At 34.1% G+C, this 60948-nt stretch overlaps 1 protein-coding gene across 3 annotated transcripts; it reads right to left on the bottom strand.

Annotated features, from left to right (window-relative positions):
• Positions 1 to 34484: 34484 nt before the first annotated feature.
• LOC140867016 (uncharacterized) lies at positions 34485 to 36715 on the bottom strand. Of its 3 annotated transcripts, none has more exons than XM_073272081.1 (3): positions 36459 to 36715; positions 36004 to 36244; positions 34485 to 34506 (listed from the first exon to the last, which is right to left on the bottom strand). In XM_073272081.1, the coding sequence occupies exons 1-2, from the start codon at positions 36700 to 36702 to the stop codon at positions 36015 to 36017; spliced, it is 474 nt and encodes a 157-aa protein (XP_073128182.1). In that variant the 5' UTR covers positions 36703 to 36715; the 3' UTR covers positions 34485 to 34506; positions 36004 to 36014. The 3 variants fall into 3 exon arrangements, with proteins under 3 accessions (XP_073128182.1, XP_073128181.1, XP_073128180.1); XM_073272080.1 differs by lacking the exon at positions 34485 to 34506 and adding an exon at positions 35148 to 35893; XM_073272079.1 differs by lacking the exon at positions 34485 to 34506 and having other exon boundaries at positions 35912 to 36244.
• Between the last annotated feature and the right edge of the window lie 24233 nt (positions 36716 to 60948).

Genomic DNA, 60948 nt, shown 5'->3' on the forward strand with positions numbered 1-60948 from the left:
TAGGAATGTGTTTTTAATAATTTTTATCTTTGAAGGCACGTTTTTTGGTTGGTTGGGTTCGTCATCATTCAAATTTCATCATACCCGACTCTGATGTGTTGAGAGAATGTACGCGTCATCAAGATGAATCACTTGATTGTGGTGTTTATACATGCATGTGGGTAGAGTGTCTAGCCCATGACTCTGATGAAATGTGAACATATCAAAATACAGTGAAGATGGACACCTACCATGCTCGCTGGCTGCAAATATTTTATCTAACGAAAGGGGAATGCTCAAAAACAATTTTGATTAACATGTATAATCTTTGTATGCTTTTGTGGTTGATGAAAATACAATAGTACGTAAATATGTTTAAATTATTTTGTAAAATTCTATTTGGGATGAAACAAGTTCGATTAACCTTATATTTTATACAATTCAATTTAGGAAGAAATTATCGCAGATTTAGAATAATCTCTTTATTCATTGGAATAATCTCTTGTTTTGTTTAAAAATGATATTTAGAGATCGCAGTTGAACATGTGAAGATAAATTAAGAAAGAATGGTAAATAACTCAGAATAATTTCTTCATCAATTTGTAAGACGAAACATGCATTTGAACTCCACTAATCCTATAGAATGTGAATCTGATATCCGGCACGACAAGAGCGCAGTGATAGAATAAATTAAACTTAATCGAGCATAATTTGTTCCAATTTTCAGGACTATCATTTGGGCTATCAAGATCACTCTTTCCTAGTGGTAGTTATTTCGGCTCAAAATGCCACATATGTGGAATAATATCAGAATTATTCGTAATAATCTGTTTGATTTGCGGCACAAGATGACTTGTCATTGTGAACTGGAAATTCATCGTTTGGATATGCACCAAGATGCGAGGATTTTTCAATACCTCAAGATTGGTAGAACAATTACCCAAGAGTTTTCATGTAATGTATTGTGCACTACTTTCTCTGAAGTATTGGAAAGATACATTGATCATTACTCAATGAGATCACATTTGTTGACATCAATTATCACCCAATGTCTACAATTAGGTAATAATTCTATCTTTCGAACGCATAAGATGTTGAATATGAGTTTTATCATATATTACATCAATTTGTAATATGAAGTATGTATTGGAACTCCACTGATCCTATAGAATATGTGACTCTGAGATCCGGCACAACATGTACGCAGTGGTAGAATAAATTATACTTAATTGAGCATAATTTGTTCCAATTTTCAGGACTATCATTTGGGCCATCAAGATCACTTTTTCCTAACGGTAGTGATTTTGGCTCGAAATGCCACATATGTAGAACAATATCAGAATTATTCGAAATAATCTGTTTCATTTGCGGCATAAGATGACTTGTCATTGTGACCTGGAGATTCATCGTTTGGACATGTACCAAGATGCTACAATATGTTTGCATAACATGCACCCATGAAGAGGAGTTTTCAATACCTCAAAATTGGTTGAACAATTACCCAAGGGTTTGTCATGTAATATATTGTCACTACTTTGTCTATGGTATTGGAGGAATACAATTACCATTATTCAATGAGATCACATTTGTTGACATCAATTGTCACTCAATGTCTACAATTGGATAATAATTCTACCTTTCGAATGCATAAGATGTTGAATATGAGTTTTATCATATATTACATCAATTTGTAAGATGACACATGTATTGAAACTTTACTAATCCTATAGAATATGTGACTGTGAGATCCGGTACAACACGTACGCAGTGGTAGAATAAATTAGACTTAATTGAGCATAATTTGATCCAATTTTCAGGACTATCATTTTGTAATGCTTAAAATCCAATCTACTAAATCGCATGCTTATAAATTAAATAAATATTATGATTAATATTTTTAAGTTTAGTTGATTTAACTCCTTTATTTTATTATGAGTTAATAAAATGTTAATTATTTATTTAAATGATTTTATTGTACATACTATTTAATTAATACTTTTAATTGCTTAAGTTTATTTATTTAAATGATTTTGATTGTCCAATTTGTTCTAAAGATTTTTTTTTTAATTTTGCTTGTGTATCTATTTAAATGATTTTTAAATATTTTGATATTTTATTTGAATTATTTTTATAGCTCATTTTATTATTTAAATTTTTTATTTATCTTTGTTGCATCAAAACGTTTAATTATTGATTAAATAGAATTCTTGAGTTCAGTGGTTCCGGTTCTGGCATGAGGAGACGGTAGATTTTTGGCGGTATCTTTTATTTCGCGGATTTGAGATTTTTGAAAAAACTGAGTAAAATAGATAATGTTTTGTTTTAAGACTTTTCGGGTGGCCATAATTATTTTTATGAAATTGTGGATTTTATTTTATTATCTTTTCAAATTTAGCATTTTAAAACCCGGGAAAATGATATTTAAATCCCTTCAATTAGTAACTTTTCGAAGATAAGGGGATTTAAGTGATTTTGTGTGAGTAGTGTAAAAGTTGTAATATACCTAGTAGCAATTATTTAAGTTATTAAAGTAGTACTTTTAAAATTTTACACACACACAAATACATATCCTCACTCAAACTCTAAACCCTAGCACAACAACAACAAAAATATATAGAAACCCTCTCCCTTCCCCCTTCCCCCTTTCCCCTTCCCTTGTAGCCGCCTCCCCCTCCCCTATTCTTCCTCCCCTCACCGCCCCTCCCTCCACCGCCGCGAGCAATCGCCACCGACCCTCCCTTGCACCGCCGGAGTCTGCCTACAATCCAAAGACGAGCTTCTTGTCCTCCCCTCCCCTTCCATTCGTGTTCTTGGGTAAATTTTTGAGTGTTGAGGCAAGTAAAACCCTCCTCTTGTTGTGTCATATAAGCCTACTATGTGTGCTTGTGTTGTTATAGCTATAGGTTGAATTTTTTCTAACATTTGGGTTAATGTTCGAAATTCCAGCAAGTTCTTGGCTGTGTTTTTGTGCTATTTCGAGGTTTATATGTTGTAATGTTTTGGTATTGAGTTATATCTTGAGCCAAGTATTGATTTACCATTGTGGAACTGAATTTTGAAAGTTGAGGCCATTTTGTGGCATGTTACGTTTCTTGCAAATTTAAAAAATGTAGTGGTGATGGCTAGGGGTTGCTCTAGCTATGATGTAGCGTATAAAATTCAATCTAATAAATCGCATGTATTAAATTAAATAAATATTATGAGTATTATTTTTATGTTTAATTGATTTAAATTCTTTATTTGAATGATGTGTTAATAAAATGTTAATTGTTTATTTAAATGATTTTATTATACTAACTATTTAATTAATGTTTTTAATAATTTAAGTTTACTTATTTAAATTATTTTATTATACAAATTATTTGTTTTAATGATTTTAAAGGTTTAAGTTTGTTTATTCAAATGATTTTAATTGTCCAACTTATTTATTTAAAATGACTTGAAGTTTTTCAGTTAGTTATATAAATGATTTTAAATGTCTAGCTTATTTATTTAAATGCTTTTAATTGTCCAATTGCTTTTAAATGTTTTTAATCCGATTGTGTATTTATTTAAATGACTTTTAAACATTCATCTAGTTTATTTAAATTATTTTAATCGCTCCGTTTATTATTCAAATATTTTATTTATCACTGTGAAATCAAAACGTTTAATTATTGATTTAAATAAAATTCTTGAGTTCAGTGATTCCGGGTTCGGCATGAGGAAATAGTGGATTTTTGCGGTAATTCCTAATTTCGCAAGATTTGAGATTTATGAGAAACTGAGAAAATAGATAAAATTTTGATTGTTGGATTTTTCGGGTGACCAAAATCGCTTTTATGACCTTTTTTAGTTTATTTTAGAACTTTCCAAAATTTTGCATTTTAGAACCCGGGCAAGTGAGATTTAATTATTTCCTTCAATTCTTGACTTTTCAAACATAGGGATTTTAAGAAACTAGGGGTGGTGTACTGGTGTATTTGTTGCAGAGATTTACTGACTTTTTTTAAATGACATACTTTTCTGGAGTTGATGGATTTCTACAGACTTTTATAGAATCTCACATACTTTTAAAGATTTTAACATAATCTTGCAGATTTGTTTTTCAGGTCTTTTATTGGAATTTGTAAACTTTTTCTAGAACCCTGTGAATTTTGTAATTCATGATTTTGATTTTTATTTATTTCTTTGAATTATTAATCGAGTGTCAATAACTTCTATTTATATTTTTTTAAAATAATTTTATTTCTTTCAAATATTTTTATCTATGAATCATGTAAATAATTTTTACTTATCAATTTAGTTTATAAAAATCGATAAGTAGTATTAAATTTATTGTAATTAAGAAATTAATATAACTCTATAAAATTTGAATATATTTAATTTTATATAGTATCCTTATTTATATAATATTTTATATATATATATATATACACACACATTCGTGTTAATAAATATTTAAAACTACGTCAATATATCAAGTCAATATATTTAAAGTAGCACTTTTATAAGGCATTTAAAGTAGCACTTTTAAATCTGTTGTACACACACTCAAATTAAATCCTCATTTTTATTTTCAAACCCCAAAATTTACAATCAAAACTTGAAACCCTAGCCCCCAAACCCCTCAACCCGCCGCCTCTCTCCTCTCCAAAATCCCAAACCCGTCGACAACCTCCACCCCCTCCATTCTAACCGCCGTCGCCGTATCACCACCTCACCGGCTTGAGCTCGAGTCTAGGAGGAAAGGGAAGGCTACTCTTCACGTTTTCATCCCGTTTTCATCTTCCTTTCCTTGTTTATTTTGGATTTAAGGCAAGTATAACATGTTCTTTGGCCACCAAGTAGAGATATTATATGTATGCTTTGATTTCCTTCATGCATTTTGAGTTTTTGTGATTATTGGCCATGGATTTCGAAATTTTCAGAAATTTTCTGTAGCGTTCATGCCTATGTTTCGAATTCACATGTGTACTTGATGTTAAAATGAGTTATGTGTTGAGTTTGAGTTGAGACTTGGATGGGCTATGCATTATATTTCGAAAATATGAATTTTTATGCAATGGTGATGCATTTTTCTTTCAAAATCAGTACGATCATGCTATAAGTTCAAAAATAATGTGTGATCATGGTGTTGAAATGAGCTTTGATATGTGTGTGGAATGATTCTTGAAAAGGGCTTGTGCATTCAAAAATTTCAGCATGTTCCTTGGAGTTGTTTTTTGCTCATTTCTGAATTTTGGTAGAATGATGCTTAAGGAGATGTCTAGGCTAGTTGATTTCATTTTTAAATGGTGTGTTGGATGAAGTTTTAGAAGGCTATAATGGCTGGAGTTGAGTGTTTAATGGTGCGATATAGTGGCGTGTAGAATGGGGCTCTCGTTTGGGCAAATCAGTTAAGAATTGGATCTAGCTTTGGGTGTGAGGGCTTGGCTAGAGGGTTCAATGTGATCTATGTGGTGTTAATAGAGTGGTGTGTAGGCTGGAATTTGGGAAATTGTTCGGTGAAGTGTTTGGAAGTGGCTAAGTTGGTGTTGAGCTTGTGCAGATTTTTAGTTCGTATTAAGGGCTATTGGGAAAGTGATGTTTAATTTAGGCTTAGACATAAGATTTAACTAAGGGGTTGATTCTGGAAGTATCCAAGGATGTGGGGAATATGTCGGTTTGAATGGAAGTCAATTTGTTTGTGATTTAGTCAGGTTTTAGATTAATGAATAAAAGCAGCGTATCTTTCGGTTCGACGGACGCCGCTGCCGGAAATATACTCAAGCAGGAACTTTGGCCATGCTTGAGAGGCAGGGGACTTGATTTTTGGTTATTTAGGAAGGGTATAGGATGTCGGTTCAAGCGGAAGTCAATTCGGATAAGAAAAGGTCGAGTGATGGGTTTTTCGGCTCGAACGCTCGTGGCGAGTATTGGTTGAGGGAAAAGGAGAATTGTAGTCGATTAACTAAGCCAAGGGACAGCCACTTAATCATTATTTTTAATCAATTTAAAGCATGATTTCATCCTCTAAAGTTGTGTATTCGAGTGTGTTGCTTCAATCATTCGAGTTGAGTTAAGTTTTAAGCAAGTCGAGTACAAGACCTTTGCATTTTCATGTCAAGTGAAATTTTGTGTTAATGTTGAGTAAAGTAAAGGTTTGATGTTGATATAAAGTAAAAATTTTGAATGAGAAGAGTTGATTGTGACAATAGACGTGCAATGTTGGTCAGGGGATGCTTCGGCTCACTTGCTAAATCGGACGTGTAGTGTGGGGTCGGGAGACATCTCGGCTCCCCTAAAAAAACAGACGCGTAGTGTGGGATCGGGAGACATTTCGGCTCCCCTACCAAACCACACGTGTAGTGTGGGGCCGAGAGGCATCTCGGTTCCCCTACCAAATTAGAGGGGCAATGTGGATCCAGGAAAAACTCGGTTTCCTTGCCGGTATAGTACTGTAGCCATTGATCGATCAAAATAAAAAAAAAGATAATAATCGAGGATATAAATTCACAGAGGAAAGTTTAAAGTTAAAGTTTATGAAAGTTTATGTTTAAAGGCATGATTAAATTTAAAGTTTCAAGCATGAGTTTAAGTTAAATTTAAAGTTGCGTGAGTTAATTGTATGCGATTTCTTTAAAGTTCCAAGTCTTATCTCCATTTAACTTCAAGCATTTTCCGAGAAAAGTTTCAAAATATTTTGAGTACAAATATTTTAAAATGTTGTGCATGTATTATGTATCCTTCGTTACTTAATGCTTTATATTTGTTGAGTCTTTAGACTCACTACTTTGCTTGGTGCAGGTTAGACTTTTGATGAGATCGAGGGGCATGACTCTTGAGTGGAATGCGATGTGGGCTTCGTACATCCCTCCGACCTATGCTAGCATTCCGCACAATGTTATTTTCTATGTAAATTGGATGTCATGAGTATATTTAGAAAATTATAGAAATTGTTTAGTTTGTTGTTTAATATTTTTTTATGTTATGATTAAATTTGTAAGTTTTAAATTTGAAGATGTTTATTCTTTATTTTCATTTGTTGGCATGATAAGTGTTTGACTGTTAAACTTTTGGATTCGTAAACTTTGAACTACTTTCATTTCGTTCCTTGATCATTCATCATTTTCATTGTTGTCTCGTTAGGTTAAATCTTTTGTGTGTTGTTTGGACGGGTGGTTCGTAAATGTTTTAAATAGGTCATGCCAATTTTTTTTTAAAATTCCGTATTATTTTAATATCTATTAAATATTAGAGGTTAGAGGGTCTTTCAGTTGGTATCAGAGCATGGTCTTGGTTTGGGTTTGTGCCTACTGCCGGTTGCAAGAAGCTCGAAGTCTCGTCTCAAAGTCTGTAAGTTTTAATGAATTTTATATGCGAGTCGTATTTGAATTACTACCTTAAATGTTTTGATGTCATCCTTTTAAAAATATTTTTAAAGTTAGATGTTTAAATTATTTAAATGTGTAATTCAACGTTTGTTCTTGTTTAAACATTTTTAAGTAGTTTATAGTGTACCCTTTTAATGTCTTTAAAAAGCATGTTGATATCAAGTTAAGTTGAGTTGGTGTACCAATATTCCTTCCAGTCTTAGACAAGGCATAGAAACTATTGTGGACGCTATGTGGCGTTAGTAATCGTAATGAGGAAGTAGAAGTTTGTCGAAGAATATTAACTTGGGAAATATGATATATTAATTATGGCGTCATTGTTGTAATTTTTTTTCTTATAATAAATGTTAGTCGAATTCAAATAAGTGAATAGTTTGTTTAGATATTGATAGACATAAGTTTTGTCAGTTAAATTAATGAATCAAAAATCGTGCGAGGACTTAGGATAGACTTAAAGTATCATTGCATTTTTGTGTGACCATAAAATTGGGGATGTTGCGCGCTAGAATTAATGTGAAAGGTTTAAAATTTATTTAATTGATAGTTTCAAACCTATTTAAAACTGCGTGTTTCTAACTTTTTGTACTGCATCTGGAGGTCGTAGCTTTGGTATTGATGATTTGCATGTATGGAAAAATCAAGTTTTAAATACTGTTTAAACATTTCCTTAATATTTTTGGTATCTGTTTTCTTTAAACTGTCTGTCGCCAATGGATTTTGGTTTTGCTACTTGATCTTGTTTCGATTGTTGTTGCTGTTGTGTTGGGAGTATTGTAAGTTATGTTTTGGACTATTGTGAGTGAGTTCTTTTGTCTAGGAGTTGAGTCAATGGAGGATTTGGGTTGGTTGGCTGTAACTTGTGACTGTGTTCTTGCATTGTTAGGGACTGGTGATCTAGTTGTGAGCAGAAAATAATTAAGTGTGGTGAATTGGGAAATAAACTAGAATGTTAGAGAAGCATTGGGTTAAGGAGATAAGAGGTTAGAGGCCGAGTTGAACAAATGGCTAGATTAAGAAAGCTTTAGTAACATTTTTGGAATCTTGCAACTGCTATTATGTTGCTTTTGGATTGGGTTCTGTTTTGAGTCGGTAGTGTAGCAAGGACTTGACTTTAGTGTTTAAGATGCATGCTATTGTGACAGGTAAGACTTGAGAAGTGGGTTCTTGTTATGGACAGTATACGAAATTGTCAATGGGTTCTGCTAGGCCGCTATCACTAAGAAGTTATTGTTGTACAATCCTTGGATTGTCGTGGCTTTTCTAGTGGCTGCCAAACATTTATGTTTTTGTTTCTTTAAGTTGTTGCTACATGGTTAATGGGTGCATTTAGTCTAGTGGCAGTAAATTTTCGTAAGTTGAGGTATCAGTTGTTTAAGTTGCTGACTTTGTCGAGTTTAAGGTCCGAAATTTGATTCTTGGGATTTGGATGATGGTTTACAATTCAGGTTGCGATCATGTTTCTTTGTTGTTGCTTGAGGATATTTGCTGTCAAATAAATTGGGAAGTTGTCGTATTTGTGATGTATTGGTTATGGTAATTTGTTACTTAGTGTAGTGGCTGCTGTAATTAGTTGTTGTATTACTACTAAGGTTGCTGTGAAAACGTGGGATTTCTGTCAGATTCTCCTTGTTTTCTGTCCTGAGTATCATATGGCTGGTTGGGTAGGAATTGGACTGGAGGATTGACGGTTTTTCTTGTCTTTGTTGGAGCTGCTAGTATGGTATTTGGGAGTTAGGTGCATGGTTTCTGTTGTATATAGGGGGCTCTTGTTATCAAGAAGTGAGGATTTTGTTGCCACAAATATTTTTTTTCGGTTGTTGTCTAAATGTTCATTTAAGTTGCTGACAAAATTTATTTGTCTAAAGGCTTTGATTGGTTGAGGAGTTGTAAAGCGATATTTAGTGCTGTCAGAGGAGGAGTTTGCCGTCAAGAAGGGAATTAAATCTGTTGAATGAGCTTCTTGGTTGTCAAACGATTTGGGTTGTACAATAAATTTGATCAAGACCCTTTAATTTTAGCTTGAGATTTTAAGCTCCTGCCAAGGCATTTCCTTGCTGTAAATTTCGTGTTCCTTCTTCTGCTCTGCATTCTGGAGGGCTTGTTGGTGGAATTCCAGATAGGTTTTAGGGTTGATTTTGGAGATAGACTTCTATAGTGAGTAGTGGGAAGAATGTTTGGGGCTAGAGCGAGTTCCTTTGGTAGAGATTTGAGTCTAATATTTAATTTTGGGCGACAATTTCTTATGAAAATTTATTAAAATTTCGATTAATGCTTGAAATAATTTATTATTGTGCAAAAATATTTATAAGACACGGGTTGCCTTGTGAAATACTTCTTTTTTTTATAAAATTTTTTGACAATAAAAATTTTATTTTCAAAAGTATGAATTTTATGGCTTGCGTGCATAGATTATTTATTTAAAACTTTTAAACACCTTTCAATGATTTGTGACGGAGTTTGACTACGACTAATGATGTAGAAAATTTTTGAAATGCATTTCATGAAAAATTTTGAGAAAACTCTTTTATTGAAGCTATCTTATTTAGGAAAGTTGAGTGTTTGATTTCTAAGTATTTTGGAAACTTGTAGACTTTTCAAGAGCTCGAGTTCTATATTATATGTGTTGAGCTCAATCGGTAGGTAGATATTAAGAATAGTCTCGTTGTGAGAAGACTTTTAATTTATAGGTGATTTTGACATAAATTATTTATTGGTTTTATGGACCTTTATTACTTGAAGTTATGACCTAGGATTTAAAGCCATCGAACTAAGGAAAGTATCAGATATTTTAGGACATTACGTGACTAAAACTCTTAAAGTCACATTGGAACAATGATTTGAAATTTCTCTTAGGATACAATCACTTGGGAACAAATAAGAATTGTGAATTTATATTGCAGTAGAAGTTAGTCAGAATATCCTTGATGATATAGATATCAATAGGTATCGGAGTGCGCAGCGAAAGCTGATTTGAGTCAACCCATGTAGGTGCAAGGATTGAAAATTTTAGTGTTGATCAGGTCTAGTGTATCGAGACCTAGTTAATAAGACTTAAATTTCGAGGACGAAATTTCATTTAAGGAGGGAAGCAATTGTAGCGCATAAAATCCAATCTACTAAATCGCATGCATTAAATTAAATAAATATTATGATTATAATTTTTAAGTTTAATTTATTTAAATTATTTATTTTAATTATGTGTTAATAAAATGCTAATTATTTATTTAAATTATTTTATTGTACTAACTATTTAATTAATGATTTTAATCGTTTAAGTTTGCATATTTAAATTATTTTATTATACAACTTATTTGTTTTAATGATTTTAAAGGTTTAAGTTTGCTTATTCAAATGATTTTAATTGTCCAGATTATTTATTTAAAATGCTTTGAAGTTTTTCAGTTAGTTATATAAATGATTTTAAATTTATAGCTTATTTATTTAAATGATTTTAATTGTCCAATTGGTTTTAAATATTTTTAATCCGATTGTGTATTTATTTAAATGACTTTTAAACGTTCATCTAGTTTATTTAAATTATTTTAATCGCTCCGTTTATTATTTAAATATTTTATTTATAACTGTGACATCAAAACGTTTAATTATTGATTTAAATAGAATTATTGAGTTCTTGAGTTCAATGATTCCGGGTTCGGCATGAGGAGACGGTGGATTTTGGCGGTAATTCCTGATTTCGCAAGATTTGAGATTTATGAAAAACTGAGCAAATAGATAAAATTTTGATTGTAGGATTTTCCGGGTGACCAAAATCTCTTTTGTGGCATTTTTTAGTTTATTTTAGAACTTTCCAAAATTTAGCATTTTAGAACCCCGACAAGTGAGATTTAATTATTTCCTTCAATTCTTGACTTTTCAAAAATATGGATTTTAAGAGACTAGGTATGAGTAGTGCAAAAGTATTAAAACAACTAGTAACACTTTTATAAGGCATTTAAAGTAGCACTTTTAAGTCTTTTGCACACACTCAAATAAAATCCTCATTTTTATTTTCAAAAACAAAATTTACAATCAAGACTTGAAACCCTAACCCCCAAACCCCTCAACCCGCCGCCTCTCTCCTCTCCAAAATCCCAAACCCGTCGGCCACCTCCATCCCCTCCATTCTAACCGCCGTCGTCGCTGCTGCCATATCACCACCTCACCAGCCGGAGCTCGAGTCTAGGAGGAAAGGGAAGGCTGCTCTTCACGTTTCCAGCCCATTTTCAGCTTCCTTTCCTTGTTTATTTTTTATTTAAGGCAAGTATATCATGTTCTTTGGCCACCAAGCAGAGATATTATGTGTATGTTTTGATTTCCTTCATGCATTTTGAGTTTTTGTGATTATTGGCCATGACTTTCGAAGTTTTCAGAAAGTTTCTGTAGTGTTCATGCTTATGTTTCGAATTCACATGTGTCCTTGATGTTAAAATGACTTATGTGTTGAGTTTGAGTTGAAACTTGGATTGGCTATGCATTATATTTTGAAAATATGGATTTTTATGCAATGGTGATGCATTTTTCTTTCAAAATCAGTACGGTCATGCTATAAGTTCAAAAATAATATGTGATCATGGTGTTTAAATGATCTTTGATATGTGCGTGGAATGATTCTTGAAAAGGGTTTGTGCATTCGAAAATTTCAGCTTGTTCCTTGGAGTTGTTTTTGCTCATTTATGAATTTTGGTGGAATGATACTTTATGGTTTGTCTAGGCTAGTTTATTTCATGTTTAAATGGTGTGTTGGATGAAGTTTTAGAAGGCTAGAAGGGCTGAAGGTGATTGTTTAATGGTGCGAGATAGTGGCATGAAGAATGGGGCTCCGATTTTGGGCAAATCGGTTAAGAATTGGACTTTGAGCTAGCTTCGGATGTGAGAGCTTGGCTCGGGGGTTCAATGTGATCTATGTGGTGTTAATAGAGTGGTGTGTAGGCTGGAATTTGAGAAATTCGTTCGGTGAAATGTTTAGAAGTTGCTAAGTTGGTGTTGAGCTTGTGCAGATTTTTAGTTCGTGTTAGAGGCTGTTGGGAAAGTGATGTTTAATTTAGGCTTTAGACATACGATTTGACTAAGGGGTTGATCTTAGAAGTAGCCAAGGATGTGGGGAATAGGTCGATTTGAATGGAAGTCAATTTGTTTGTGATTTAGTCGGGTTTTAAATTAATGAACGAAAGCGGTGCAGATTTCAGTTTGGCGGAAGCCGCAGCCGGAAATCTGCTCGGGCAGGAACTTTTGTCATGTTTGAGAGTAGGGGACTTGATTTTTGGTTAGTTTAGGAAGGGTAGAGGATGTCGATTAAAGCGGAAATCAATTTGAATAAGAAAAGGTCGAGTGATGGGTTTTTCGGCTTGAACGCTCGTGGCGAGTATTGGTTAAGGGAAAAGGAGAATTGTACTCGATTAACTTAGCCATGAGGCAGCCATTTAATCATTAATTTTCCTCGATTTAAAGCATGATTTTATCCTCTAAAGTTGTATATTCGAGTGTGTTGCTTCAATCATTTGAGTTGAGTTAAGTTTTAAGAAAGTCGAGTACAAGACCTTTACATTTTCTAGTCAAGTGAAACTTTGTGTTGATGTTGAGTAAAGTAAAGGTTTGATGTTGATATAAAGTAAAAGTTTTGAATAAGGAGAGTTGATTGTGACAATAGACGTGCAATGTTGGTTGGAGGATGCCTCGGCTCACTTGCCAAATCGGACGTGTAGTGTGGGGTCGGGAGACATCTCGGCTCTCCTACCAAACCAGACGTGCAGTGTGGGGCCGAGAGACATCTCGGTTCCCATACCAAATTATAGGGTCAATGTGGAGCCGATAAAAACTTGTTTTCCTTGCCGGCATAATACTGTAGTCATTGATCGATCAAAACAAAAGAGAGTCACAATCAAGGATCTAAATTCACAGAGGAAAGTTTAAAGTTAAATTTTGTGAAAGTTTATATTTAAAGGCATGAGTAAAGTTAAAATTTCAAGCGTGAGTTTAAGTTAAAGTTGCATGAGTTCATTGTATGTGATTTCTTTAAAGTTCCAAGTCTTATCTCCATTTAACTTCAATCATTTTCCGAGAAAAGTTTCAAAGTATTTTGATTACAAATATTTTAAAGTGTTGTGCATGTATTATGTATCCTTCGTTACTTCATGATTTATAATTATTGAGTCTTTAGAATCACTATTTTTTTTGGTGTAGGTTAGACTTTCGATGAGATCAAGGGGCATGACTCATGAGTGGAATGCGATGCGAGCTTGGCACATCCCTTCGATCTATGCTAGCTTTCCGCACAATGTTATTTTTACGTAAATTGGATGTCATGAGTATATTTAGAAAATTATAGAAATTGTTTAGTTTTTTGTTTAATATTTTTTTATGTTATGATTAAATTTGTAAGTTTTAAATTTGAAGATGTTTATTTTTTATTTCCATTTGTTGGCATGATAAGTGTTTGACAATTAAACTTTTGGATTCGCAAACTTTGAACTACTTTAATTTCATTCCTTGATCGTTCATCATTTGCATTGTTGTATCGTTAGGTTAAATCTTTGTGTGCTGTTTGGACAGGTGGTTCATAAATGCTTTAAATAGGTCATAATAAATTTTTTTTTTTTAAATTCCATATTATTTTAATATTTATTAAATATTAGAGGTTAGAGTGTCGTTTCATATGAGTTGGATCTTGTTTTTGGTGGATTTTAATGGTTTATTGATGGTGGATATGGTGGCTTTGAGCAAGGGCGGAACCAAGCCCGGGTGGCCCAAAAAAATTGTAAAATTATATATATATATTAATTTTGGATTAATTTGATAGTAGTTTGGGTGGTTCGATTCAAAATACTAAAAAATTCTAGAGGCTAAGATTTTAGTCCGGGAAATTTAAAAATCCTGGTTCTGCCATTGGCTTTGAGGGCTGCTTGCAAAGATGAAATGCGTGTAGGGTCTTGGACTTGAATTGGTTGCATGTTGGTTTGAGTTAGGATGGAGAGGGAAGCCATTGGCCTAGGCTGGTTCGAGGGCTGGATATGAGTTAAGTGATGTCACATTGTGTCGTGTTGGGTGGGTCATAGGCTAGTGGTGAACGAAAAGTTCGTTAGGAGTGGTTGATGATAAGTTGAAGTCGTGCAAATTTTTGGAGGGATGTGTTAGAGCTGTTGGTGTTTTAGATCAGCTGGACGGTTCAGGAAACTAGGCTAGGTATGGTCTGGTCCTAGGTCGATTATAGGATGTGAGGGTTGTGTCGGTTCAAGTTGGAGTCGTTTCGGATAGGGGATTGTCAAGTTAAATGCAAATTAGTGTTGAGTGGTCGGCGCAAAACTTTTACGGGTTTTAATTAAGGGGCTGTACTAGTGCTGGGTATTATGGGCTGGCCTAGTGAACTTTTGGGGTTAAGGGTTGGTCATTGTGTTAGTACAGGGAGTGTAGGAGATGTGGTTCAATCCAAAGTCAATTCGGTTAAGGATTTGTTAGTTTAAGGGTCGTACGGTCCGATCGCCCGTAACGAGTCTAAAACGGAAAAAGTTAAGAGTCAAGGGTCAACTTCATATGCTTAGGTGCAGCCATTCCCATCACTCTTCTTTCCCACTGAAATTGTGTAATTGGGCTTAAATTAAGGGCAGCAGCTCGAACTAGCCAGTGGCAAGTAAAATAGTCCATAAATATATATTTAATAGATGTATATTTATATTTTGATATAAATATGATTTTTTATGTAAAATGAATTAAATATATATTTACGGGTAGAATTTTAAGAAAAATGATATTTTTAAGTTCATGATTTATGCATGTATTTTATGATAAGATTATGGGCATGTAAAGAAAAATATTTTTGGAAAATTGATGTGATTTGTGGCAAACACGGGACTGAAGGTCGGGATACTGGGCCCGATTACCTTTCCACTTATGTTTATGGGCTTATGTATCCTCAAAGGCTGGGTGAAGTGGCCTAAGAGGCGTAGGGAAGCCACAAAGGTTAGGTGGACCTTGCCGCCACGTACATTGATTTTTAGATTGATGAATCTCTTATGGTCATACTTCACTGATATGACCCACAAGAAAATGATTTTATGATTATGACATGTCATAATTATGTTACGTATTATGATTAAGATTATGTTTAAGATTATGATGATTCTTCTGTTTACGATTCAGCATTATGCAAATGTTTTCACGATAATGCTTTCATAAGATACCTCGGGATATTTTTCTTTATGATACGTGCATGCATGCGATCTCTTTAAAAGTTTCAATTCTTATTTTAATTTAATTCAAAGCATTTTTGGGAAAAAAAGTTTCAAAGTAGTTTACTACAACTATGTTAAAGGTTTGTGCATGTATTTAGTAGTATTTGCTATCAAGGATTTTAATTGTTGAGTTTTTATACTCACTACGCTTATATGGTGCAGTTGAGCAGGTTGGTGTTGAGTTCGGGCGGGATTACTGAGGCCGCAGCAGCAAGCAGGGCACGAGATCCGTTGACCTTGCCTTCCGTTCCGCAATTAGTTAAATAAAATAAGTTTGCAAACAGTTTATTATTTTTTTTCCAAGTTTAGTGCAGGATGTGTATTTCCCTGCGAATATTTTTATGACCTTTCAATAGTTCAACTGTTGCACTTATGATTTTGCTTAATTTTAAATTGTTTGAATATTATGTTCACTTCTTGGCGCGTTCTTTGGATGTTGCTGAGTTTTGACTATTGTTTGTTGTTATGCTGTGGTTTGTTGGGAGTTTTAAACTTATAGGAAGGTCTTGTTGAAATAATTTTTCAAAATCCGCATTTTATTTAATTTTTTTATTATATTAGATGTAAAGGTCGTTTCAGTTGGTATCAGAGCAAGGTCTTGGTTTGGTTTATGCCTACTTTCGGTTGCTGAAACTCAGGGGATCTCGCCTCAAAGTCTGTAAGTTTTAATGAATTTTATATGTTTGTCGTATTTGAATTACTACTTTAAATCTTTTGATTTCATCCATTTAAAAAAAAGAAAAAATAATAAAATATTTTCAAAGTTAGATGTTTAAATTATTTAATGTGTAGTCCAGTGTTTGTTCTTGTTTAAAAAAAATTGGTAGTTTAAATTGTACCTTCTTAATGTCTTTATAAGGGCATGTTGACCTCAAATTGAGTGGAGTTGGTGTATCAATATTCATTCCAGTCTTAGACAGGGCATAGAAATTATTTGAAATACTAAGTAGCGTTAAAAATTTTTATGAGAAGGTAGGAGTCTGTCGAAGAATATTAATTTGTGCATTATGAGATATTAATTTTGGTGATACTATTGTAAGTTATTTTCTTATAATGGATTTTAGTCGGATGCAAGAAACTGAATAGTTTGTTTAGAGATTGATAGACATAAGTTTTGTCAGTTAAATTAGTGAATCAAAACTCATGCGAGGACTTGGGAAGACTTAAAGTATCGTTGCAATTTTGTGTGACCATTGAATTGGGGAATGTTGTGTGCTAGAATTAAAGTGAAGGGTTTAAAATACAGTTATAGCTTTAATTGATAGCTTCAAAATCTTTAAAAATGCATGTTTTTAACTTTCTGTACTACATCAGGTGGTCATAGCTTTGGTATGATGATTTTTGTGTATGGAAAAAAAATCATGTTTTAAATGCTTGAGTAAACATTTCCTTGATAATTTTGATTCCCGTTTTTGTATTGTTTGAAGCCGATGAGAATTATTTATTTCTCTTGATCTTGTTTTGATGGTTATTGCTGCTGTGTTGAGAATATTACAAGTTTTGTTATGGGTTGTTGGGAGTGAGTGCTTTGTCAAGGAGTCGAGTCGATAGAAGATTCGGGTTGTTGGTTGTAACTGGTGATTGTATTCTTGCGTTGTTAAGGACTGGTTATCTAGTGTGAGAAGTCAAGAATTAAGTTTGGGTGATTTGGGACGTAAGATAAAATGATAGGGTAGCTTTGGTTTGTGTAGATAAGAGTCTAGAAGTCAAGGTAAGCAAGTTATGGTACCATTTTGTTCCTTTCCATTGTCGTCATGTTATTTTTGGATTTGGTTCTGTTTTGGATTAGCAGTGTAGCCCAAGACTTGACTGTGTTTGAGATGTACATTAGTGTGATAGGTATGATTTGAAAAGTGGGATTCTTGCTATGGTCAGTGGACAGAATATTAAATTGTTCTGCTATGTTGCTGTGACTAAGAAATTGTTGATGTCCAAATCTCGGGTTTTCGTGAATTTTTTTAGTGCCTGTCAAGCATTCAAGATTTTTTTTTCTTTAAGTTGCTACTATACGGATGATGGATGCGATTAGCCTAGTTGCAATAAGTTGTTGTAAGTTGAGGTATCGGCTGTTTAAGTTACTGCTTTTATCAAGTTTAAGATCTGAAATTTGATTCTTGGGTATGAGTCAGAGTTTGGGATTCGTAGAAGAGTTTTGATAAGGGGGTCGGTCATAATAATTTTTGGAAGAGGATTTAAATGATTTTAGAAGTTTGAACAAGTCTAGTGAGTCGATTAATAATTTTCAGAACTTTTGCGGGCAACAACTTCCATTAAAATTTTCATTTCTAAAATTATGTCTGAAATTATTTATTTGCATGCAAAAATATTTTTAAATGCCTGTGAGAAAATTTTTAAGAAAATGTTTTGACAAAGAAAGTATAATTTTTGAAAGAATGGATTTTAATAGCAGGTAAGCATAAATTATTATGAAAACTTTTAAGTATATATTTCAATGATTTGTGGCGGAGTTTTGAATACGACTAATGATATAGAAAATTTTTGAATTGAATTTCACAACATATTTTGAGAAACCCTTTTATTGAAGATATCTTATTTAGGAAAGTGAGTGTTTGGTTGTTAAAAATTTTGGGAACTTGTGGACTTTTCAGGAGCTCGAGTTCTAAATTATATGTGTTAAGCTTAATTGGTAAATAGATATTAAACATAGTCTCGTTGTGTGAAAGCTTTTAAATTATGGTTGAAGATCGATATAAGATATTTATTAGTTTTACAGACCCTTGTTGCTTAAAGTTGTGACTGAAGATTTAAAATTATCGAATTAAGAAAGTATCAGATAATGTAGGACTTTATGTGGCGAATTAAAACTCTTAAAGTCACAATGGAACATTGATTTGAAATTTTTCTTAGGATACAATCATTTGGGAACAAATAAGAATTGTGAATCAGTAGGAGAAGTCAGATCCTTGATGATATAGATATCAATAAGTATCAGAGTGCGCAGCGAAAGATGATTTGGGCCAACCCATGTGGGTGCAAGTTCATAAAAATTTAGTGTTGATCTGGTATAATGTATTCGGACCTAGTTAGTAAGTCTTAAATTTCGAGGACGAAATTCCATATAAGGGGAGAAGGAATTGTAACACATAAATCTAATCTACTAAATCGCATGCTTATAAATTAAATAAATATATGATTATTATTTTTAAGTTTAGTTGATTTAACTCCTTTATTTGATTATGAGTTAATAAAATGTTAATTATTTATCTAAATGATTTTATTGTACTAACTATTTAATTAATACTTTTAATTGTTTAATTTTATTATTTAAATAATTTTTGATTGTTCAATTTGTTTTAAAGATTTTTTTTAATTCCGTTTGTGTATTTATTTAAATGACTTTTAAATGTTTAGTTATTTTATTTGAATTATTTTTATAGCTCAATTTATTATTTAAATGTTTTATTAATATTTGTGGCATCAAAACGTTTAATTATTGATTTAAATAGAATTCTTGAGTTATTGAGTTCAGTGGTTCAGGGCCCGGCATGAGGAGACCGTGGATTTTTTGCGGTATCTTTTATTTTGCGGATTTGAAATTTTTGAAAAAGCTAAGGAAAATAGATAAATTTTTGTTTTAAGACTTTTCGGGTGGCCATAATTATTTTTACAAAATTGTAAAGTTTATTTTATTACTTTTTCAAATTTATATTTTTAAAACCCGGGCAAATGATATTTAAATCCCTTCAATTAGTAACTTTTCAAAGATAAGGGGATTTAAGTGATTTTTTTGTGAGTATTGTAAAAGTTGTAATATACCTAGTAGCAATTCTTTAAGTTATTAAAGTAGCACTTTTAAATTTTTTACACACACACAAATACATATCCTCACACAAACTCTAAACACTAACTCAACAACAACAAAAAAGAAATAGAAACCCTCTCCCTTCCCCCTTCCCTTGTAGTCGCCGCCCCCTCCCCCATTCTTCCTCCCTTAGCCGCCCGTCCCTCCATCGCCGTGAGCTGCCGTTGCCGCCCCTGCCTTCCACCGCCGGAGTTCGCCTACAATCCAAGGACGAGCTTCTTCTCCTCCCCTCTCCTTCCAGCCGTGTTCTTGGGTAAATGTTTGAGTGTTGAGGCAAGTAAAACCCTCCTCTTGTTGTGCTATATAAGCCTACTATGTGTGCTTGTGTTGCTATAGCTGTAGGTTGAATTTTTGTGGGTAGAATTCTAAGGAAAATGATATTTTTAAGTTCATGATTCATGCATGTATTTTATGATAAGATTATAGGAATGTAAAAAAAATATTTTTGGGAAGTTGATGTGATTTGTGGCAAACACGGGACTGAAGGTCGGGATACCGTGCCCGATGACCTTTTCACTTATGTTTATGGGCCTATGGATCCCCAAAGGTTGGGTGAAGTAACATAATAGGCGTAGGGAAGCCACAAAAGTTGGGTGGACCTCGCCACCACGTACGTTGATTTTTAGATTGATTAATCGCTTATGGTCACACTTCACTGATATGACCCACGGAAAAATTATTTTATGATTATGACATGCCATGATTATGTTACGTATTTATCTTACGTATTATAATTAAGATTATGTTTAAGATTATGATAATGCTTATGTTTACGATTCAGCATTATGCAATTGTTTTCACGATAATGCATTCATAAGATAACTCAGGATATTTTTCTTTATGATACATGCATGCATGCGATCTCTTTAAAAGTTCCAACTCTTATTTTACTTTAATTCAAAGAATTTTTGAGGAAAAAATTTCAAAGATGTTTACTACAACTATGTTAAAGGTATGTGCATGTATTTAGTAGTATTTGCTATCAATGATTTTACTTGTTGAGTCTTTAGACTCACTACACTTATATGGTATAGTTGAGCAGGTTGGTGTTGAGGACGGGCGGCATTACTGAGGCCGCAGCAGCAGGCAGGGCACGAGATCCATTGACCTTGCCTTCCGTTCCGCAAGTAGTTAACTAAAATAAGTTTGAAAACAGTTTATTATTTCTTTTCCAAGTTTAGTGCAGGATGTGTATTTCTCTACGAATATTTTTATGACCTGTCAATAGTTCAACTGTTGCACTTATGATTTTGCTTAATTATAAACTGTTTGAATATTATGTTCACTTTTTGGCGCATTCTTTGGATGTCGCTGAGTTTTGACTGTTGTTTGTTGTTGTGTTGTGGTTTGTTGGGAGTTTTAAACATATAGGAAGGTCATGTCGAAATTATTTTTGAAAATCCGCATTTATTATTCTAGAGGTAAGGGTCGTTTCACGTTTAGGCCATCAAGATCACTCTTTTCTAATGGTAGTGATTTAGACTCGAAATGCCACATATGTGGAACAATATTAGAATTATTCGGAATAATTTTTTGATTTGCGGCACAAGATCACTTGACATTGTGAACTGGAGATTCATTGTTTGGACATGTACCAAGATGCTACAATATGTTGCATAACATGCACCCATGAAGAGAAGTTTTCAATACCTCAAGATTGGTAGAACAATTACCCAAGGTTTGTCATGTAATGTCGTGTGCACTACTTTGTCTAAGGTATTGGAGGAATACATTGATCATTACTCAATGAGATCATATTTTTTGATATCAATTGTTACTCAATGTATACAATTGGGTAGTAATTCTACCTTTCAAACGCATAAGATGTTGAATATGAGTTTTTATCATATATTATATCATATATTACTACTTTAAACATGTTTAGCTATTTTAATTACGTAAATTAAATCAATAACAATGAGATTTTATGATGTAATTTATCATTTGTTATTTTAGTAAATCAATGTTTTCCAAATTTGAGGCAAATAAACATAGAAACAAAATAGATATCGATGAGAATGTATTGTGTTTTTCGATTGATCCATGTGAAATATAAAGTAAATCCAAATTTCAAGGTTTAGTTTTCAAATATATTCATTGGAATAATGTGTTAATAGGTGATATATTTCTTAGCTATTATAATTGTTCCAAGTAATGAATAATTTTGGTTTTCTCGCCTGAAGCATTGTAGTTATTTGGTTTTAATTCTAAACTAATAACCCATTCAAAACAAATTAAAGAATGACTAAGATATCAAAATTATGGAGGTTGATCATCCTGAAGAGATCGTTATATAAATAATAATACATATTCTCGAAGATTTTACTAGAACTGTCAAGTATTTGAAATATAAATGTGAGATGAAAGACTTGGAAAATATGAAATTCTCTTTTTGAGCTACAAATTCGATATTTCTCAGAAAAGATGTATGAAACTCAGGTTACTACATTTTACAACTATTACAAAAAACGTGTTTATATTTAAAAATTTGGATATCTTTTCTATAAAAACCTTTTAATACTCTTCTAACCAGCGTTTTTTTTTTCAATCTAAATACATATTTTAAAACTTTGAGTAACTTATTTTTAAAAAAATTCGGGATAAAACCCAAATACGTCCTTAAAGTTTCCTAACTTTCTTAAAAATATACTAACACTTTATTCGTTCCTAATTATGTTCCTTATTTAACAAATAGTTTCCTTAATATGTCCCTCAAACTAAAAATTGCCTATAATACCCTTATTCTAACAATTATAATTAATATTTCCTCTGGGCTCAAAAAATGGTATCAGAGCCTAGGTAATTTTATTCAGACTTTATATTATTCATTAAATCATACTTTTCTTTGTTGAGGAAGAGATTTTCAACAAACCATGGATTCAAACGAGAGTTTGAACCAGAAGGATTTCATTTATATGAAATCCCATAAACAAGTGAATCTATTTAAAATAGATTCTTTACAACAGAACTTAAAGAGACTTAGGTCTTTTATACTCTCTGAAGAGATTAAGAAATATGATTTCTAATTCTCAATTTCTATAGATCACACAGATTCCTCTAAACTCTCCAGAGATCTTAGAGAAATTCAAAAGACGGTACAATATTACAGTAATCAGCTGTATGAAATACCTCGGCAGATTGGAGAAATCCTTAAAAAACAAGAAGAAATTCTTGTAACTCTAAAGGATCTTCAAACTAAAATTATAAATCTAGAACATACTTCTGGTTCTAGAAAGGAAAATACAGGAGGAAAGTTATCACTCTCGTTTGGTACCGAACCTCTGTTACATCAGAAAGGTAAAACCAAAATGGTTCAAATACCTTTAACTGATGATGAATTGATGATTAATCTTATAAAGACAGTATCAGAGAAAAACACTATCTGATGACTACTTTAGAAAGATTAAATCTCGAGGATCTACAAGATCTTACGGATTCTTTTTTGAATCTTAAAGTAGTAGATCTAAAAATGAATTCTCCTGAGGGTGAACAACCCATAGGGAATCCCCCGAGATATGTGGTTAAAACAGAAGAACCACATAGTGAGTTCCATGTTGGAGAAAATTCACATCGAATCAGGAACCAGATCAAGAAGGAGTAACATACCAATACATCAAACTCCTTATGGAAAAACCGTTTTAGACCCGATACATATTTATGGGGTTATGTTAAACCTGGATGTTCTGGACTTCAAAAATAGAGAAGATCTCATAGATGATTGGACATCAGCCATGAGAATAGCAGCAGGAACTTTAGATCTCAATAAAGAAGGATTTATCAAACTTCTGGAAATGAGTCTAATGGGATCTGTCAAGATAGCTTGGAAAATGACCATGCCAGAAACCAAGGAATCAATCTTAGCAGGAGAATCACTTAGCGAGATTGGAGGAAGAATGGCCACCTTTTTTAAAGCACAATTCATAGGAGTAGACTATTTCAATAATCAAGATACAGAGAAAAGGAGAAGATATACTCAAGCTTTGTATAGCCTCGTGTTACATGATATCTGTTTAGTTGATGAATATATTATGTTATTCACCAAATACAGATGGAATTTGGGAGTTGAAGAAAATGTAGCCATTCAGCTATTTTTCCCAAAAATGCCAAGCCCCTGGAGAAAAATGCTGATAAAAGAATACGTTCTAGGTAATCTTGATACTTTGGCAAGACGCGCCTCTTTTTTGAAAGGAAAATTGGCGGAATGGTGTCATATGGCAGCATTACAGAAGAACTACAAGAAAATAAAGGGTATTAACAAGCATACTCCTCTATGTTGTAGAGAAAATGATCTCCCTACGGTTATAGGGAATAAATCACAGGGATTTAAAAGGAAGAAATTCAGAAATAATCCCTACAATAAAAGAATGAAAAGTTCTTGGAAACCAAGAATATTTTGGTCCAAACAAAAGGCCAGATCTTATAGATCAGGTAGAAGAAGTGGACCTACAAGAACATCCCTAGCAACAAACTCATCACAAGGCAGGGGAAGAACACCATCTAGAAGAACTTTCAGAAGAACTCATACGAGAGCAAGTGAAAGTTTCAAGGATTGCAACTGCTGGACATGTGGAGCAAGAGGACATATATCTACAAACTGTCCAGAAAACGAGAAAAATGGAGTTAAACTCTTTGAAGCAACACCAGATATGGATGATGCAGTATGCTTTCAAGATCTAGTCCAAGTATATCAATTTGAAGATATCCCCTCAGATGAAAGTATATACGAAGAAGAGATATTGTTTAGCCAAGATGAATCTGAAGATGAATCAAAATCAGAATCAGAATAAAGAAGAAGTGTTTTGACACGAAACACATGAGAGTTTGGCTGGATTTTTTAGTCAAACCACGATATCTCATAATATGGTCCAAAGGATTATGAGAGAAAATCCAACATTATAGAAGTACCAAGGATTTTCGGCAGGACAAGTAGAGAGGGTCTTAGGCAACCTAGGGCTAAGACAAAGAAGACATCATTTGATTTACAAAGTATCCAGAAGGGAAATGGCAATCCCGATGGAGTTAACAAGTAATCAAATAGAGATGCAGTTAATTCCTTTTGAAGAAGTAAGAGAGGAATTGCAAAAGCTGAAAAGTGAGGTAGCAAGAACGATGTATTGGATTCATATTGGAGCAATCCAAATAATGATCAAGGCAAATTTTAAAGAAGGAATAGATGCACCCATAGATATCGTAGTATGTGATAAAAGAATGGGGAATATCCAAGATGTTGTTCTGGGTATGATCTCAGGAAATCTATGTGCAGGAAAAATTGTAGGAGTTATTTATCCAAGAATAGCCTACAATTTAGCTGACAGAGACTTTAGTCGAGCCTTGACGTTGCATCAAAACTTTAAGGAAAAAAGATTAATGAAGGAAGGTAATAGACCATATTCTATTACTTATCAAATTTCATATGCTCTTTCTAATACGCACCATTCTGAATTATTTATTAAAAATGAGTTTATTGAAATTTCAGAAATCTTTGGAAAAGTTGCTCAAGCAATATACCCGGAAAGAATCGAGTTTCCTTTAATTCAGGAAACAGACATTCAAATACAAGATAAACCGGTTCTATACAGAGATCTAAAAATAGAATCCCGAAGGTTATCTTTCCAAGGTGACCAAATGACAAGTCGAAGGTGGAAAAAATCTCCTATTCAGGAAATTCCACCAGAAGAAAAGGAGTTTTCAATAATAGGAAAACTTAGATCTCCAGAAGGATGAAAAGAAGTCAAAATAGTATTCGAAATTACAAGTCACAGGAACCAATTTCCTTGTAACTCGATTTACTATTTAGAGCAGCAGGTAACAGGAACTTACCAAGGATTAATAAATATTCGAGAATTGGAAGTTCAAATCTGTGGAATTCCAGGAAAAGAAGTGGATCAGCTCATTCTTGGCCTAGAGTTTCTGAAGGACCATAAACCATGGAAACACCTTGAAAAAGGAATAGAGTTTATGGCAAAAGAAAAGACTTGGAGGATTCAATAAGAATTCTACGAGATGGAAAACCAAGAGAATTGGATAAGGAACAATACCTTAATCAGATTCGAAAACTCTGTTTACAAACAGAGGAAGAAGCAATTGTTAAAATTAGTAAGTCATAAACATGATTTACTAGAACGCATTGAAGAAGTGGAAATGAGTAACCATACTCTACCTTCTGAGGCCTTAGGAAAACTAAAGGTAAATAGTCTTAATCGGATTACTGAGTTACAACACAGTCTGTTAAAAATGGCGGGACCATTTAGTAATCCCTTTAAAAAATGACAACAAGTCCTTTCTCCATATACATTTCAATAGGGATGTTGTATGAACAATATAAGGCTGAATATTTTGCAGCTTATATTGACTCGGGAGCAGGAATTTATACAGTAAAAAGAGGAGTCTTCCCTGAAGAATGTGAAGAAGAATTGCCAAAAATTGCTGGACGAGATTTCTCTAGAAGAATTTTAATTCTTTGCAAAGGAATAAAACAAGCAGAGATCCTTATAGGAGGAGCAGGTCAAACACTTTGGTACAAGATAAAGACACCACCAATCTATTTTCATGATACAGGAGCTGATATCCTGCTAGGAAATAACTTCTTACAAATGTTTAAGAAGTACACACAAGACAATGAGTCAAGAAGACTTATGTTCACTACAATTTGTGATCATAAAATTATCGTTTAACGACTCAAGGTTGCTTTTTATCGACAAATACCGATAATATTTTACGGCCAGCGTGGTGATAAAGGACAACTTTTTCACCCAAAAATGAAAGATCCAAGAAGGTTTGGAGAAACCATGTTGAAAATAACAACAGAACAAGAACTCCAAACAAAGGATATGGATCTTCTCAAAGTAACTCTAAATCACAGAGATATAGAGTTAGAAAATAAAGTATCCCTTGAAAATGTCAAAAAGAGGCTCAAAGAAAGTTACAACGAGCATCCTTTGGCATGGTGGGATAGAAATCAACTCAAAGCCAGTTTTACTCTAAAGGAAGGCAAAGAGTATGAATTCGTCAGATATAAGCCTATCCCAATGAACATAACAGATCAAATGGATATGAGAATGATTATCAAGAAACATTTGGACCTTGGTCTAATCAAAGAAGGAGTTTCACCATATAGCAGCCCAGGTTTTCTGGTCAGAAATCATGGTGAAATAAAAAGAGGAAAACCCAGATTAGTTATTAACTACCAAGGTATTAATAAAATCCTGGAGTTTGATGGGTAATTCATACCCAGTAGAGAACATCTAATTAGTTGTGTACGAAATGATAGAGTGTTCTCAAAATTTGATTGTAAGTCTAGATTTTACCAGATTCGAATGGAAGAAGGCAGTAAGAAATTCACAGTCTTCTCTACACCACAAGGATATTATATCTGGGAAGTTATGCCTATGGGATTGGCTAATGCACCCCAAATATTTCAAAGAAAGATGGATAATCTTTTTAAAGATTATTTCAACTTCATGTTTGTTTATATTGATGATATTCTTATAGCATCAAAAAATATAGATGAACATATTAAACATTTAAAGATTTTCTCTAAAATTTGTACACAAGAAGGACTGGTTTTATCTGAAAAGAAAGCAGTCATAGCAACAAGGAAAATTGAATTCCTTGGAATTGAGATTGATGAAACTGGAATAATTCTACAACCTTATATTGTGGAAAAGGTAAAGAATTTTCCAGATAAACTCAAAGATGTAAAACAACTCCAAAGTTTTCTAGGAGTAGTTAATTTAGCAGGGATGTTCATAAACAATCTGACAATGTATAGAAAGGTGTTTAGTCCTTTGTTAAAAAAGGATGCAAGGTTTATATGGACCGATGAACATACTAAAGGGGTGAACCAATTAAAGGAGATATGTAAGAATCTCCCAAAAATGGCTATACCCGTGGATGAAGATGATCTGGTGTTATTTACAGACGTCAGTGACGAATGGTGGGTAGCAGTTCTTTCTAAGATCACTCCGGATGGAGAAATACCATGCAGATACTGTAGCGGTCTTTTTTCAGAATCTGAGGTGATCAGATGGCATATCAACGAAAAGGAATTTTATGCAGTTAAAAGGGCTTTCAAAAAATGGCATTATTTTTACTTGCTAAAAAATTCACTTTGAAGGTTGATAACACTCAGGTAAAAGCTTTTCTAAGGAATAAGATTGAATCTAAACCTGAGAAGGCTAGGTTATTAAGATGGAAAGCTTTATGTCAAAATTATATTATTGATATTGTTATTATTAAAATCTCAAGAAAATATTCTTGCAGATTTCTTAACAAGAGATGGAAGGCAGTGACGTAGATTCTATTAGAACACGTTCTCGGATCAGTCAGATGTGATACCCGTAGCAGCGGAAGTTTAAAAATTTTTATTTTCTGATCTAGAACGATTCCAGATCATGGGTTTCAAATCCTAACGATTAAAACAAACAAGTAAAATAAAACAGAATTAAATTTTACCTCTCAAGTTTCAACTTGTGGTTATGGACTCCAACAGATTACTCTGCTCTTCTTGTATATCCCAGGAACTGATGACTCGCTCGATCAACTCCTGAATCAAGTCCACGAACAGAATTCTAAATCCCTCTGATAGACTGCACTAGAAAGTCTATAAGAAGTTTCTACGAAGAGAATTTAACAGATCTGATCTGTTAAACCAGACTGCAATTTTCGAAAATTGCAGACTAGATTTTCGAACACAGAGGGGAGGAAGGGGCGGCCGAACCCTAGGGAGAGAAAGCTCTCTAGGTTTCGAAAATTATGAGCTCTTGTGTCTAATTTTTGTACTGCAATAACTTATTTATAATATGGGCTGCTAACAGCTTAAGGCCCATTAGTCATAAGTTCAAGCCTGACAAGCAAAGCCTGCATGTTCAGAAATTAATATAAAATTCATCGTGACTCAGATTGATAAACCAATTTCACCAATGTGTACAGAAACCTTTTCTGTATATTTTAAAGTCAAGATAAATTTTTTGAATCCAAATTCAGTGATTTCCAAAAATGGCATCCCTATGTCATTTTAGGAAATCTCACTCCCTCTACTCTTTAATAAGAAGTCCTACTTCTCATTTGCTAAATTTAACTCATTAAATTTAATTATCTCAACGGGGATTAGAAATCTATTACTTGTGTAACCCTCAATGGTTCAGGGATACAGCTAGTCGTGGGCCCACAACTCCTTGTGACTCGGAACAATAATTTCCGACTTACCCATCGAATCATGGTAAGAGCGCCTAGCAACATCGCCCCATGATTTCCTAGGTATCACTGATAGTGTCTGCAAGAACCAGTAGGTTTTGGTTTGCGTACAGTACGGTCTCTTCATCCATATATCCCGATCGAATCAACAACCATTGGTATATTGAAAGTCGTTCGATATTCGATAACTATACAATACATCTTGAAGATCAAATAGTGACATCGCATGTGCAAATAGGAAACAAAGTAACCTAAAGCACATCATGTACTCTGGCCAGAGATTTGTCATACTAATATCTCCTCGGATCGCATAGGATATCCACACTCGCAAGCGTGTGGTGAATCCTTGACAACAAAGCATTGACTCTTATATGTGTCGTAACTGTACCCAATCTCGACACCTGATGACCCTCATAGAGTCGATAAGCGAGTCAAAGTACAGTACTAGCATATAGAGTCTCCATGATGTTTCAAGTAGTAAGGACTAATGGTGTACAACCAAAAACCGCGGACTTATCCACTCAATTAGTGAAAACCACTTGGAAAGTCCGAATAGGGTAGTTCGATCATCCATCAAATGAATATCCATTTGCATTCTTCGAACATCTCTATGTTCCATACCAATGAAACGTGGTACTTGGCATCGCAAATGCTAGTCTCAATCTCGAGCGATCCTTATCCTTATTTGCGGACGGCTCAATTGACTAGGAACTGTTTAGAATATACAGTGATTATAAGATGTGTTTCATGACAGTCATTCAAATCTACTATCACATCTTACATGCACTCTAGTATACTCAAGGTCTTTATCTAAACATCATATAGTACGTCACAACATAATAATATGATAAAAGATAAAGCAAAAGTCAATATAAAAGTGTAAATTATATTAAACAAAGATTGTTTACATATAGAGTCATAAAGGCCCTTAGCCACAAGTTGGCTAACAGGGCACCCACTCTTTCAGATTTCATCATGAAAATGCAGAGGCATCTCAGGGAACACCTTGAGTTGCTTCAAACCGAGTTCAACCAGCTTGTCATAAGTGCCGATATGGCGGGATGGTTACAACAAGCTGATCGGATAAAAGTATCCAATTGAATCACAGGATGTATGCAAGCTCAAACTCAACTATGGGCTGCTATTCAAGGGCTAATTATGCGTGCCACAGAAAAACCACTGGTTTCTCAAAAACAAGAAATACAGCCACCGGTTGTAAAACAATATGTTGAGGATTCTAATACTCAAGAAAAAAGCGCTAATCTATCATCAGCTTTTGATGATCTAGATAAAGCAACAATTGATGAGGATAACTCATCAAGTCAACCCTCCGCCTCTAGGGTAAAAGAGGAAGAGATCAATCTTAGGCCCCACACTGACAAGGGCAAATCTAAGATTGATACTAACCCAGCTGTAATTTCTCCATTTCAGGTTTATCAACAAAGATGGGAGAAATTAAGTACAAGAAGTGAAATCAACCCGATCACTTGCAGGGTTGATGTTGCAGGAATATATCCAAAGGTTTGGCTAAAAAACAATGTCAATCCTAAGGATGTAAAACTATGGTATGAATTTGGGGCTCTAGCCTCAGTTTATACAACTTCACCAGGCTTCCAGGAAATATCACAACTACCAAAATGGATTCAGGAAGCAGTCTAAGAAACATGGGCAAATAATGATCATTTGTCCAGAGGAGATGTGCTCGAGTTATACTTCTTTAGTGCAGCTCCAGAACCAACAGGGAAAGGATCACGCGAGCCCTTTCATTTCATCAAGCTAAGGAGACCTGACATGAATAATCAAAGATTTATCAAGGATCCTATATCTGAAGAAATACCATTGGTGTCCACCTTTGGAGAAAATAAAATTTCAACCAGAAGGGCATGGGGTATTTGGGTTTGTCTTACCGAGATGGATAAGGTCAAGTTTCCGTTCAAATTTTATCAAAATTCTGTGAACGGATCATTCCTGTTAAACACAATGACAGAAAAAACTACGGCTTTTGCAGAAGAACTCTTCGAAAAGAAGAGGAACTTTTTTGTGGAACAACAAGCTGCCGGGGAGTAAAGAAACTCGCCGAAAATTTTGTAACATGGCTCATATAGAAAGATAGTCAGAGAATATCTGTCCAGAATGTCCAAACCAGAAGGAGCCAGAATTCGGAAAAACCTTCAAACCCCGAACGGATCGAAAAGATTTTTCCGAGACAAGCAAAGGTGGACAGGGACCACCAAAACCGCGTTTTCCCAGGGGCCCACTGCAAAAGCAAAAGATGCCCCGACAACAATAAAGAAGGCATGTGAGGAGAATAAATCCAAAAGAAAAAGTCAAGCATGTGACTCCTCCACTAGTAAAAGATGTCATCGGGCATGTGACTCCCACTAGCAAAAGATGTCATCAATAATGGCATAAAGAATTCAAGACAGCTGTAAGATTCCCTGAAGTTTCTCGGTAAAACGAGTGGAACTTCGGCTATAAATACAGGATTTTAAAGAAGCTGAAGACATCGATCATTTCCTTCAGTTTTCTTACAAATAAAACATTGTAATATTTCTTGTATTAAGTTTACTTTTATGTATTTCAAGAACAAGGATACTATGAATAGCTAAACAAGTTATCTCCTCCTCTTCAAAGGAGGTTGGTTTATGTAATAATACATTGTCTGAATAAATTTTCGAAGCTCTTCTCTATCATGTTATTTTATTTAAAAAATTAAGCTTTTACTATACGCCCTAAGGTAGGAAACGAAATAGGGTTGTGCTAGCTGCTGCTGAAGGAGTTTGTGTCAGGAACCATCGGTTGCGATCGCGTGGTTTGGTTGTGAGGAACAACATGTAAAACCCGATGGACATAACCCGACAACAGTGTGGTCAAAGAGGTATTCTGCTTTAATTTACTGACGGAAGCATGATGAGATTAAGCCTTTAAATTTTAAATAGGGAAATAAAGGGTAAAATGGACATTATTTAGTTTTAAGGACAAATTCAAGAAACTATTTAATGAATCAGGGATATATTTGGAACATGAAAAGTGAAAGGGATATAATACGGAAAATGGAAAAGATACAAGGATATATTTAGGAATTGCCCCAAAAAATTCCAAAAAAATTTTACAAAATTTTTGTCTAAACACATATTTTATTTTTATAATTCTTATATCTTAAATTATAAGACTAAAAAAATTCAAAATTTTAAGTTTTGAACTCAACTATGAAAATATTTATTGAACTGAAATATGAAAATATAAAATTTTTAACTAAAATTTAACTATATAAATTTAACAGATGATACTATTAAAAAAAAACAAAAAAGGAAAAAAAATCCGAACAAACCCCAAAAAGTGTATTGACCTATATATTGGGTTTGTCTGTGTTGCCCCGAATGGGGATCTAACGGCTCATTTTTGTTGCATTTGAGATGTTTATTGACCTATATATTGGATTTTGTCTGTGCTGCCCCGAATAGGATCTAACGGCTCATTTTTGTTGCACTTGAGATGTTCATGAACATATCAAGTGCAAAAAAATATGAGCAGTCAAATGCAGCAAATGAACAGTGCTCATATACTAACATAGCCAAGACCTATATATTGTTGGATTCCTGATTCATTCTTAAATCATATGACACCATATGAATTCATGTGGGACCCACTTTCATCAAAAGTTATGATGTACTTTGGTGGAGTAGAAGAAACGAGTTCTTGGCCATGTCCGGTTCAAAATTAAACCATGGTCCATGGCCGCTTCCAATATATAGGTATGATTAGTACGTTAGAATGGAATAAGAAAGGAATGAAATCAACTTTGGAATTGAATGACAATAGGAATGGAATGATACTTCTATTCCATTCCAATGATTGATATCGAAAAATTGAAAAGGAATGAAATGCAATTGTTTTAATAATCAAATATTTTTAAGCAAAATAAATAATTACTAGTCATATGTGTTGTTGTTGTTATTATTATTATTAAATAATAAATTAATAATATTATAAAATTATTCTATTTAATTTAATTTAACTTATATATTAATATGAATAAATTTTAAAATATTTTTTAACACAAAAATATTTTTTAAAATAATAAAAATAATTAATTATTATAATAATAAAAATAATAAATAAATAAATAATTTTTTAATTAATATTTTATAAATAATAATAATAGATAAATAAATAAATCATAATACTAATAACGATTTATACGTGATAATAATTATTATACATAATAGTAAAATAATTATATAATAATTTGTTGTTTTATATATATATATTAATTATTATTATTGTTATAATGATGATGATGATGATGATGATGATGATTATTATTATTATTATTATTATTATTATTATTATTATTATTATTCTATATGGTTAGATTGTTAGAAATAAACTAAATATAAAAGAAAATATTTTACGAAAATAAAAAGGGAGAGTGGGAATGGCCATTCCATCTATTTTTGGATGTAATGACCATTCTCATGAATATGTAAATAGCTATTTCCATGAAAATGATCATTCTCATTCCAAAGGTCATACCAACAATAGGTATGAAGAATGAGATGGGAATACACATTTCATTCTCATCTCATTTCTTCATACCAATCATGCCCATAGTGTTTTAATGTGATTGATAGCTATATTTTTGTCAACTAATATCAAAATATAATTAACACGTACATTATATTTTTACATTTTAACCATTATCAATAATATTATACTTAATTTGATTGGGTGTAATTGAATTATGGATGAAAAATCAATTGTATTTCACAATTTCATCGTTATTATAATATTATTAAAACTATATTTGGTTTGGATAATTAATAAATTACAGCTGCAGTTAAAAACGAACTTCTTTGATAGCTAAAACTTGAAAGACGGATTATAATTTTGCTATACTCAGATAGGGATGTAAACGAGTCGAGCCGATCTTTTGAATGTTCAAGCTCGGTTCATTTATAACCGAGCCGAGCCCGAGCTTATTTAACGAATATATTCATGGCTCACGAGCTTATTCGAGCTTTTATTGAGCCTAAACGAGCTTAATATATTTAAACTATAAATTTAAATATTCATTAAATTAATTAAAAACTAAATTATATATTTGAAAAAAAAATATAATATTATTATTAAAATTTGTAATTTTATTCTAATAAATTAATTTTTATAGATTTTTCAATATTTTTCATAAGTAAAGTGTAAATTTATAAATTAAATATCAATACTATTATTTTTTCGTCTAAGAGATGACTTACGAGCTTGTTAACGAGCCTGTTCACGAGCTAACGAGCCTGTTCACGAGCATGTTCACAAGCTAACGAGCCGAATATTGTAAAGCTCGAGCTTGGTTTGTTTGCCTTAACGAGCCTCATTAAACGAACTCGAACGAGCTTTTAACGAGCCGAGACTCGAACAGCTCGCGAACTGTTCGGCTCATTTACATCCCTATACTCAGAGATTCAATCCACTGAGTAAAACCAAAATGAAGATCAAGATCAAGTACAATCTAAATTCATATCTTTTTCGATCAAAATTTGGCTCCTCTCATGCAAACACACTTGATGGTTAAATATAACCCACTGGAGTTTCGTCGGTAGCTTATAGCTCATCGGCACGAGTTGTCGGATTTGAAACTCAACCGTAACAAACCCCTCTGATTTTTTTATGGGAGTTTCATATATCCATCACCATCATGATAGTTAGAAACAAAGCTAAGTCATAAAATCAGATCATTAGAGAATACCATAAATCATATATCATATCATATCATACATAATAAAGGCATGGGAAACAACTGAAATTGATTCAGAAATAAATATTTTCTTGGATATGTAATTTAAATGGCTGACTGCCAAATAAAATTAAAAGTAACAAAGGGATCAAACGTACTTCTTTCCAACATCGAACGGGTGCATTATGTATGCGTAACCTGGTTGTATCCTAATCTGCATCGGTATCCAAGTACATTCTATTGGACATGTGAACCGAGTTATTATTATTATTATTATTATTATTATTATTATTATTATTATTATTATTATTTTGAAAGTTCGAATTGAATTATTCGATTTGTAATTTTTTTTTACAAAAGATTATTCGATTTGTAATTATTGCTATATATTTTGTGATTTTCTTTATTGCTAAATATCGGTTGGGTTTAGTCTTATGCTAACACATGAGCACTGTTCATGTGCTGCATCCAAGGGCCCAATTTTTTTGCAAACTCAAATGCAAAAAAATGTGGACCGTTGGAAACCCATTCGGGCAGCATAGACTAAACCTATCGGTTGCAAGTTAAACGCGTTCATTTGTCGACGTTGGACACAAACCTCGTCAATGAATCACACGTACGATTAGAGTTATTTAAAACGTGAAATTATAATTGGAAGACCAAAAGAAATCAAATTTGACGAGTGGTTTTATTTTTTCTAGAACACTCAAACGGTCTTCTTCAGAAACTTTAGATCTCAAGAAATCCAAAGTGACCGAATTGCCCATTGAGATTCTGAAACTTCACATGCGCAGATGTAAGCACTTTTCATTCTATTGCACGAACCTTGAAGGCTCCGTATGCAATAGGATGCAACTTGGCATGCTTATAAAAGCTTTGTTACATAGATGCAGATGAATCAGATGACATAAAAATAGTGCGGGAAATAGGGAAGCTAACTCAACTTCGAAGATTAGGCATTACAAAGCTGAGAAGAGAAGACGGGAAGGATCTTTGCTCCTCATTAGGGAAACATACCAAACTGTGCACATTATACATTTATTCCATGGAGGAGGAGGAGGATGTGATGGATTTAGATCACTCTTTATCTTCTTCACCTTTTCCATTTCTTCATAAAGTCATTCTGAAGGGACGTATGGAGAAGTTTCCTCAATGGGTGTATTCCCTTGATGGGCTGACCGAAGTACAATTGTGCTGGAGCAGATTAAAAGATGATCCACTACAACACCTCGGAGTTTTGCCCAATCTGTTACACCTAAGCATGGGTAAACTTTCATATGAAGGTGAAGAATTAATTTTCAAGGATAGAAAATTTCAGAAGCTCAAGAAATTGGGTCTTCGAGATCAAAGAGGATTGAGAAGTGTGAGAGCGGAGAAGGGTTCCATGCCTCATCTGGTAAGAATAACACTTTGGGATTGTAAACTAATGGAGGAGTTGCCAGAGGGCATCGAGCATCTAAGCAATCTTAACGATGTGGTGTTCATTGAAATGTCGAAGAAATTCATTAGGAGAGTTGCTATGCAGAAACGTGGAGGAGGGCGTGAGTGGAAGCTTGCGCATGTTTCTCAAGTTAGGGGTAGCAATCTAGTCATTAGAGAATACCAAAAATCATATATCATATCATACATAATAAAGGCATGGGAAAACAACTCAAATTGATTCAGAAACAAATATTTTCTTAATGTATTTGTAACCTGGTTGTATCCTAATCTGCATCGAAATCCAAGTACATTCTATAGGCATCTCTGTGGGAAGAATAGTAACCGTGTACGAGAGTATCCACGAGAAATCCGAATTTCTTGTACAGACTTACAGCCGGGATTCTTGAGGGATCTACGTGAAGCGATATACGGTGGACGTTTCTTGTTCTGCATTTGTCTATTGCAGCTTTGAGCAATGCTTCCCCATGACCTTGCTTCCTGTACTTCTCTTTCACTACATATATTTACATTTACAAACACAAAAAGTAAGTCTTGGATAAAACAAACCTCTCTTTATATCAAATACTGTACAGAGAATTAATATGTTTCACCAGATCAACATCCTCTATTTATTGGATAATTTTTAAAACAACAGCCAAGGAAAAATCCCCACTGACACAAAATTAAAAGTTAAATGTTGAACAGAAATTGTAATACAAAAATGGAACCTGCGAGCTTGGAGATGGAAGCACAGAGAGAGGAGGGGCAAGAATACATGACGTATCCAGCAACGTCACCTCCAATTTCCGAGTAAAGCAGGCCACAGTTGTTCTTTGTGAGCTCCTGCTCGAATGATTTGGCGAGGGATTCGTGTTTTGGGAACACCCTTTTCTCTATTCTCACTATTTCTTCAACCACTTGGCCCCACATGCCGGAGTTCCTCTCTAGTTGACAGATTGTCCCATCCCCCATTGATGATCCGATCCGATCCGATCCCTCTGCTAAGCACTAACAAACCCTCCGTTTAATCTTAATTTCATTTCACAAGATGGGCTTGACCATCTTGGGCCGACTTATGGGCTGTATCCACATTGTCCACCCAAGCCTTTGTGTTAGGTTTTCTTGGCTGTCACTTGAAATCAAACTCATGCACTTCTTAATTTTTTAAACCTAAATTTCTGAAGTTATCCACACTTTAGATACAACTAGTTATGTTTTTTTTTTTTTTCCATTCCATGTATAAGTATAACTTCGTGCATCTAGGTTTTAGCTTGTTTCTTCAAAAAATGAGGATTCATTAGTTTGTTAATTATTATTAGGAGTTCATTCGCAACTTGGATTTATCACATAAGTACCAAACACAATTAGCTCGAGAATCCAAAGATCAATATTTTTCGTGCATTAGGATTTAGGACGTGTAACATTTCAGAATACTTGCACATAGAAAAATAAAAAAAAAAATGCAAGAATCAATCCCACATCGACCAATGTGAAGTTCAGAATGTTATTGTGGTTGAATTCGGTATATATATATTAGTGAAGAGTTCAGGATATTTTGAACTCTTTTAATGGATTTAACTACCGTAATTGATCCAGTTTTATTTTTTTTTAAATTAAAATATATATTCAAGTATAGAACACAAGTATTTTCATCAATGATAATAATCAAATGTGCAAAGAGTATTATTATTACACACTGTAACATCTCATTATTGTTCACTCATCCATGCCACATGCATATTACTAACCAGTAACTTGTCTTAACTTCAAGTCTTCAACTTACCATTTTTTTTAAACATTATGCTAGTTATACTTGATCTTTTTTGTCCAATATAAGAATATTTCAAATATACAAAGTACATTCTGTACATGAATGAAACTCCCAAAATTTACTTCCTTTGTATTCGTGCTTTCTCTGCTCGTCCATGTCTGAAAAATCACGAACAATCGGTTAGAGGGTGCCGAGATTTCTGTCGGTGTGATTTCTCTAATGCCTAAGTTAAAAAGAAAAAATATGAGAGAAAGCAGAAGAAAATGACGAGAGAATCATCATAAGGACGAAAGAGTAGAAACTTTTTATACCACATTGTGTCTGTAATCAGAAAGAACACAATATTTATACATATATATATATGCATACATACATAAGTTTCCTATTATTTAGATTGTTAAATCGTCTATCCTCATGATGTCAGTCCATACTTCAGAGGAAAAGACTCGTGATTTGATGAGATGTGACCCACATTTTTATGAAATGTGACCCATGTTAAGATTATGATTATCTGACAGACCTATACTTGATAGTAATTCTCTTGCCCAACCATCATTGACAGCCTAATTATTTCTCCTAAATCTCAGCCTGATTTCATGTAAAAACATATACATTCCGGGATACTATCGGATGATACCCAACGATGTATCTTAGGGCATCATACGTAAATTATGTATGATATACCATACTAATTACTTTTGGTCTTGAAAGACACATCAATTTATTTTTCTCGAAATGTATTTTTTTTCTATTATACAATTTTTTCTTAAAAAAACAATAACATAACAAATAAATTTGAATATTAGCTTTGTAGAGAAAAAAAATTTCCGACATGACCACCATTCATACAAATTTTACTATATATATATAAGATTGTATATTAAAATTTAATTTATCTACATACAATGTAGACCTATTTATGCATGTATGTTATGCGTGTATATAAGTTGTATAATTTTTTTTTTTTTTTAAATTTCAGACATAAGTAAATAATATTTATTTATGGTGTGAAAATGCAAAGTGAGCGTATATAGATGTTGGATTAACTAACTGTGATGCCCGGGGTTGATAACGTATTGAATGTCAGGGCAAAGAAATTGCACCAAAAAAGAGAGGATCTTGGTAAAATTTTTGGCGAAGGGAGAAATGAATGAACTGATCTCATACAAAAAATGAATAAGATTTGATAAGTACTAATCATATCAAAAATGCGAATTGTTGGAACTTACAATGTTTTGATATTGACAAAATTAAGTCTATCTCACAGCTCAATTGATTCTGTCCAGATCCAAGCACTAAAGACATAAACTGGAAAAAATCTTCTCAAGCTAAACTGACCACATCAACTGAGTTGACTTTGACCAAGAGCTAAACTGAAACCATCAAGAGGACATCAAGAAACATCGAGCAGTAGACGTCTCACAAGCAAACTATATTCAGTTTACGGAGCTAAGATGAATCAGTTCTTCAAGGGTAAACAAGTGTACGCAACTGGATCAGTCTCTCAAATATAAACTGATGCCCAATCCAACTGATTAAAAGACTGAGCAAGCCGATCCAAATCAACGGAACTCTTGTGGATAAGCTTTTTTGTACCAGAAAAAACGCTAAAAGAGAGACAGTCACAATGTACTATCTCGACAGAGAATGTCTGCGGAAAAGACAAGATAACAAGATTGATTTGAATTCAAAAGACCTGTTGCCCGCCGAGTATAAATACTCACCTAAAGGATCAAACTGAACTCATTCAGTTTACCCACTCAATCGAAAAAGCCAGCAGAGATCCGCATCAAATCGTGTCTTGAATAGATGTAAGACTTATCTGTCACATATCATCTCAACAAATATACGTGAAACATGTTGTTGTACAAACAACATGAATTCTAAACTCCAAGAACCTTCAAAGTTCAAGGATTAAGACATCATTTTCGAACAAAGTTCTAGCCCAAATGCTATCTCAATGCTTCTGGCAATATCCATTTTGTATACGAGTACAATTATCGTCATTTGATCTTGCGATACAAGGACAAAATCTACCATACCGAATCTTAGCACAGTTCTTTAAAATACGAACGATATGTTCTTGTTGTCCATCGGTTCCTAACAATCAGGTTGCTGAATCGACTAGGAACGTTTTAAAAAATAAAGTATTCCAAATATGATATTCATGGTAGTCATCACATGACCATCTCATATTCTTTATATTATTTGTATATTCAATGACTTTATCTATGCAACTAGCATGGGTATACAGGTAAAGATGTGCCAAATTAATTTTTTCAAATATTATTAAAATAAATATTGACATAGAAAGAGTTATTACAAGAACCATCGGCCAACACTTGGCTCGATGGGCACCTACTCTAACAATCTCTCACTTGCACTAGAGCCAACTACCCATATTCTTCAAGCCCGTCAATTCGCGATGCTTCTCGAATATTTATCTAGGTAAAGTCTTAGGCAGTGGATCAACAACATTTTATGCAGAGGCAACTCTGTCTAGCGACACCTCTCATCTTTCCACAATTTTCCGGATGATGTGGTATTTTCTCAGTACATGTTTGGATTTCTGATGAGACCTCAATTCTTTTTCTTGATCATTGGCGCCCATGTTGTCGCAGTACACTGGGACTGGAGCAACTCCATTAGAAAGAATGCCCAACTGTGGGGACCTCGGGCGCTAATCTCATCTTAGGGGCAATTAATGAATAATCATCATTAATTAGACAATAACTCTGAATAAAATTAACCAGAACATTTGGTGACGCAAAACTAAACAATTGGCGACACAAAATCATGTCGTAAAAAGAACCAATTTTTTTTTTTTAAAACAATGAGCAACACGGACCTAGGTTCGGACCCTGCATGGACCAAGGCACGGGGTCCGTGCCTCCTCTGGACCTGGGTCCGTGCCCATGCTGAATTCAAAAAAATAAGGGATTTCAAGGCAGAGTCCATCCGGACCCTTGCACGAACCTTGACACGGGGTCCGTGCCCTGTACTAAAAATTCAAACATAAGCTTTTCAAGTCTGAAAAATGATATAATCTATCATATAATCTTTTCAACATGAATCTACATAATTGACATGCATTTAGACATCAATCTACATATCTGTAATACATGAATTCTCAAGTATAAATCAATACTCGACAACAACATATACAAAGGTGCTTGTTGTTCTAACATGTTTACCACATTAAAGACTACATGCCATCTGCTTAAAAACCCGAGTTTCCACTTCTAATCTTTCAATCTCGTGCTATCCAAGCCACATCTAACTTGCTTATGCCCCAACCTGATGCAATGCATACATACAAACAAAGCAACAGCCGGATAATTCCGGTGAGAAAAAATCTCAGTATGAACGACATGCATATACATCATTTAAGCATATTAAATCTATATGCCAAATTAATCTTAAATCTCCAAAACATGTAATAACAGGTAAAGCATGATAATATATTCATTCATCTATGATAAAATAATACCAAGCATATAAACTCATTCAAATCTTGAATGTCATAAATAACATGCTAGCATTTATAAATGCATATTCTAAACCATAGAAATCTCTAGGTTAATGCATAAATGCAATGCATGTGTCAAGGAATAGGCTATCAAATCTGATATCAATAAATCGTAGTTCTGGGATCCCGGGGAAATAAAATCTTTAACTAACCACCGACCCTCCCAATCGAGGTGGTGTTAAATATCTCAATTCCTCTAACTTTGGTGCAACTATAGTGAGTCATCTAGCTCTAGAAATAAATCTATATTCCATGTCATGAGTCATCTGACTTTAGAAGTAAATATATATTTCATGTCACTCAACTACAGTTCTCCAAACGTCATCTGCACTCTAGGCCATTCAGCCCTCTATGCTTATCAAGGTAGGGTTCAAGATGAATGCAACACAATCTGGATGCCTCAAATCATATATAGGCTAAAAACAACATCTTAAACACATCAATCATATAATCATATGATCATATAATCACTCAAAGCAACAATATCAATTAAATGAAAGACGACAATTTAACATTTACATAAATGTTATGGGAACTCAAGAAGATGTCTATCTTTAATAATCTATCTCATTTATGCAAACGTAAACAATAACATATATTAAACATGCATGTATGTGATTTTAGGCAACTCGATAATCAGAAACAATCTCGAGTTATTCTGTCCATCTTATTAATGTCTATTCATACCTTTCGATCTCGAGTTTTGATGCTCCAATTCTGGACAAATAACATCAAAGAACTTCTATCAAAATCTGCTCAAATCATTACAATCATTCAAGGCTAGCTTCAAACCTTCTTCCATCTTTCTTGGTTCAAAAGCTAACTTCTCGAGCTCGCCGACTCGAAATCGATATATTGCAATTCAAATCTGAAATGCATTGATATATACTTCAAGATGAGCTTTCAATATAATTTAATTATTATTTAGGCGCAAACAATCTACCAACTTGATCACGTGACCGAAATTCAATCCGACGGCGTAACAGATCGAATTCGATATTTCCAAAAGCATAACATCAATCTTATTACTCATCTCAACTCAATACCAACATCAATTCATCAGCACAATTTCGAAATCCCATAGCTAAAAATTTCAGAATTTCGAAAATCATTCCATAATTCAAAAACATGCTCAAACGACGATCTTTTCTCGATCCGTCTTAGATATGCTATCGTCGTATATGCTAGAACACATTTATGCAATCAAATCTTAATTCTAACAACAACTTAAAATTTAAACATGGTAGAACTTCATAAAACTTACGTCAAAACGTAGCACTCGGAGCCGTGATCGCAAATATATGCTCAATCGGAAATTCTACCGGGCGGATCAATTTTTATCGGAGTTTGAAAAACTGAAAAATGGCGTTGAAACCTTCTTCAGATTTTTCTCCTCTCCTACTGATGGTTCACGTGAGTTCTGCTAGGAATATGTGCAAGTTGTGATATATATTGGCCTAATTGCAATTTAGTCTCTGAATTCTTCAGTAATTGCAATTTGGTCCTCGGCCAATCTTTTAATTCAATTTCAATCCTAAATAATTTAAGAATATTAGAATTTAATTCTAAACTCTAAAAATTCTCAAATTAAATATTCTCGGATTAAAATTAAATCATTTCGGACCTCATCGCATGTTATTCGCAAATTGGTCCTTGCCCGTATTTCATCCTCAAATTAAATCTTTGATATTTATAATCTTGGAATTTACATCTTAAATTCCATAAATATCAATTTAAATATTTTTAATCTTTTAATTTAAGAATTTTGGATATTAAAATATTAAAATCCGAAAAATCCTCAAATTAAATATTTTTGACCCGAAATTAAAATCTCTAATTTCCATAAATTCTTAAATTCATATTTTCACTCTTATTCGGAATTTAACTCTTAAATCCCATCATTAAGAACTTAATATTTTCGGGTCTTACAATTCCTCCCCTCTAAGAAATGATTTCGTCCTCGAAATCGCATTCGATCTTACTGCTGATTCTCGTAAGCTGTATAGCTAACTGAAGTAATAATTACTTCAATTCTCTGAGCTTTAGATATCTATTCTGATATCTTCTCTTCTATAGTATCTTATTCTTATTTCTGATCTCTTCTGCAATCATATTTATTCTCATTAACATATAATCACTGAGTCAACTTATCTCTCAGTTGCTCTTTCTCGTGATCTAACTCTGCATCAGTTAGTCGGCTTCTCTTAAAATCTTAGCTGCTTTTGTTTTATCTGAATTGAATGCACATACATATTCTAGTTTATATTCTTCAGCCAATTCATATGGATAACAATTCATCTATCTGACAATTCGAGATTGAGTATTAATCAATAAACTAGATCAAATACTCACAGGGATCAATTATTGATGTACTTCTGCAATCTCTTTCTGAATCGAATGATGCTCTGAATCAAACTTTCTTGCTGATTACTCTGTTCACATCATAATTTGTATCTGTTATTGGTTTTCTACCTTTGTTGATTCTGCTTTATTCTTATTCTGTTCGGATCAATCTTCATATTCTTTATCTTTTCTTGACTCATATCTGGTCTGATAGCTGCTACTTCTGACATATCGTGTCAATATAAAGACAATTCTGCTTTTCTTATCATCTAAAATCAAAGTACTGTCTCTATATCTATCAGGTAGCTGTCACAGGAATTATGGTAATCAAGTGGCACATAATCAATCAATTAGTACCGAATCTAGTACTATAGTTCTGAGCATATCCTCGGAAATCTGGAAAATCACATCTGATAGTCTATTAATCGGAGGATGGTATAATGAAATCTCATACAACCAAACACTCAGAACATCTGACAATTAGTGCCACAATCTAGAAAGCAAATCTATAGTCTCTATCTTGACAATAGATTTCAATAATTCCTATAATCTGATCATCTTGCTAAATTCATAACAAATATCTCTTTATTTTTGTATCATGTCTAATACAACATATTCTTGAATTTGTCAAAATCTACTACAATCTAAATCACAAAATCATGACGATTTGAGTAGATTCAAACTAAAATATTTTGAAAAGTTGATCTTCTTTCAGCTCTTATGTAACTAATCTGTTACAGAAACCACTTGGTTTCTTCTTTTCTGCTTCTTTTACTGGAATTTTTGTATTGGTAATGTAAATTCTATCGTATCTGCTTTCATTTCTTTCACCAATACTAATTTCCACGTAATGACTACATGTAAATCATACATGTGTAGACAACTGAATGGATATTAAATCTGTTGTCATATGCCTCTTTCAGAATCTGATATTCCATATCTAGCATATCTGGCATACTCAAACGATTATTCACCGCAAAAGTCATCTGTTCTGCTCTGCTGTCTTGTTTCATATCTTAATCGAGCGTTCTCAATCAATATTTTCATTGCTTGATCTAATATTAATGTTACTTTTATCTTTCCAAACCAATCGAGTTTAGCTTGGATTGCAATAATTCTGATTGTTTAAGTATCTGTCTCGAAACTCAAGTGCAAAAGTACAAATCTGTACACAATTGATCAAGCAGTCATCTACTATTTCCCAATTATTGGAAACTTATGCAATCAACCCATAAATCTTGCTGCTATTCGAAATCAAAATTTCTATCAGTTACGAGCCAAAAACTTCAACATATACTGAATATTTACATTAAATGATAAAAAATTCTCAAATCTCAACTCAAAGGAACTTGCTCAAATAAAGATCATCCAAAATTACATATTCTGAATGACAAAATCTGCTAAGTGATACCAACTCACTTGCATCAGAAAAATCAAGAAAAATGAATCAAATCAGACTCTAGCAAAGAAATAAGAGTCAATCAAAATCGATTGAGGTCGAATACAAAACCCTCAGAATCGATATCAATAGATTCAAGAATTGTGATTTCTAGAATGTAATAGCTTCAGCAAAATTGAAGAGAAAACTCAACTGTAACTGATTTTTATTATTTTCTGTAGATATGAGTTTATCTATTAATTCTCAATAGACAATAGTCGAATATCATCTTTTCGACTTAACGTCTTCTCGTAGAATTAATATGCATTATGTCGGTACTAGGATAATTCTTCTCTAAGTACTATTCTAGCTGTTTCTGGAGTTCTTCAGTTTAAGTAGTGTTATTCGATACGAGTTGTCATAAGACCTTCGTATTAAACACCACTCTATCTCAAACTCCTTTAATTTCGTAGAAAGGTCGGATTCTTTCATCTAAATAAGTGCTGTATAATCTAACCACTGACATATCTATCAATTCTAGGTTAGTTCTATACTAATTCAGTACATCAACTAGAATTCTTCCGACATTCTTCTACGTTCATCTTGATATAACCAGTACCGAATAAAAGGAATCGTACTGTCTAAAACTCATATCATAAATATTTAGTCATTTATATTGTTGATCTAACCGAATCTCTGCAGGTATTGCATTAACATTTATAATGCATGCTAGCTTAGTACCCTAAATTTTTTTTTAATTATCGAATTCAATCTTATTTCCTCAAATCTGTATTGTATCTTTTCTGACTAATCTTATAAATGTGTTCCATCTACTCAAAGGTAATATCTCAGCAAATTATATTAATAAAGACTCATCAGATAAGGATTGTAACATAACAAATCACTGATCTATGAATGTATGCTATGCAATCAATATATAAGCAGGTTAACTAGAATTAACTCACTTACCTGCAATATTCTTATCTAATACAAATTGAGTCCAATCTTCTGTACTCGCTTATTGCCTATGAGATTATCTGCAATTCAAATTTTCTCTTAATCTGTTTCAGCTAGGGGAGCTATGCTGCTATTTCTTCATCTGCTGGCATTTAGACTGAATCGATCTTTGCTGTTATTATCACTATCTCTTGCTTCATAGCTATACTTCTATAGAATTTGTAGTGAAGGTAATGATCATAGTTTTTCGCAATTACAGAGGCGTGAATAAAATTCTACTCTGCCTCATATAACTGATTCATAGTTTCTTTGTTCTGTCATTGGCTTCCATGAACTCATTCAAGTGGCTATGCTTCTATTTGGCAAATTCTGCTTTTCTATCTTTTCTACTACTTACAGAAAGAAAAAATTCTATTTACTTATCTGCCAAACCATTTCAATATGTCTTCTCTTCCATAAGTTCTTCTGTCAAATGCACCAACTTCTTGCTAAGCTATGACGTTGATATAAAATCAGGCTGGTTCTATGTTCATCTAAATATTCTTCACCTGAACAACTAATCCAGCTTTTCAACTCAACCCCTTTCTAGACATAACATATTCTGTATCTTTCTGAGTTGGTGATTAATAGCTTTGGAGTTGTTCAACTAACATACTCCTCAGGGCAATCATCATATCGATCGGCTCAAAAACTTACCTCAACTCTATTCTGTTCTGTCTGCGGTTCTGTTCTATCTGAGGTTCTCATGCTATCTGCACAATCTGTCTTATTCGATAACAGAAGCAATATATATTGCAGATATTATAAAATACAATTTCAGTATAACATACATATAATCACTACAAGAAAAAAGGGATACGACAACGGATATAATCCGTTATCGTAGGGGACAAAAAACCGTTGTACTTTTAGGTGTTGTCGAAAATATAACATACAACAACGGTTTATATTCGCTGTGGATTCCAACATATGACAACGGATATGCAACAGTTAATATCTGTTGTCTTACACACTATTTGACCACGGTTTATAACCGTTGTCTTAAGTAGGTGTACGACAACAGTTCTGCAACAGTTTAAATCCGTTGTCTTTTGAGACTTACGACAACAGTTTTGCAACAGGTTAAATCCGTTGTCGTTTCTTAAATAAAAATAAAAAAAATTAATATATAAATTTTCAATATTATAAATCAATCAAAATTTAAAATTTTCAAAATAAAATTTAATATACAATTTTTCAGTATTACAAAACATCATATCAAAACAGCAAACTTTACAATGGAATCTTGAAACTTCGCAGTTCATTCTTTGCTAAACACGTACAAGACACTTCACCTTAAAAGCATCGAAAAGATTTCTCAGGAATCTGCTTGGTTGCACGGTATGCATGTGTTAGCCGCCTCCGTTGCCTTGAATATCTCATCTTTATGTGTAGCTTCAACCGTGTCTCTCTTCTCTTTTGCTGTGTGTATTAGTGTCACCTTGTTTTTCACACTTTCTGCATAATATTCCTTCTTCTCTAGTTTTTCCTGTAGATTAAAAGTCTGGCTCAACATTTTATATTTATAACTTTCAAATTTTGTTCAGGATTTCATGTAAACCAAAAGTGATGATCATGAATAGCTTTATAGCCAAAATATTTACATTAGAACACACGCGAATTTGAAGATATATGCAAACAAGCAAATCGAAGTTGAATGTTTTTACCTCAAGTTTTCTTAATTGGGCGTCAAAAGATGTCTTCTTGGTGTTCTCCCATGAATCTATATCTGCTACCTTCTATTGAGCCCTGTTCCATCACACTAAATTGTGATCATAATCTCAAACAGATCCAAGTAATTTCATACAAAAAAAATTTACATAAATCGCTCAAAGCAAGAATTCACCCCATCGGAATCCATTCTTTCCCATATTTCATAGCTGAAACACGAGTTCATACAATTTTTCACAAGAAATTTAGAAGTGATATCCAGAGAAATCAGAGACTTACTTGTTCTCCACTTTGCTTTTTTAATTTTCCTCCCAAGCCTACGACAACTTCTTGTCACCTTCGAATTTTGCAAGAGCAATATCTGTAAAATACTTCAGACACAAGTCATTCCCATTTTAATCTACAAAAATTCACTTGTTCCTTCAATAAATAAAACCATGACACCTATTAGCACTTCTCTGATCAAAAGCATAACTTTAAGAGCTATGATTTTTTCCTCTACTTCCAAAGAATCAACTCTAACATATAGCACAAGTAAGATGATATAGTTATTCATAACAGGAGCAACATTTAAGACTTATGTTTTTTTCCTCTACTACTAATTCAAAAGAGGCAATCCTTAATTATGATTTTTTTGCAAGTTGCCTATAAAAGTTAACATAATTAATTCGACATAAATTCGGTTGGTAGATCAGAAGTTTGGGTCTATAAAAGAGAACGCTCCAGATAAAAAAACGGGATATACCGATAGTCAATAGCCTGTTTAATGAGTGAGATCAATCTTGTTCTAACTAAATCATAAGCACTCAAGAAGCCACTATGAATCAACAGATTTAATAGGCAATTGCATGCTAATAACCGTGGGTCCAATAAATGCAGTTGCCAAACTGAAGCTAACAACCTAAATAGTACCTATACTTCTTGTTTAAAATCACCACCTAACCTTTCAGGATTTATCCTGTAGAAGCGTACAGAAGATCAGAAATATTAACTTTAAGTAAGCATCCAAATATAGTGCTTCTAAAGGCATCATCTTCATCGGAAATTTCTTGGGTAAGTGCTTCACATTTATTTACAATAGGTTCATGTTAATGGATTGAAGAGAAGAATTTGCCACAATAAATACATGATTGAAAGAAAAGAAAGCAGGATTTTTTTTTAAATCGATGCATTACCCTGCAGGAACTAGCATCAAATCTGTCCTCAGATCCTTCCAGCTTGTATGGATGGAAAAAATGTCAGCACATCAGCAAGGAAAATAGACAATACTTGGTGTACTGATCGGCAAAATAGCAAACCTACTTGTTCTGTTCCCCTTAAAGCTATTATCAATCTTTTTTGTTCTGGGATCTCGCCAAATTGCTACCTGCATCCCTTATAAAGTACATGATCACTAAAAAGCCTAAAAAGCACCTTTACTTGGTGAAAATAACATCCTTACCAAATTTGAAAAATTGATGAAGGCAATAACTAAAGACACGCTATGTGCATCTGCATACTATCATGAAAATATAATAATGTTCCTAAAAGCACAAAAACATAACCATAAAATTCTTGTAGGTAGGAAAACAGACGGAAAGATACTCCATTGAAAATTATCTCAGGCGGGAATAGATATGTCTAAATGAAACCTCTACCGTTCCTGGGAAAGAAGAAACTAAATCTTAAAACCCGAACGAAACCGGATGCCGAGTTGGTAATAGCTTACCATGTTGCGGTGTAGACATCATAAAATTTATCATACGCCTTATTAAAACGGTAATGACAAACTAAAATATCTCTAATACCCAAGTTAGAACCTATACAAGACTTCAAAGGGTATATACCTTCATTACTGGACAGTTCAATGCCTTTCCAGCCTCCACAATTGCTTTTCCAGTTGGATGAAGGGTATTGAATTCAACTCCAGCAGCCAAATTCATAATATCAGCTTCAGACAACTTATGTAGATTCTAAAATTAATCAACAAGTTAAAACATCATAACAAAGAAAAAACCTAAAAGTAAATGAAACAGGTTTAGCATTTAGAAAGTGGTGTTTCACTCAACAAAAATACAACATAAATTTTACATCTCAAATCACTAGGAGAGAAAGAAAATCAAGAAACAAATTTAAATTCAAAAAATTTATCTACTAATTTCACCACTGTCTAAAGATTAAAGTGCATACAAAAAAAAAAAGAAATAAAGACAAAAATACTAACAGATCATCGACTCCAAAAACGGGAAGCAATAATTATCAGAAAAAAAAACACAAGAAAAATAGTAAATCGTCACCTCAATACCAGCAAGCAGAAATCACACAGATTCACTGGACAATTCAATGCCTTTGCAGCCTCTGCAATTTCTTTTCCATAATTATACAGATCTAATGCATAATAGCCACAATACAACAGAAGGTTCTGAAGAAAAATTCATTTTAAAAAAATTATTCATAAATATGTAAACATGATAACAAATTAAAATTTACTTTTCAGCCAATGTCTTCAACTAGGTATATTCCTAAAAATTAAATTAAAAGATTTCACTCAAAGGTCGTACTTATGTAACAAGCTAAGTCATCTAGTACCTGAACATAAGTATTGGTGTAAGGGTTGGAGATATGGAGAGGGATCCAACAGGTTTCGTCCATGAATTCTTTGTATCTACTCCCATCTTCCTTCAAGGGCGAAGCAGCCACCACAGAGGCAGTGTAGATAAGCCTTCTCACTGTTCCTGATCCGATACAAAGACTTGTAGTGCTCTTAGTTGAATCAACAATCACATCCACCGTATTGTCGTGCTATCCAAATCAATCATATATATATATATATATATATATAATTTTCTGCTTGAAACAAATTAAATGGGATATTGAAATATATAAATCAAAAATTAAAGGAAAGACCTTGAATCCCGTAGAGTGGAGAAATGGTGTCGCAGCATGGAAAACAAACTCACAACTTGAATCGCTTCCTCGAATTCCTCCGGTTTATAAAGATCAGCCACAAAAGGATTCAATCTTGTGGCTGCCCCATGAAAACTCTTCAAGATTTCTATCTTAGGATCATAATCTATTCATCATCCTTTGGCAGTATAAGGTGACAAAAACTATTCAAAGCATAAGAATAGAGGTAGAGCTTATAAAATTACAAGAACAAGAAACTAAGACGACATAAACTGGCAGGATCAAAGTTCGAAGCAATCAAAACTAATCCCAGGAAATAATACTATATATTATACATTTAGCAGCCAACAATGATTGGTCAGTCCAACTAAATTGCGTGTGCTTTAATTCAAATATCTACCAACAAATCTAGTACAATGAAGCAATTAGAAAGCAGGGGAAATATCAAGTTGAAACAAGCAACAACTTAATGATATTCAGATTTTTATGTCATTAGATAAAAAGATAACAGCAAGTACTATGCTAAAAGGTGTTATCTTAACCTCACTTGTTGGGGAAAAAATAGCACACACCACTGGGGTCCAAATTTCAAAAAATTACATAATGTAAAGAAAATAAACAAAATGATCTTGGGGAATTTGAAGCAAGTTTAAACTTAAAAACTGAAGAAAACATACGAATCGCTTGATGTTCAACACAGAGTCAATCGCTATTTTATTTGCTTTCTCTGTTGCTTCAATGGCTGCTCTACATTTTGCTTTCTCCATGTCTGAAAGTGCCAGGGCAGTCTCTTGAGCCAGCCAGCCATGCCTGCTCGATACGACTCATTTCACCTTGCTTCAGCTGCTGAAGTTTTGCAGCCTAATTAATTAAATTTTCCCTTCGTTTATTGTTTCTTCAAGGACTGTCCAAATAATCATATGACAGAGGCAGGGTAAAAGGAAACGAATCCAAAGAAACAAACATAAAATAAGATTATATGAAGTTAAGAATCAAGTACAACTTTTCGCATTTGCTGCATTATTTTGTCTTACTTTTTCCCCATAATTCTCTATTTCCCTTTATTCAGGTTCCTCCCTAAACAGCCCATACATTTTCAGCCTTTGCCTTTCTTTGGAACTCTCCCTGTGTAGCCCCAACATTTTCTTGAGCCGCAAAGCATTTGTCAACTAAAAATATACCATATGATAATCGGGTAGCCACTTACTGAAGCGACGAAATCGAATTTCATTAAGAGCTGAAGTTCTCTAAAAAACTACAAGAAAATCACCTTTTTTTAGGAGTCTTCATAGCTCAAATACTCTCTGGTCAGATTGTCAAAGTGATTTGCATAAAACTTGAATGTTTCCTGGGAGAAAAAGATCAAGAAAACTTGAATGCTCCTGTCCTACAAGATCTGCAATGTAAGGTACATGAAATAAGACAAGCTCAAGGGGCAGAGAGGAGATAGAAAAGATGGGATTCCACAACAGCTCAAGCTGTTGAACCCCAGCCGTTCTTTCAATCTCTTCTTCCTAATCATCGTAGGATCGACACCATCCATTCTCTCTCTGCACAAATCCAGTATAGTTCTCGCCCCTCTCTGTATCTCTATCTTCAATTTTTCACATCAATAAGAAATTTCACATAAAAAAACCCTCGATATTTAAGTTGTGACAAAAATGCAGTCTCGACTAGACAAGTAATTTCACATCAAAATAAAGCATAGCAACAAAATAGTTTGAAGTTTCGTGGAGTACCTGCCAAACTCTGTCGCTACTCTGCTATGGCATGGTTTTTTAATCCATTCACATTCACAACAAAATTGGCAGGAAGAGATCGAAAAAATATAGAGAAAACTGAGAGACCTCAAATCTATGTCGTTGGAATCATTTTTCCTCTGCCCAGCTTGAGTTTCCTCTTCTTATTGACATTTAAAGACCACGCGACCAGAAAAATTCATGCTAGAGTTCCTTAAAAGATTCCATAAAAGAACGAAAAGTATAAATGAGAAGAAAATTAAAAGCACTAACTTCTCGCAACTAACAAGGGCCGAATTTGAAGATTCAGGTCGACATTCCTTGATACATTGGCGTCAACACGATGGTTATGACAACCCAAGCATACTATTACCCAAACATTTAAGGAGCAATTCTATAACCTTCAAGCGCAGACAGGAGAGGGAATTCAAGGGGGGGCGGTGAATGGAAGGGAGGTAGTGGGTGGAGATGGGTGGGTGGTATTTGAGCTCGGGTGGAGGAAATGGAAGGAGCGGAGAAGAGGGGCGGGGCGGAGAAGAGCTGCGTGAGCTCTGAGGAGAAGGGCGACTAGGGTTGGGTTTTGGAGAGAAGAGTGAGTTAGCTATGAGAGTGAGAGAAAGGAATTAGGAACGTGTATTTCTTAAAATTAAAATAAAAATAAAATTAAAATGAAACCACAACGGATTGAGTAAAGTGTGGTCATAGATGACATAAATCAACACAAAAGAACAACGGATATAAACAACCGTTGTCGTATAACATCAAATACACGTTCATAGACAATAGTTATTAAAAACCGTTGTCGTAGGAAAAAAAATCCGCTCATATACAACGGTTATTTAAAACGGTTATTTAAAACCGTTGTCTTTTACCTATTAAAGACAACGATTTTTAAAAATCCGTTGTCTTTGAGCGGGTTTTTTGGACATATGACAACGGTTTTAAATAAAACTGTTGTTAAAGAGTAAATGACAACGGTTTTTTCTGAAAACTGTTGTCTTTATAGTGATGTGTATGACTATATTTGTTGTAGTGAATCTCATGCTTCTGAATAGAACACATGCTTGCAAATTCTCATGCTTTTCAAATAATACATGCTTGCAATAAATTCATTTATTCTAATGAATTCAAGAAATCAGGCATACATATCAGCATATAAGGATGTAATTCTCATCTCAGTAAAGCAAGCAGTGTTCAATCAAGTAATCATAGTCGCATACAATTCTGTAAAGCAAGGAAATCATACTCATGCAATACTATAAATGCATGCGACTCAATCTACCCCGCTCAACTTCTATCTTAGTCCAATACTTTACGCTCTAATACCACCTGTTGTGGGGACTTCGGGTGCTAATCTCATCTTAGGGATAATTAATGAATAATCATCATTAATTAGACAATAACTCTGAATAAAATTAACCAGAACATTTGGCGACGCAAAACTAAACAATTGGCGACACAAAATCATGTCGTAAAAAGAACCAAAATTTTTTTTTTATAAAAATTATGAGCAGACCCCACACGGACCTAGGTCTGGACCCTGCACGGACCAAGGCACGGGGTCCGTGCCTCCTCTGGACATGGGTCCGTGCCCATGCTGAATTCAAAAAAATAAGGGATTTCAAGGCAGAGTCCATCCGGACCCTTGCACGGACCTTGACACGGGGTCCGTGCCCTGTACTAAAAATTCAAACATAAGCTTTTCAAGTCTGAAAAATGATATAATCTATCATATAAGCTTTTCTACATGAATCTACATAATTGACATGCATTTAGACATCAATCTATATATCTGTAATACATGAATTCTCAAGTATAAATCAATACTCGACAATAACATGTACAAAGGTGCTTGTTGTTCTAACATGTTTACCACATTAAAGACTACATGTCATCTGCTTAAAAACCCGAGTCTCCACTTCTAATCTTCCAATCTCGTGCTATCCAAACCACATCTAACTTGCTTATGCCCCAACCTGATGCAATGCACACATACAAACAAAGAAACAACCGGATAATTCCGGTGAGAATAAATCTCAGTATAAACGACATGCATATACATCATTTAAGCATATTAAATCTATATGCCAAATTAATCTTAAATCTCCAAAACATGTAATAACAGGTAAAGCATGATAATATATTCATTCATCTATGATAAAATAATACCAAGCATATAAACTCATTCAAATCTTGAATGTCATAAATAACATGCTAGCATTTATAAACGCATATTCTAAACCATAGAAATCTCTAGGTTAATGCATAAATGCAATGCATGTGTCAAGGAATAGGCTATCAAATCTGATATCAATAAATCGTAGTTTTGGGATCCCGGGGAAATAAAATCTTTAACTAACCACCGACCTTCCCAATCGAGGTGGTGTTAAATATCTCAATTCCCCTGACTTTAGTGCAACTATACTGAGTCATCTAGCTCTGGAAATAAATCTATATTCCGTGTCATGAGTCATTTGACTCTGGAAATAAATATACATTCCATGCCACTCAACTACAGTTCTCCAAACGTCATCTGCACTCTAGGACATTCAGCCCTCTGTGCTTATCAAGGTAAAGTTCAAGATGAATGCAACACAATCTGGATGCCTCAAATCATACATAGGCTAAAAACAACATCTTAAACACATCAATCATATAATCATATGATCATATAATCACTCAAAGCAACAATATCAATTAAATGAAAGGCGACAATTTAACATTTACATAAATGTTATGGGAACTCAAGAAGATGTCTATCTTGAATAATCTATCCCATTTATGCAAACGTAAACAATAACATATATTAAACATGCATGTATGTGATTTTAGGCTACTCGATAATCAGAAACAATCTCGAGTTATTCTGCCCATCTTATTAATGTCTATTCATACATTTCGATCTCGAGTTTAGATGCTCCAATTCTGGAAAAATAACAAAGAACTTCTATCAAAATATGCTCAAATCATTACAATCATTCAAGGCTAGCTTCAAACCTTCTTTCATATTTCTTGGTTCAAAAGCTAAATTATCTAGCTCGCCGACTCGAAATCGATATATTGCTATTCAAATCTGAAATGCATTGATATATACTTCAAGATGAGCTTTCAATTTCATTTAATTCTTATTTAGGTGCAAACAATCTAACAACTTGATCACGTGACCGGAATTCAAACCGACGGCGTAACGGATCGAATTCGATATTTCCAAAAGCATAACATCAATCTTATTACTCATCTCAACTCAATACCAACATCAATTCATCAGCACAATTTCGAAATCCCATAGCTAAAAATTTCAGAATTTTGAAAATCATTCCATAATTCAAAAACATGCTCAAACGACGATTTTTTCTCGATCCGTCTTAGATATGCTATCGTCGTATATGCTAAAACACATTTATGCAATCAAATATTAATTCTAACAACAACTTAAAATTCAAACATGGTATAACTTCATAAAACTTACGTCAAAACATAGCACTCGGAGCCGTGATCGCAAATATATGCTCAATCGAAAATTCTACCGAGCGGATCAATTTTTATCGAAGCTTGAAAAACTGAAAAATGGCGTTGAAACCTTCTTCAGATTTTTCTCCTCTCCTACTGATGGTTCACGTGAGTTCTGCTAGGAATATGTGCAAGTTGTGATATTTATTGGCCTAATTGAAATTTAGTCCCTGAATTCTTCAGTAATTGCAATTTGGTCCTCGGCCAATCTTTTAATTCAATTTCAATCATAAATAATTTAATAATATTAGAATTTTATTCTAAACTCTAAAAATTCTCAAATTAAATATTCTCGGATTAAAATTAAATCATTTCGGACCTCATCGCATTTTAATCTTTGAACTGCTCAATATTCGCAAATTGGTCCTTGCCCGTATTTCATCCTCAAATTAAATCTTTGATATTTATAATCTTGGAATTTACATCTTAAATTTCATAAATATCAATTTAAATATTTTTAATCTTTTAATTTAATAATTCCAAATATTAAAATATTAAAATCCAAAAAATCTTCAAATTAAATATTTTTGACCCGAAATTGAAATTTCTAATTTCCATAAATTCTTAAATTCATATTTTCACACTTATTCAGAATTTAACTATTAAATCCCGTAATTAAGAACTTAATATTTTTACACCAACCCTTAGACGAAATTCCTTATCCTAATAGCTTCTTTTTTTGTAGCTGATGCAGCAATGTATTCCGCCTCAGTGGTGGAATCCGCAGTGCTGTCTTGCTTGGAACTCTTCCAAGAGACAACAACACCATTGAGCATGAATACAAACCCGGAGGATGTCTTCGAATCATTGATATCGCTTTGAAATCTAGAGTTGATATAGCATTCCAATTTTAGTTCTCCACCCCCATAGACCAAGAACATATTATTAGTCCTTCTCAAATACTTGAGTATGTCTTTCACATCTACCCAGTGTGGAGGACCGGGATTTTATTCATATCTACTTGCAACACTCACTGCAAAGGCCTCGTATCCCCAGGAAAGTTTTCGAGCTGAGCCATGATCAGGTTCTGAAGAAGAACGAGGAGTTTATCGCATGTACATTTATTTTGTAAGGAATTCCTGCTTTCGTTCTCATAGATACTGGTGTATCACATTCATTAATTTTGGCAAGTTTTTTTAAGCGTCATAGATTGCCGTATGTATCCTTATACGTAGTGTTATCTGTGTCTACCCCGACTGGTCATTCAGCTTTGGCCAAGCGTTTATTATTGGGTTGTTCTTTAGAGTATGAGGGCTCTGAGTTATCGGCAAGTCTTTTGATTTTAACTATGGAGGATTTTTACTGTACCTTGGGTATTGATTTTGACTTCTTATCGAGATAGTGTGAATTGTTATCGAAAGATTGCTCAGTTTCGTCCGGTTAAGGGCAAAAATTGATTTTTATATCGTGAGGGAGCACGACCCCCTATGCCTCTGGTATCAGCTCTGAAGGCTTGTTAGGCTTTGGAGGCGGGTCGGGAAGGCTACTTTATCTATGTGGTTGATACATCCACAGAAAGCAAGGCTATTGAGTAATTGACAGTTGTTTGTAAGTACCAAGATTTTTTTCCGGATGAGATTCCAGGTTTTCTTTCAGTTCGAGAGATTGAGTTCGGGATCGAGCTTGTGCCAAGGACGACACCAATTTCTCGAGCACCTTATCGTCTTGCACCAGCAGAGATGAGGGAGTTGCAGTAGCAGTTGCAGGATTGTTGGATAAGGAATATATCCGACCGAGAGTTTCACCTTGGGGAGCGCCAGTGCTTTTCTTCAAGAAGAAGGATGGTTCCATGCTTCTTTGTATCGACTACAGACAGTTGAACCAGGTGAAGATCAAGAACAAGTATCCTTTCCCATGTATTGATGATTTGTTCGACCAAATTCAGGGTACCTCTGTGTATTCCAAGATTGAATCGAGGTCAAGGTATCATCAATTGAGTGTTCGAGATGCGGATGTTTTGAAAAGTGCATTTCGTACGAGGTATGGTCACTATGAGTTTTTAGATATGCCTTTTGGACTAACGAACCCATTTATAGTATTCATGGATTTGATGAACAGGGCCTGCTGCAGTTATTTGGACAAATTCTTCATAGTTTTTATTGACGATATTCTGATTTACTCGCGTAGTGTTGATGAACATGTGCAACACATGAGGCTTGTACTACAGATTCTCCATGAGAAGCAGTTATATACTAGGTTCAGCAAATGCGAGTTCTGGATTGACCGAGTAGTGTTCCTTGGTCATGTCATTTCTTGGGAGGGCGTTTCAGTAGACTCGAGTAAGACTGAAGCTATATTTAACAGGTCACGACCGATAACAGCTTAAGAGATTCGTAGCTTCTTGGGTTTAGTAGGGTATTATCAACGATTCATTGAGAATTTCTCACAGACTGCTAGGCCGCTGACGCAGTTGAAGAGGAAGGATGTTTTTTTTTTTGGTCAACCGATTGTGAGCAGAGATTCGATGATTTAAGGATCGACTGACTATCGTGCCTATCCTTGTTTTACATCTAGATCCGAAGACTATGTTGTTTATACAGATGCATCTCTTCAAGGTCTGGGCTTTGTGCTGACACAGAATGGGCATGTGATTGTTTATGCTTCTCGACAACTGAATACCCATGAAGGGAACTACCTAGTGCACGATCTAGAGCTGGCAGCGAACTTATTTTCACTGATGATTTGGAGTCATTATCTATATGGCGAGAATTTCGAGATCTTTTTGAACCACAGTCCACAAGAGCTTGAAATATTTGTTCACTCAGGTTGAGTTGAACATGCGGCAACATCATTGGATTGATCTTCTCTAATATTATGATTGTGAGATTAAATATCATCCAGGTTTTGCGAATCCAGTTGCAGACGCACTTAGCCATAAGGTGAGTATTAGTGCTTTTTGCACTAGTGCAGTATCCAGTGCAATACATGAATGTTGTTCTTTGGGTTTCATGTTCAAACACAAGAAAGGACAGCAGGGGATCCAAGTATTTTCGATGTTATCTGAGCCAACATTTTTTTCCTGTATCTGGAAAATTCTGTTTTTGGATCTGAAAACGCTAAAGCTATTCAGGCTTGCTTAGGGAGACAACACATCCGGTTTCCATTTTCAGACAGACTAATTGTTGTGTTTGTCTGGTACGGTGGTTGTACCTGACGATTCGACCTTGCAAATGATATTTGTTCCCAATATCATCGCATTATATTTACCGTGCACCCAGGCAGTGCAAAGATATACAAGGATCTACGTACAATATTATGGTGCAAAGGTATGAAACATAGAGTTTACCAGTTTGTCTCTCGATGTATTGTTTGTTAGTAGGTCAAGGCTGAGCATAGTCGACTGGGTGGTATGATGCAGAGCTTGGAGAGGTTCACTTTTGATCACATGGCGAGGTTATACATCCAGGAGATCGTGAATTTTAATGGAGTCCGTTTGAGCATAGTCAATGATAGAGATATGAGATTTACCTCACGATTTTGGGGTAGCTTTCGGTGAGCCTTGGGCACTACCTTGAGTTTGAGTACTTCATATCACCTAGAGACTGACGGTCAGTCCAAGAGGACTATTCAGACATTAGAGAATATGTTGAGGATTTCAGTGATGGATTTTGGGTTATCCTGGTAGGATCACTTGTCGATGATAGAGTTCGAATACAACAATAACTATCATCGTAGTATTGGCATGACACCGTTTGAGGCTTCATATGACCGTCATTGTCGGACACTCTTATTTTTGGGATGAGGTAGGGGAGCGACAGATTGAAGGGCAGGAGTTGATCCAACAGATCATGGAAAAAGTTGAGTTGATCAAGAAAAGGATCAGGACCGCGCAAGACAGACATGTCAGTTATGCCAACACCAAGCGCATACCATTGAATTTCGAGGCGGGAGAACATGTTTTCCTGTGAGTATCACCTTTTCAAAAGGTGAGATTTGGTCTAAATGGAAAGTTAGCGCCTAGATTCAATGGTCTGTTCAAGATACTAGAGAAGGTTGGAGATGTTGCATACCGTTTGGCGTTACCATCGTATATCTCTAGCATTCACAATGTATTACACGTATTGTTACTCCGTCAAAATATTGTAGATGAGTCGCACATTCTGCATCTTACGGAGGTTTAGCTAGAACACGATTTGTCGTACGTGGGAGACCGCTCAAGATTCTTGACAGGAAGGACAAGGTGCTTCGGAATAAATGCATTCCTCTAGTCATGATTCAATGGAAACATCGAGGCACTGAAGAGGTGACTTGAGAGTTAGATATTCGTATGAGTTCGGAACACTCGGAGTTGTTTTGATTGTAATTTCCTTTGCGAATTCAGTGTATTTGTAACTAATTATTGAGAACTTATTTCCAGTGACATTTTGTTATGATTATCCTAGTTTGGATTTTGAGGACGAAATCTCCTAAGTTGAAGATAATGTAGTAGACCGACTCTTAATTAAGTTAATCAACTGCCTAAACATGATTAATGGTTTCTAAGTAGGTTTAAAGAGTTGAAAATGATCGAAAATAGTTCCAAGGGTTTCAAATTAGTGGACATTTCGGAAGCTCCGAAGAGAAGTTTGGAAGCTCCGAACCAGTCGGAAACAACGTTGTACTTCAGAGGCAGAGGCTGAGTTCAGAAGCTTTGAACTCAAGATCGGAAGGTCCGATCGTCTTTGGATAAGAAAGTATGAGCTTTCTGATTGGTGACTTGACTTGACATAGATCGAAAGCTTCGAACCCCAGTTTGGAAGGTTCGAACTCCGTTGGCAGTAGTGTGTTGTCCAATTAGGGACACGCGTTCGGTAGGGAGAGATCGGAAGGACGATCAAAAGTTTCGAAGAGCGTTCGGAAGCTCCGAACGAGATATCGGGTGTTTCGACTGTGGTCTATAAATAGGGGACGAGAGCTTCACTTTCCTTGCTCATTTCTCAACATTATCTCTCATTTCTAGTTGACTTTTGGGAAATTTTAGGCATTGGTTCAAAGGTCTGATGATTGCAAGGCGCTACGGGGATCGTAGCGAAGTTGTGCCTAGGTTTTTAGGACATTGCATAAAAAGGCTAACGGACGACGCATGTATAAGACTAGTTTCTATTTAGCTTCTATGAGTAGCTATTAGTCTAGTTAAGGCTTGTAGTAGACATTAAGTGATATGATGATTATCTGCTTATAGGCTTGAACTAGAGAGCCAGTGTTGATAGGTTGATCGAATTTCTTGATAGAGATACAGACGTACTATCCGAGATATCCTAGTTGAGTATGCATGTTCTATGTTTGCATTGTTTATATGACATGTCTTATGTGCATTTATTATGTCACAATTATTACTGCTACACACATTATCATGTTGAGCCTATACTTTGAATTACCAGTAGAGGGGTTGCTCAACCTTGAGTTATTTTTGGAT

This window comes from Henckelia pumila, chromosome 4 (genome assembly GCF_033568475.1).
Source record: "Henckelia pumila isolate YLH828 chromosome 4, ASM3356847v2, whole genome shotgun sequence".
Classification (NCBI taxonomy): Eukaryota; Viridiplantae; Streptophyta; class Magnoliopsida; order Lamiales; family Gesneriaceae; genus Henckelia; species Henckelia pumila.

Excerpts from the sequence above, each read along its gene's own strand:
- LOC140867016 (XM_073272081.1), bottom strand. The coding sequence starts at position 36,702 with ATGGGGGATGGGACAATCTGTCAACTAGAGAGGAACTCCGGCATGTGG. Across the intron at positions 36,245-36,458 it reads TTCCATCTCCAAGCTCGCAG|TGAAAGAGAAGTACAGGAAG; the intron begins GTTCCATTTTTG and ends AAATATATGTAG.